Consider the following 70652-nt stretch of genomic DNA (forward strand, 5'->3'; position numbering starts at 1 on the left):
AAGAATGATCTAAGGCATCATCAGTTGCAAATAAAGTTTGTCTGACCCAGGCGCCACATATTTTAAAAAGAAAACGAGAAAAGCTCGCGCCCAAATCTTTTTAGGCTAGTCATAGTGGGGAGTAACTTAGAGTAGTAACATACACATGTTACTAGTCTATGTTACTACCTTCATAGTGAGTAATAATATAAGTGTGATAACATATACATCTTCATTTATTATTTTATAGACTCATTTTGCATTGGGAATCGCTATGTGATTGTAACATATTATGTTACTCTATTTGTCTCTCTTCTCAATAATTACTTGACGCATCATCTTTTTTATTTATGTGGCATCTATGTTACCATCTATATTACTCTCACTATGACCAGCCTTATTTCTGTCATCTAGGACACATCGTCCTGGACTCCTGGGCCGTGACCGGGGTTTGTTGCATGTGCACGCCTGCATGCTCCATTCTCTGGTCCACGCTCGACCCGTCTCCTCTGTGCGACGTTGGTACAAATGTTCACCATCTTTTCCCAAAGCTTGGACCTGAAAATGATGACGACGTGGGGGCACATTACACACGGACACGGTACTGTGCATCCGCATCATCCATCACCTCAGAGTCAGATTAACATACATTCAGTCAAGAAAGCCACGATTCTTTCTTCACTCTTACAGTATAAAAGATCGAGTTGGTGATAATGATCGACCATCTTACAAAGACCGTTCAATCTATATCTGATGAATAGAAAGCAAATTATGTCAATTTTGCAAAAGAATACCCGCATCTCTCTCGTTCATTCTTATCTCCCACAACTTCACTGTTGAGTAGTAATTAAAAAAAGAAGCCTCTAGAACAATCTGCCATGGTGGCCGCTATCCGCGTCGTCCTTCCCCATGCCCCTGCTAAGTCCGACCACCAATCACCACCACGCCCCACTCCTCCTCACCTTATCTCTAATCTTTCTCGAGATACCATTTTTTCGATGAAATTTTTGAAATATCATTTTTTTGATGAAATTCTCGAGATATCATTAGTTTTTACACATGGAATTACTCCTGCATGGATCAATCACAACAGGTGACTTGTAAAAAAATGCATATTGATGTTCCGTGCAATGCACGGGCATCTTGCTAGTAAACCAAACAGATTGAAAATATATCATGAGCGTGCACAGGATGAAAACGCAGTTTATTTGTTATTTGTGTCGTTTTTAGAAAAAGCAATTTACACAGATTTTAAACGAAACGAAACGAAACAGTATATATGCAACTGGTCACTTCACTCGCTCCACCGGGCAGTGGAGTGGAGTAGGTCAACCTCTTTGTTTGTGTGTTGAGGCGAGGTGAGAATTCAGTGCAGTGCAGCTGTCTTCCTGTCCTGCCTTTACGAGTCCGGATCCTGTATCAACTCCTTTCCTTTCCCTTCGTCTTGGAAGTTGCACCCTCCACACACACACACAAACGTATTCTGACGTACTGCCGATGTGCTTTGGTCCGTGGCACACGCAAGATCACATGCCAATTTTCTGCTTGACTTTGATGTTACCCGTGTCGCTTTGTTTTAGTTTTCTATACTCGTCCTTTGATGCTTCCCCGTGACACCAGTACGCTGCTACGGACGAGTGTACAAAGGTTTGACGTTATTCAAAGTCGTTTAAATATTTTTCTAGGTTTCTCGCAAAAAAGAAGGATTTTCTTGGTTGTTTGATCACATCACATGATGGCAGTTTATAGAAGTCTTTACTTAGCATTATTTGCTCGACATGTTTGAGTGATGTTGATAGGAAATTCCAATTAAATATTTCGGAAACAGAATGTTGTGTCTTTTCACGGCCCATTCAAACCAAAAAATCAATCCTACTAGAGAAAATAAGATTTTACATTCATTCTTATTTCTGTTTTCCAGAATCATACAAGACAATTTTTTTTCTGTGGAAGCTGGAAAAGCTACTCACAGGCCTTGCCATAGGGATGAAAACAGAGCGGAAACGGACGAAGCTGAGTGCTACCACATTTGTTTTCACATTCTTTTGCAGAAGCAGAAACGAATACAAAAACCCCGTAAATGAATAGGGAAACAGGTACTACTGGAAACAGACACGAAGCGAACATAGGGCAAACACAGAAACAGAAATGGGCGTTGGCCGAAACTTAAAAACCCCTTGTATTATAGAGAAATACACACAAAAACAAATAAGTTTAATGAATTGTTAACATGGCTACAAATTAATATGTTTATTTCAGCAACTTAGTGTAGTATTGTATTAGTATTGGACAATTATGTATAGGGAAGTTGAGTACATGTGTGGTAGTAGAGATTAGGCCTCAAATGATCGTGGTTGGGCTACAAAACAACCAGATACCCACAGTAAAAACGGGAATTCCATATTCACGGAAACAGAAAATTTGTTTCCACCTCTATTTCACCGGAAAACAACATTTTGTTTCTGTTTCCGCTTCCATATAAAAATAATTTCATTTCCACTTTTATTTTGCAAATTTCCATTTCCGTTTTCATATTTCCTCTTTGTTTTTATTTTTTCTCCGGAAAAACGAAAAGTTTTCACATCATTTTCATCCCTACCTGGCCATGGACAGCCCGGCCCGAACAACCCGGCTCGACACTGCTCCCGGACCGGGCCTGGGCCTAGGTTTTGAGCCCGAAAACTAGGTCGGGCCGGGCCTGGGCCCGTTGTTTCTGCCATTTACTGAAGAGGCCCGATGTGTTTTTTGCTGTGATGGGCCGGGCTTGGGCCTAAAAAGTAGGCCCGACAGACAGGGCCGGGCTCGGGCTTGAGTTTTCTACCTCGGGCTTGGCAGGCCCGGCCCGAAACCTGGCCCGGCCCGGAGGATGGCCAGGTCTAGCTACTCATGTCCATAACTAAACCTTATTATTAGGGCAATTCCAACCGGTCGACCCAATTAGACACGAAATGTATTAGTTTTGTATCCTTTTGGGTCGACCTGCCGGACACCAGCGTCCGGTCTTGTCCGTAGGGTTGTAGGTGCGCGCAACATATCAGACACATTTCAGATTACACAATATTCTCAAATTAAAAATATTTCACATTGCCACCAAAAGTCTCGGCTTACATTAATTACACTAAAAAAGGATAATAAAACCTAGATCTAGCCGTGTGTGTCGTCGCCGTCGCCGTCCTCGTTGGCGAGGTCGACGAAGGCCGGTTGATCCCATGAAAAAGGCCATGGGACTACTGCCGCCTGTGGTGCTGGCGTGTGCGCTCATGCAGCGGGTGGCTGCTCTAGTGACCACGTGTCCGCGCCCACTCACACGACAGGGCCCGACACCCACTCTAGCGTTTAGGGCACTGTGGTCGTCCACGACCACGATTGCCCCCACCAATGACGCTTACCCATCGTGGTCCTGTTACCGCTGCTCGGGCACAACGACATCGCCTTCGGCCGATGCGACTAGTTGCTCCGCCATGCCCTCCCCTTTGACGAGCTTGTCGAGTTTGGAGTCATTGAGGGCCTTCTTGTAGGCCTCGTCGGCCTGTTGCGGGGGTGGCAGGGGAGTAGGAGCATGCGCACGTGCGCACGAGGAGGAGTGAAAGCACACGCACGTGTGCACGGGGGGGGGGGGGGGGGGGAGGGAGCACGCGCATGAGAGGCAAAGTACGACCGGCGTCTCGCGTCGTGCTCGTCGCGGAACCAAGTGTCCCAGAACGGCGAGTTGATGGGGTACATCGGGTCGTGATGGATGTCCTCGGGGAGCTAATATCAAAATGGATGATGTGCATCGGGTCGTGATGGATGGCTACACCCAGTAATTTGAGAAATATCAAAATCATATATTTACCTTTCAAGAACACGCCGGAGAACTGCATGTAAATATATTAAGAGCATCTCCAATAGGCGTGCGATCATAGCAGCGCGCTGGAAAAATCGCCATTTTTGCACGCTTGCAGTCGAAACGGGCGCTCCAGCAGACGCACAAAAAACGCATGCGCGGTGCAGTTGTTTCGGCGCGCCGAGCAAAACGGCATCGCGCACCGCTTATTTCGTGTGCCCGCTCCCGCGCGCTGGACAGCGACGAGTCGCACACAACTTCCACCAACCGCCAGATCCAGGCGCTGGCGCCGCCGTCCGCACCTTCCCCATTTGCACCAGCGGCCCGTCGGCGCTTCCCCCGCCTGTCCCCGTGCGCCGCCGCTGCTTCCTGCACCTCCTCTCGTCGCCGTCGCCCCTCGAGCGCACCATTCCTCCGACGAACAGCGTCCGGCCGCCCACTGCCGCTCGGCGCCCATAAGATGTTTGACAAAACACTTGCAAGGTATGTATTGCTTCAACTTCATATTTTGTAGATGACTTTGGTGCATGTTGTTTGTAGTGTTATAGACTAGTTTAAGTTGACTATTGTAGATGAGTTTATCCTATGATCCTTCCCACGAAGAATTTGATATTCAATAGGAGGAGGATCTCGCAATGATCCTAGCTATGCACGTCAATAAAAAGACGAAGCACGGTGGTTCGGTTATCGGTCGTCAGAAAATTTGGAGGGATAAGATCGATGCCGACAACAAATTGATAAGGCACTATTTTGTGGAGAATCCCACATACCCCGAGTCGTACTTTTGGCGCCGTTTTAGGATGAGCATCGAGTTGTTGAAACGCATTGCAGAGAAACTGGCAAGCCATGATCGGTTCTTTCAGCAAAGGAGGAATGCCGCCGGAGAACTCGGGCATATCACCTTTCAAAAGGTGACAGCCACTTTGCGTATGTTGGCATACGGTATTCAGGCTAATCTAGTTGATGACCGCTTGGCCATGCATGAGAGTCAAGCCATCATGTATGTCAAGCGCTTCGCAATCAGAATTGTGCAAGTGTTTGATCCAGAGTATTTGAGAGCTCCCAATGTTGAAGACACCGCAAGGCTTTTGGGGATGAACAAAGCTTTCAGATTCCTGGGTATGCTTGGCTCACTAGATTGCATCCATTGGAGTTGGAAGAACTATCCTGAGGCATGACATGGACAATTCTACGGCAAAAAAAAGGTTTCACTATAATCCTTGAAGCAATGGACCATCAAGAGACTTGGATTTGGCATGCTTTTTTGGAATACATAGATCTTTGAATGACATCAGTGTTCTTAATCGGCCATCACTCATGAATAAGATTACAAATGGTGAAACTACACCGGTGGAGTTTGTAGCAAATGGCCATACATACAACTATGGCTACTATCTTGCGGACCACATCTACCCAAAGTGGCAAACATTTGTGAAGCGGTAGAAAAAACCGAAAGTAAGAAAATCTTGATTTCCACAATGCTCAGACGGCGGCTAGGAAAGATGTGGAGAGAGCTTTTGGGATTTTGAAGCCTAATTTGCTATTGTGAGAGGACCGACTAGATTTTGGAATCAAAAGATCCTTTGGTACATCATGAGCACTTGTGTGATCATGCATAACATGATCATCGAGAATGAAGCATGTGCAAGATTTAGACTATTCTCAGTATGAACTCTTGGGACGTCCCGTGTGAGTGCGGAGGAGGGCCGCGAGGGTGGCCTGATTTGTTGCCTCCTATCATGCCATTCAATGTGTCAAACCGCATGATGATCTTCAAAAAGATCTAATCGAGGAGTAGTGGGCATGGAATGGCCGATAAAACTAGTGACGTTGTATGTTTGATGTTGTATTGTTGAACTATTTGTTGCATTGAAAGATAAACTATTTGTTTGAGTTGTAATAAATTGAACTATTCATTGTTGATTTATTTCTTTATGTGTTTGATCTTCTTGGTTCTATTTTGAGTGTGAAATGTTATTTGTGCTGCTTGCGCGCGCTGTGTATTTAGCGCGCCTACTGAAGCTGCTCGCGCGCGTCATATTTTGCGGTGGCCGTTGGAGCGAGCACCCTGGTGCGTGCAAAAAGATGCTATTACGACATCGTAAAACAATTTTAGCGCGCCGCGCGGTTGCGTGCCTGTTGGAGATGCTCTAAGACCAAGAGAGCATGCTGTAAAATCTTATATTTGAATCATATTTTATTCCTCAATATCACAAGGGTTATCATCAACTACACTATTAGCCGTGAACTGATGTGGACTGCTTAGCTGGGGTTTAAATTAAAACACGTAGATGTTGCCCCTTTTCAAAGCCAGTTTGACATCGTGAAAGTTTTTGTGCATGTGCCCCTAAAGACCAACCCCTGAAGCTGTTGTTGTCGCCGGTGAATCTTTAGATAGATCCAAAGCACCTAACACCAAATCTCGCCATCCCACACCCGATAAATCATAATCTCACCACCCCAAAAGGTTGTTAGCAATCTATATCGGGGCTCCGTCGACTACGTCCAGACGGACGAACTTAAGGAGGATCGGAACTCGGAAGACAAACTCAAAGAAAAAGTGTCGTCATCCGCCCGGGCGCCGCACATGCGAGAACTAAAAATAGTAAACTAGATTACTAGCCGAAGGAGAGGCACCAATATTCCACTCCCCGTCATGGGCGTTGAAGCGATAGGCAGAGGGGAGGTGAATCCACGAGCTCATCATCGAAGCTTGGATGGAGGGAAGGAAACATGGCTAAGTGTTATTACTCAACCAAAATGTGTACATGTACTTGAGATATAATTATATGGGGCGCATACATTTTTTGACAACAAATAGACTTTATTCCTTACGATGATCATGTTGTGTACAAGTAAATGAGAAACAAAGTTAGGGATTACATCATCCCAAGAACTCGAAGATCTAGCTCTAAAAGAATGCTTAGCTAGCGCATCTACTACTTGATTAGCTTTCTGGAGATAGTGTTTAAATGATATTTCTGCAAAGTCCATTGACAACTGATTGCATTGAGAAATCAATGCAACTCTGGTCCTAGATAAGAGTCCATTTGCTGAATTATTTCCACTGCAAACGAATCATGTAGCATACTTAGTGATGTTGTCAGCGTCAAAATTAACAAAAGGCTTTCATCTTTTTGAGAATTCAAAAGGCTTTCAGATGGAAAATTGAGTGAGATCTCCTAATCGGTGCCTTTGGCGCTAACTAAGGTAAAGGGTCGCTCACATGCGCGAGTATTTCGGCCGGCCTATCTGTGTTTTTTAAAATTGTTTAACTGGTGGACCATCGACCGTTGACCAAGAAAAGTAGACCGTTGACAATTTTGTAAAAATGTCTGAAAAAAGTTCTACAAAGTTGGATTTTTTTCTCAAGTTTGAGAAAATTCATGAACTTGAAAATGGTTCAAGACTTGGAGTTCCTAAATTCAAAATTCAGAAAATATTTGGAAAAAAAGATCACAGTTTGAAAAAAGTTCACAAAATTTGAAAAAGAATTCAGGGATTTAATTTTTTTCACAAAAGTAGAAAAAGATCAAATTTTAAAACATTAATGAATTTATTTATTTTCACTATTTTAAAAAACTTCGTAATTTGGAAAAAGTTTGCAAAAATGAAAAACGTTTATAAAATTAAAAATATTCACGAAAATTAGAAAAATTTCACAGATTTGCCAAAGTATTTTTGAATTTGAAGAAACTTCACGCATTTGAAAAGAAAGGAAAAAACCAAAAAATAAAAAGAAACAAAAAAAGAAAAACCAAGTAAAACACGTTTTCAAGAAAAAACGCAAGGAGAAAAGGGCCAGAAAAACCGCAAGGAATAAAACAGTAGGAAAAAAACTCTACATGGGCCGGCCTATTCGTAACTTAGTGCTAGGAGAGTGTGCGTCAGTTAACGAAATTGCCAATAACTGGCGCTTAAGGCGCCAAATAAGATCTGGGAAACTGAGCGTGCATGCAGTTTCGTGAGGCCCAGCCCAGTTGCGCCTATGTCATATTGCACGTCGGAAATTAGGAGAGGCCCCCCTTGGACAGCAGAGCCGCCTCAGGGGCTTCCTTGCAAATATATCAAGACAGGAGCGGACGCCCCGTGAAACCCGCCACCGCACCACCCACCTTTCTCCTTTGCCTCATTCCCTCTCTCCGGTCGTCTCTCTCTCCCCTCCGACGACGACCTGATCTCTTCTCCCCCTCCGCGCCACCGCCACCTCGCTCTCCTGCCGGCTGGCACCATCTTCCTCTCCTCGGCCTCAGCGCAGCAGGACCTCCAGCACCGCACCCTCTTCGAATTTGGTCAGACCGCTCCTCCGACCGCCACCGCCGCGTCAGGTACCCTCCTCCTGCATTGGCCAATCCTCTCGCTTGAATACCTTTTCTCCCATCACCTGATCGTCGTCACGTGGTGGGCGTGGCGGAAATACACACACGGCCGTGAATTTTGTGGCAGCTGCGTGCTGGATCCCGACGATTGGTTTGTTGTGTAGCGGCGAGCCTGCAATTACCTAGTGATGTCGTTGAGGAAATTACCGTATTATTTTTGTGAATTTGCTGGATTCGCGAGAAATTTTGAGGAACATACCTAGTATGTTGTATGGTTTAGTGTTCACGAGAAATTTCTCGAGTACTAGCTCAAGGTGCAGGCCACATATGCATTTTTGCCCGATTCTCTGTTTTCATAATTTGGGTAATACTTTATCTGGGGAATCGACGGCCACATTTCTGCTGCTGATTCCTTGTTACCATCATTGTAGTTTAGGAACCCTGTCTCTATTTTAGTTTCTGAAGAGACTATTTGTCATGGATGGTGAAAGTATCTCTTTGAACTTATTGCCGCAACCCTTTACTATTTGGTGGTATTCAGCATTGCAAAAAGCTGGATCACATTTATCAGCTCATGGTTTTAATGAGCATTATATCAAGTGGAGGCGAACGAGGGGGCCGGGGACACTGTGGTAGGGGGAATAAGAGATTAAGAGGGCACATGGTGTTGTATAAGAGTTACATATCAGGGAGCAATGGTGTTTTGGTAATGAAATTGCTAGTGCAGGGAGTGTGATCAATGGGGTTGATCGAAGAAAAAAGGGATAAATGTACTGTGGTTTATTTTTAGGAAAGCTGTGGTTGTTTCTAATGAGATTGTTGACAAATTCAGAAACCTCATAAACATACTTAGGGTTTTTAATCCCTTGAATATGGTAAAACTAATCATCAGCACTGTATTTAGCTGCTAGATCATAGGTTATTTATCTTGTTGGTCATCAGAGAATCTACTGGACCCCTTTGTAAAACCGATCTCCCTTTGTAAAACCGATCCATTTTATTGTATATGACTTGATGTAACTGCAATTATTTTCTGTCACAGGCTGCATACAGTATTGTGGCAACGGGATTATGGGGACACCACATGCTGATTCAGAAAAGACTGGAGAAATAGATACAAGGGCTCCTTTTGAATCTGTTAAAGCTGCAGTAAGCTTGTTTGGAGAGGTTCGGTTTTCCTCTGAAAGATCCGCCACCAGAAAGGCACAGGCCCCACAAGCAGAGGTACTATTTTTTAGCAGAAAATTGTGGCTTTGATATGTAATTATATGATAGGCCTGCATGCAGAATTTTTTGTATACATTGTGTGCAACTGCAGCTATCTAAGAATAATAATCAAGTGTGGATATCATTGATGAAAAGCTATATTAGTGCTTGAACTGCCAACCTAAGCATAAATAGGGGTTTCTGTGATCAGATGTGTAGATCATAGTCGGTATCAACAGTGAAGTCATCAGATTGTAGCGTACTGTATACTTTTCTTTTGTCCCCTTCCCAATGTTCATTTGACATTTGCATAAACATTTATAGATTATTGCCTGTAGTTCAGTTTCAGAAAGCACTCACAAGGGAAAGTGATTTTACATGTATATCAGAATATTGTATTTGTAGAAACTGTCTTCTGTCTTTGATTACTAATATCTGTGGTACGTTTGGACATTTTTGGCAGCTGTTACAGTTTGTCTTAAGAGAAACTTCTGTACTAGACATGATGTGCCATGAAATCTTTAGTTGTACCTGAAAATTATTTGTCCTATTGACGCACCCTTTATCTTAGTAAAGCACAAAGTTTAGTATCTTGGTAGAGAATTTTGGTCTCGATGCATTTGATAGAAGAAAAAGTTTTTTGCAAGCCTAAGAGTGGACCAAGTACAACCACAATGCACACGTCCCTAGCGCTAATCACAGCCGGCAGTGACACGGTGACACCTGAAGGGCAACCGCTCATGCTTTAGCCCACAGACATGCTTCCACGCAGATGGTGTCAAGCAGCGAGGCAATGGCCTTTCCCCATTTTAGACGGCAGTGTTTCGCTGCTTCCAGATCCACTAAGCTGCACCCATGCTGTGAGCATAATCAACGACTACAGGCCCCCCCTCCCCTGCTTAGGATGGTTAGGGTGGAGTCCATGGCGCTTCCACCAGCAGAGAAGTCGTCTCCACTGTAGGAGGGTTCTCGTGTATCTTGCTTTGTATATTACACATGATGGTACATAACCCTTGTAGGATCAATCAGTTTTAGTTCACTTGGATTTAGCTTGTATTTTGGTATCATATTATTATGCTGATCCTTTGTACATTTAAATTTTGTCTGTGGTAGAGGGTGTTGGCTAAGGAGACAGAACTGCACTTGGCTCAGAAAGAGTTGGATAAATACAAGGAACAACTGAGTAATGCTGAGACTACCAGACTCCAAGCCCTCTCTGAGCTTGAGAGGGCTAAAAAAAGCGTTGTGGATCTAACAAATAAGCTTGATGCAGTCACCAAGTCAAAAGAACTGAATATCCGGGCAACAGAAAATGCAAATATTCGAACAAAGGAGCTCGAAGGTGGCAGCTCTAGTGAAGCCGTTGGAAAGGATGGTCCTTTGAAGCAGGAGCTAGACAATGCGAGGGAACAGTATGCTATTGCTTTGGCAGATCTTGATGCAGCAAAGCAGGAGCTTAGAAAAATGAGAAAGGATTTTGAAACCTCACTGGATGCTAAGTTACTTGCTGCCCAGCAGGAAGCAGAGTCTGTGCAGTCTTCTGAATCAAACAAGGAAAAGGCATCTCAACTCCGTACCGAGATTGCAATGGTTCAAGAGTCACTTACGCATGCGAAGGCAGCCACAGAGCAAGCACGTGAAGAGGAGGCAAACATCCTTGCTGAGAAGGATGCTGCCAGGAGAACTTGTAAAGAATCTCTGGAAGAAGCTCAGAGAAAATTGTCAAATTTGAGAAATGATTTTGATCCTGTAGCTTTCAAGGGCCTCCAGGAGAAACTCGATGAGACTTATTCTGAGATTGCATCTTTGCAGAAGAAGATCGAAGATGCGAGAGATAGAGATTTGGAGTCTGTTTCTGCTGTCAGCACAGAGTTGGATGATGCTAAAGAAACGTTGCAGAAAGTTGCACAAGAGCAAACTTCTCTTAGCAGTTTAGTTGAATCGCTGAGGCTGGAGTTACAGGCTGTAAAGGAGGAACACAGTCAGCTGAAACATAAGGATGCAGAAATTGAATCTATTGTAGGGGACCTCCATGTTAAGCTCCAGAAGTGTAAATCTGATCTTGAGACTGCAGTAGCCACAGAATCGGATGCAACACTAGCTTCTGATGACCTGATGTTGGCCCTCGAGCAGTTGTCTTCTGAGTCAAAAAATGCTCTTCAGGAAGCTGAGGTGATGCAAAAGCGTGCAGCCGAGTTAAGAGACGAAGCTGAAGCAGCACGTGCTTCATTAGTGGAAGCAGAGCAAAAGTTGCAGTCCTCTTTGAAGGAAGCAGAAGTAGCAAAAGCTGCTGAAACAAGGGCTCTTGATCAGATCAAACAACTATCAGAAAAGGCAAGTGCTGTCCGTGCCTCAATATCCGAGCCAGGTGCAAACATCACGATCTCAAAGGAGGAGTTTGAATCTCTAAGCCGAAAGGTAGAGCAGACGGAGAAGCTGGCAGAGATGAAGGTCGCGGCTGCTATGGCCCAGGTGGACGCTGTTAGAGCCAGCGAGAATGAGGCGATCAAGAAACTGGAAGCTGCCCGCAAGGAGATAGAGGACATGGAACTGGCAACGGAGGAGGCGCTAAAGAAGGCAGAGACAGCGGAAGCAGCAAACAAGGCGGTCGAAAGTGAGCTCAAGAGGTGGCGAGAGAAGGAAGAACAAAACAAAAACACCGAGACCTACGTGCCTCCGGTGGGAGCGACATCACTGGCAGACGCTCCATCCCACAAGGCTTCTTACACAAAAGCCAATGAGAAGAGCAACGGTCATCAGAAGAACAGCAAAACTCTATTGCGGAAGAGCTTCATGCTGCCTAGCATCACAGGAATGTTCCACCATAAGAAGAAGAACAGTGCCGATGGCAGTTCCCACTCATAATATGACCCAGGCTCTTACATGCAAATCCAAACTTTTAACACATTGTTCATTTGTACGAGTATATTTCTAGTAGTGTTGTACCTTTGTAATGTGCTGAACTCCTAACTTTTGTCATGTAACCATGTTCATGTTGTATATGTATGTCTGTACTTTTTGGTGGTAATCTACTGTTTCTAAAAGTCCAAATCAAACCACACCTTATTGATGCTTTTCAATGGTATGGTATGGAGTGACAACATGTTGGTTATTTTCTTTTTCGCGGGAGACAACATGTTGGTTCATATTCCAATAGATCCCTCGGTAGGGTGTTCGCTTTCTTCACTTAATTACTACTGCATATCCAAATTTTCCATGTAATTAATTCCATGTCACTTCTGTGAAAACTATGATGATTTGCTTGCAGATTCTTTAACATTGGAGAATCGGATTTGGTGTTCAGACCTGAAATTCAGAAGAAGAAAAAAAAGCATTTGCCAGGTTCAACAAATGAGGACCTTTACTGTTGAGGAAAAGATGAAGGTGAGATGATAATTGTATTTGCACAACCACATTATGTAGAGATGATATTTGGATTAAACAGCAAGTTTGCAGTCAAGTGCTCAGTGACAATTAGCTTGTGTACTGATTCTTTAGTGCCTGGTTAGATCTCATGTGTTGCTGAAGGAGAAGATTGTTGGTCCAGACTCCAGAAGGCCATTTCATTATTTACGAACTTGCAGACAATGCATTGGATAAATCCATGAGTTTGAAGCTCAAAGAAAAAAATTCGAAGGTATGCAAACAACAATATGTACTCCCTCCGTCCCAAAATAAGTGTCTCAACTTTGTACTAACTTTAGTGTAAAGTTGTACTAAGTTTAAGACACTTATTTTGGGACGGGGGAGTACTATATTTCAGATTCCTCCGTCCCAAAATAAGTGTCTCAACTTTGTACTAACTTTAGTGTAAAAGAAGAGTACTACCATCATCATTCCACCGGTGCTCTGACCACTTCCAAGAGATGGTAGAACCTACTAAATAAATGATGATGGTGATGATGATCCCATCGACGGTGAAGACAATAATCGTTAGCTTAGCTAGGACAAGTATACTTGGATCTCAGGCTCAGCAACTACATATCCAAATATTTGTGGAAATGAATACAGGCTGTGTTCATCAGGGCTGTAACTTGTTATGTACAAATTTTTCTGGAAGTGGGTTCAGAGTGCTACTAAATGAATTCCTCTGCATGCTTTTGACTTCTCTTACCTTGCGAGTTAGTGTACATGTACAGAACTTTTTTGCAATCTGATGCTCACGGACATACTCCCTCCGTTCGGAATTACATGTCTCGAAAATGGACGTATCTAGAACTAAAATACGTCTAGATACATCCATTTCTGCGACAAGTAATTCCGAACGGAGGGAGTAGGTTGGTTTGTTGGCACCATTTCACAGATAGGAGACGAAGTTGCTGCAGATATGTGGACCCAAAGCAAACATGTGCAACGCAAATTAACTGCAAATCAGCCTGATATGGACTTTATTTAGTACTGCTGTATGTCCTCTTTGTTACACTGTACAGTGAGTGCTTTATCAAGATATAAGCATAATTACTGACAACCTCCTGCATTTTCCATATCACGCCTCGTGTATTTACCGTGTTTCCACGTGTCGCTAGCGCCGTGTAGCTGCTTCACATCTCCGCGACAAGCTCGGACTGAGCAAGCGCAAGGTCGAACGAGGAGAAGGAGTGGGCAGCGAGCGTGACCTGCATCTGTTCCGCGGCGTTGCGCAGCTGGCTTGTCACAGGCACGACCTGCATTGTTCGTCAAAGCAAGATTCGGCTTCAGGTGAGCAGCTCCCAAGAGAGTGACGCCGAAACGAACAATAAGCTCTACACTCCAGAACCTAATCACAAACAGAAATGGTATACTACCTTGTTCGGGTTACTGAAAGAATTTTCATCCTTCACATTGCTGGACGTGAGAACAGTAGCGTTTGACCCCAGCGCGTTGATGCTAACCTGAAGCCCAGACACAGAGATCGTGAGGCTCACGGTGTCCGGCCCGAAGTTCACAATCTGCAAAGGAAGAGCTTTCAAGATTAACACAAATATTCACCGTCCCCCTCCGGGTATAACAATGGAACGTTACTTGCCTTTACTTTCAGGAAGCTGTTCCCGGAATCCTGCCAGGTGATAGCAGATGCTGCTAGAGAACCAGAGTAGCTGGAACTGATTGTAATTGGATGAATCATGGCACCACTAGATTCGCGGAAAAACTTCTGCATCCAGTAACTAGGAGTTCCGTATTGTTGCCAGGAGTTGAAGACGATAGCATCTGGATTCCACCTGATTATTTGATTCAAACATAATTACTGCGATATTACTCAACAAGAACTCACGAAATGGAAAAAAGATATGGATACAAACGTTTGATCGTTGTCGTTTACAAAGAGTGGCGCATAACTTGCCATCTGAACAATATCACTGCAAAGAACCAACAAGAAGTCAGCTAAACCCACAGTACAGATCTATAGGTAGTTGCTAGAAGAGTAGACAAACTCTCTGAGGGATCACCTGTTCTTCTCCAGACCAGTAAGGAAGGCAGCCTCTGCTAGTGAACCAAGAAGGCTTCCTCTACCTGCATCAGTTCTCCATACGGCATACTCACTGACAAAGGCCTATTAAATATTCATATTGTCAAAAACACATGAATGTATTTACTGTCCGTAAGAATGAAAGGATGTTGATATGCAGAAGAGCTATATTATTTAGTACTCCCGCTGTCCCGAAATACTTGTCGCAGAAATGGATGTATCTAGACGTATTTTTAGTTCTAGATACATCCATTTCTATCTATTTCTGTGACAAGTAATTTCGGATGGAGGGAGTAATATATTGTCAAAACACAGGAATGTATTTACTGCCCAAGATTTTCCAGGACATGCAAGTAGGGTCGAAGACCTCAGCAAGTGCTACTTAGATCCTGCAGGTTCCTCATTGTTCTTACAATGACCCCAACGGTTTTTGCTTTAATGGCCCCTAGTTACACTCAATGTTTGGCACAACTTCACACAGAAACTACGTGCAGGCCAGCACACCCCGCACCCCTGGCAGAAATTTCTAAAAATACAAAAAGATGCTCAGTTTGAGGTCTCAATTCCTATATTTCTCATCATCATTCAGAAACAGAGTTTTGAAGAACGATGAAGATACACCAGGTAACCCGCAAAATACATAAAATGCATGCTATGGCAAGAACATCCCTAAAGAAAGGCCAGGAGATGCTGGACTATGTAAAAGATTGATACCAAAGCATTTGAAAGGCCATCTGACCCATGTCATAAAAGTGAAAACGCAAAGTAAACCATGAAAATAGAGGTATACCTTGGGACCAGTACGAGAAGTTTTATCAAACGTACCCTTCATGTTAAACAAAGTCTTAGAATCGGTGTAGACCTATAAAAAACAACTTCTTCAGAATCAAATATAAGATACAAACAGAGAAAGGGTGATAACCCAATGAGAATCTTAATGGGGGAAATGAGTTGAGCCAATTTGTCACAAGTAACTTACATGGAAGTCATACAGATCAGCAGGATGGTCAAGTGGTTTAGATGAACCATCACAGTTTGAAATCATCTGAATGTCTGGATAGGATTCTCTTATAGCATTGTAGAACTTGAGGTAATTACCTGTTCAATGGAATTAAAGAACATCATGTACCTAGAAGATTATTGCAAATATTCATTATACAGTTTGACTGAAATAGCAAACTACCAGAAGTAATGATCAGGTGGAACTACTTAATGGGTGAATTTATTAAAGAAGATTTACCAGGTAATAGTTTACTCTTCTGTTTTAGTTAGTAGTGCTATACTTGTTATGCTTCACTAACTTCATTTTTTCTTTTGATGAGAACATATATCACTATCATTTAATTACGAAGTGTTATTTCAGCTCAGTCGTCCTATCATATTTCTCTGTAATGCTCCAAAATTTTGGAAAGAAAACTATGACTGATTAATTATCTCAAGAACTTTTCTTAATAGGGGTAGTATGGTTGAATCTTGTTATTTCCATGGTTTTACACGATTTAGTTATCAGGTACAAGGCATCTTCGGGACTTCGGCCTATATTGTGAAATGGGTGGAATAAGAAAAGTAGTTTCTCAAACAAATAAGAACAGTAGTTGACAAAAAATATCAAGAACACACAGAGGAGCTGAGCATATTTGCATTAAGAGGTAGGCAAGAAATTACCGAGGTAGTATTTTTTCCCACAATCTTCATTTCCAATCGCAACATATTTGACTGGGAACGGTTCAGGATGCCCCATTGCAGCTCTAACAGAGCCCCATGTTGAGTTTGCACTCCCCCTTGCGAATTCTAGACTGTCCAATACATCCTGCAGAAAGACAATAATTTCAGAATAATGTACATGGGATTATAACGAGTTAATTACAGTTTAACTCTTGGGAACACATCAGGCATTAATACTACAGTACCACAGAATTAAATGATAGAACTGGAAGAAACTGGTCCGTGGCAAGGTTGAACAAATAAGTAATTTGCTCTTGTTTTGATGCACCATGGCAATGCTAAGTTATTATTGCTTGCAAATTGCCATTCATTCAAGACTTAGAAGTATCCATCATACAATTACATGTCTACCCTGATAGAAAATGAAGTTAAAAATTTCAAAAATACCTTTACAAAAGGGGCAATGGCAGCGGTACTAACTTCATCATTGTGGCTGATTCCTGGTATTTAAGAAAGAGGACTCCAACATTTAAGAAGGCGAACACTGCTAATCATTGATATGACAAAATTTGAAGATATTTACCATTGTTGAATACCCAGATTGGAGCAGCCCCCAGGTCTTCAGAAAGCTTTGATATAGGTTTCGAAGGCAACATATGGTTAGGTGAGAATATAAAAGGAAAAAGGTGAAATAATGTTCACCACTTGGCTGGTACCTGAAGAAACTCATAATATCCAAGGCCATCATCAGTCCAGTAATGCCAAACATCTCCGAAGTGTCCAGGCCTCTCCTCCCATGGACCAATAGATTCCCTCCACCTGAATGCATTTCTTAACCATTCGCCTTCAACGAAGCAACCACCTATAATGCATTCCGAGCAAACCATGTAAAAGTAAGGAAAAGGAAAATACAAAATATCAGATGTCTTTACAAACTTAGTTTGGGATGAGTTGGGTTCATTTTAATGGAATGTTACATTAATCAAGGGAACATGTTATATGAAAGAAGATATTTAATTAATATGGTCAGAGGACATATTTGACTGGGAACATAAGAAACTTTAGTCAGTATAACATAACTTGCATATGGTACTGAGATATATTAGTTGAATAAAAAATAATGATATTTGATTATATCATATTTTAAGTGAACACCTCACTAGGCATTGCCGTAGTTGGCTCAGTGGATTTCTCTGACAATAGGGGAACTGAGGGTTCAGTTAGCTAGGTCTCACTAATTATGATCTGAAAGTAAAGATATTCAGGTTAAAGCAACACGAGCAAATATCTATCCAGTCTGGTAAATTATACTGTACAAGTCCAGACATTAGTGTGAAGCCACCAATAAACTGAGCGAAAGTTAGACAAGACTCATATGGGATATGTCCATACCAGGAAATCTCAAGAATCGTGGTTTTAGATCCAAAAGCATGGATATCAATTCGGTGCGAAAACCATGTCCCTGTATATGTAGAATAAAAAAAGGCCAGTTACATACTCAGATAAACTCAATCCCCTAATCATGATCAGGCACTACGGGTATGTATCACAGTGCAACGCACAGTATCCATTTAAAACACACGCATGCACACCCTCCCGCCCACACAAGGCACGCACGCACACCCACGCAATGCCAAATGTCTAAGGACTAGAAAACAAATTAGTTAGAGGCACTTGATTCTGCTTGGTTTGTGATCAAAATCAAAATTAGAGTAACACTGGGCTCCACACATGTCTTTTGTTGATGTAGAGGAACAGAAATGTCCCGCACATTGATAACCACAAACGGAATTGCCAGACAAGATGCCCCACACACGAACTTCAACATGATCAAGATAATCAGATCAACCAAACGTTAAGACTTAACGGGAAATAATAAATTTAAAATATTATGTCAATATTATTATAACTTATGTCTAGGCCTATGAAACCCATCATGTTTCTGGCAGAAGAGATTTTTTTGCGATGCCAGGTGAAATTTACTACAATAGTCAGTGCTTCGTCTTCAGAGTTTTGCTCTTCAATCGATGTGTAGCATGGGCGGATCCAGTGTGGGGGTCATGGGGGCAATGGCCCCCACAAGCAATTTGCATATTTACTTTTACTAGTGCATATGTATATACATTTACCCATTTTTGTGTAATTCAACCATCATTGCCATTACTAGTGCATATGTATTCTAAAGCTTTGGATCTCTGCCTTCTATCAGTTCTTGTCAATAATATACCTTGAACGTGTCTGAAGGCATGAGTGATACTTGATCAAACCATACAACTCCCTTCTTGTTAGATGTTATCTGAAGTCTTGAGGTTCTGTTTGTCCCTTTAGCAATCAGTTTTTGCTCCACTTTTGTCCAGTTGGAAGTGCCAGCAACTCTGAAACAAAAAAACTCCCATAAACTAATGGAAATATCGCCGTCCTCCTCCTTACCAGATATTGAGATAAATGATACTAACGGTACAGTAACTGAAGCGAGCTTCTGCAACCCATCAGAGCTTGCTAATGAAACTGTCAAATCTGCAGCTTCTGCTGATTTAACATACATAACTAGATTGTAGGACTTTCCATCTTCTATGTTCTGAAAGATGAAATGGTAAAGGTAATTACTAAATTGGATAAGAAGAGTTGGAAGGTTAGGAGAAGGAGGTAAAAAATACTGCTACTGCCTTGCAAGGGAGAAAAAAGACACGACTACATGAGGTTACATCTCTATCATGTGATACATTGATATCAAGTATATTAGTTCACTGAACCAGAATTTTCATGCTGATATAAGCGATCGAATTACGGTCAACTCAAAATTGCGTCATACCATGCCCCAGAACCCAGGGTTGTAAATGCCAACGCCACCGGCTGGGCATTCATCACAGAGAACCTCCATCCTAAGAGCGATGATGTTTCGACTGAAACATGATGTACGATCAGTCACCACAAATATGGAAGCGTCGTCTCCGATTATAGACCATGGGTCAATATTTGATGGCGTATGGAGTCCACCAGCTTCAAAACCTGAAGCATAAAAATACATTCGATGATTTCACTGAAATTCAGGTATGGACAATATTTCTGTAGGACTTTTATGTTCCGGTGTCCCACAACCAACAATAATGAATTACCTCTATTACTAACAAGTTCTGCCCATATGCCACCGGCTCCTGCATGGTTGATCTCCTACAACATTTTGCAAGGTACTTAATAGGAGAATATAATCAACGGCGGAGCTACATCCATGTCGCGGGGAGGGGGGTGGGGGGTGGGGGGCCTTTGCCCCCAGCCGCCGCCACTTTATATGCTCCCTCCATTCCCTTATACAAGGGACTTTACATTTTTATGTCTAACTGACCATTAATTATTTTACCAACAGAAAGTGAGTTATATGCCACAAAAAGCATTTCATTGCATGCACATTTCAAGAACTTTCCGATCATATATTTTTGATGACATAATCTATATTTTGTTACCAAAATTATAAGTCAAAGTTTGACACAAAAAACGAAGTGGCCTTGTATTAGGGAATGGAGGGAGTAATATGTACCATGAAAAACATAAACTGATATAGTCAAAGTTTGACACAAAAATTATAAGTCAAAGTTTGACACAAAAAACGAAGTGGCCTTGTATTAGGGAATGGAGGGAGTAATATGTACCATGAAAAACATAAACTGATATAGTCAAAGTTTGACACAAAAAACGAAATGGCCTTGTATTAGGTAATGGAGGGAGTAATATGTACCATGAAAAACATAAACTGATATAGTACAAACAAACTGGTATCTTACCTCAAAAAACATCCCAAACAGTGTGTCTGGGATCTTTCGGGCAAGCTGTGACGAGGCATCAACCTTGAGGGTGGCCGTCTGTGTCGCCTCTAATTCCAATGCTAGGCATTTGCATCCAAGGCAGAATAGGAGCAGCAAGCATGAGACGGTAGGAACGAGCACTTGTTTGGAACCCATACGCTTCATCTTGTAAAGAACACTAATGTAGTCCGTGTGTCTGTCGAACAAATAACGAAAGAGTCGACTGAATTAGCTGGGAAATGGAAAATCGAAAGAAGTATTGTCAAAAATGATCTTATATTTTGGGATGGAGGGAGTACAAAATAGATAACACGCGATGTGCGAAACAATGGCGATGAGCGACTTAATTCGACTGGAGCTATGTGTTTGCGAATCATGAGCTGACACAGGCGTCTCAAAACGGAAAGTAATTAAGAGCCGACAGAAACTGTTCTAACAAAAATAGGTACTGTGCCGACTGACTAACTGACCCCCTCCCTCGAGCGTTTCATCGAACAACCTGCCTGCATATCCCAAACAGGACGGACCGAAACAGGAAGGCGGAGAGTACGATACTGCGATATGCCCACAGAAAAAGATAAGATGGATGGAGTCTTTCGCTGGTAAATTGCTCACCATGAATGCCACAGCCAGCAGCAAGCGGCTGAGGAAGATGGAGGCGAGTGGGTGTACGAGCAGCGGAGGCGCGCGCTTAAGTAGGCGAAGCCGCCACGGCGAGGAAGCAGTGGCTTTGAAGGGAAGCGTGGGTCGGGATGGCGATCGGACGCTGGAGGCCACGGCCGGTTGCTTGCCGGAGTGGGCAGCTTCGGCCGTTGGCTGGTCTGTTGGCGCGCTCGCTGACTGGCCGTCGGGACCCGCTTTATCCGTATGACAAGAGTTTCCATCCTCTATCCCAGATCGAATTAATGGGAAAGGAATCATTTCGTCGCTGCGATAAGACAGGGTGGGGTTGTTGTCAGGCCACTGTCAGATGATTGAATTGAATATCTATTTAGATCGCCTCATTTGTTTATCAGATGGTGTGACATACGTAGTCTGCAGAGAGGAGAGGAGGATATCCATTTGGCTCTAGCCTCGTTTGGAGCACGAGAGTAGCGGATTACAAATTCATCGCGGAGTTTAGGTTGGGAGACTTGTGTGAGATTTTACGTTAAATGAGATCAATGAGATTGAATTCTTTTAAAAAAAGAAACATGTTCAAATATTCTTATATTTTTCGTGGACACACATCAATGTTTGATGTACAACCTCAAAAAAAAAATCAGCTCTTAATTCGACTTACATTAATAAAACAAAAAAAGACAAAATAGAATGTGAATAGTGTCGAAGTACTATTCGCTCAAAGCTGCCACTATTCACATTCAAATTTACCTTTTTTGAATCTCTAAATGTACATCAAGTTTTGAGCTGATTTTTTCGGAGTTCTAGACATACCTCACATGAATGTTGTCAGATTTTTCTTTATAGATAAATATGTTGAGACCTAAAACATCAACTACACATGATACGAAAATGTATTTCATAAAGAATCTAATGAGACTAATTTGGTGTTCTATATGTTAATATTTTTTTCATCGATAAATGACGCTTTTATTAGCTTAAAATATAGCATCAAGCGGATACAATCATATTGAGCAACACCGGGCTTCTGCATAACTAAGATGCACACAGCCAATAGAAACAAGTTTGACAAAAATAAATAGATAAAGGAAACGACATATTGGCGGGAGTAAAGTCCTATGAGACAAAAATTATGCCTATGTCGAAGGAGGAGGTGGACCGAGCCGAAGATTATGTTTGGTAAAAACCTTCCTGGCCACTCGCTTCAACCGTATACACATCGTCTTGAACAACAGTTGATACTCTGTTCGGTGCAACATAAACCACATGCGAAGCCAATGCATACAACAAAAAATAACCTGCAAAGGAGAAGGTGATGTCAAAAAACTTGCAAACGAGAAGGGGTTTTACCATAGAAACCAATGTCATTTCTACATAGCCAAAGCGAGCTAATTAGTCAGACGATCCCACCTTTATTAGCATGCAAAACCTATTTGGTTACTGTCAAGCCAGTGACCATATATATTGGCAACACTTGTCGGCGGATACATATTTGGACGCTATATGGATGACTGACCATGTAGAGCGCGTAAATTTGCATTGAAAGAAGAGGTGTTTAATTGTCTCGTCATAAGTACAAAAACTACACTTCTTATTTTCATGCCAGTTGTGACAGACGAGATTGTCTTTAGTTAATAAAAACTCTCCCTACAAAGACATCATATAAAAATCAAGGATTTACCACCTCCATATTTTACATTATTATAATAGAGTTAAAAAAAGTGCAGAAGAACTCTTGCCCCTCTCGCCCCCGCGTCACCCCCGGGCGACACGGGGGAACCCCAGCGCCACCGCCGCCAGGTCCCCCTCGCCCCCTCCCTCGCTTCGCCGCCGCTGGAGGGGCCGCCGGCGAAGTCTGCGCGCGCCCCAGGGAAGGTGGCTGCGGGGCGTTTCCCCTCTCCGCGGCATTGTGCGTGCATGCGCTGCCTGCGTCGCCTCGAGCGCGGGCGAGATGCAGGGCCGCGAAAGTGGCTACAACGCGGGGAGAAGCCGGATCATGGCCGGGCTTGGCCGGATCTAGCTTCTTCGCCCCCGTTGGCCGCCCTCGATGGGGCTCAGTGGCTTTGTTCCGGCGGCCAGCGAGGGCTGGATCCCGGGGCGGCGACCCCGGACGGCGGAGGATGTGTCAGCGGCTGTGGTCTTGCGACGGGCGACACGGCGGCCGCGGGTGGTGGACAATCCGTGCGCAAGACGCTTGATGGAGGCCATTGAAACAGATCTGTGTGAAGACCTGCTCGCGGCTGCTGCCGAGGCCGGCGATGGCGGCACTATTTGGTGTCGTTCCCTTCTTGAAGGCATCACTGTTGAGAAGTTCCAGGCCACTATCTGCTACCTCCGGGGGAAACCCTAGATCAGTAGATCGGATGGCGGCGACATTATTGTGTCGTTTCCCTCTTGTGGCGTCATTCTTGGAGGTGTACACGGGCTCGAGGGACTACTGGACGAAATAATTGGTGGAGCGGTGTTTCATCCTGCACATTAATGGTGGCGTTTCTCGGCAGCGTGGCGCAGTGGAGACCTGACGCCCGATGTGTGGCGAGGGACTCGCGCAGGAGGGTGATGTCATCAGGCGTCGTGGTGGCATTGATGGCAGAGAGGCGGGGCAAGGTGGTGCAGCAGTACAACACTGAAGATGGATTGGTGGCAGGTGGCTGCGGCGACCTCATACCCGGCAGGCGTCCTGGTTGAGGAGTGCGCCGGACTGGTAGGTGCCTCTACCCGGCAGGCATCCTGGTTGGGACCTTAGGTCTTAGATGTTTAGGTTTGGCTGTGATGTCTGTTTCGTATTAGGCCCAGACTATTAGTGCCCCTTCATCAATTGGATAGGAGTAGCGACAGTTGTTGCTTAGACGGTGGCTTAGTCTTACTGTTGTATAACTTTGTAAGGTCTTGTGAGAATAATTAATAAAGTGGCCGTATGCATCGCCCAGATGCAGAGGCTGGGGTCCACCTCACATTCTAAAAAAAACATTATTATAATAGTATATATTTTTATAAACTTGATCAAACTTAAACAATTTCGACTTAGCATAAATTGGAAACTTTAACTATTTTAGAATGGAGGTAATAATTAACAGCGTACCCTAGCATAGTTGTAAATAGTGGCATAGGGGTGTGCACTCTCATGAAAGGCTTGCACTCTCGGTCTCGTCTCATGCACAGAAATGCTCAACTTGGCATCTTGTTGTTTTTGCTTGCCGTCCAACACAAGAAAGCTCAGGCACCCCATGTGTCTTCTTGTCACCTGTCCAACAGGGCGTCTTCGTCTCACGGAGACAGAAAATGTTACATGGGCAACCACAACAAAAAGCTTCGAACGGCATACCCAGCCTCTGACGCCGTGCATCAAAACATCGCAACGTCCGAGCAGAGCGGTCAGATATTTTTTATCACCCAACGTTGTGCACAAGCATTCAGGGACCGGTTTAGACATCCAAAATCACACAAATCAGAAGCAAATCAGTAGGAGGTTTGTGGGCATCTAGACAGGGGCGAAGCCAGGATTTACGCATGAGAGGGCGAACAAAGCTATGGTCTTTTTCAAGAACACATATGATATTTGCGTGTCTATGTATTAAGGTAGAAATCATAGTAATTTTACAAAGAGACGTCTCACAACACAAGCACGAAACATCTACCATTCCTCTGTTTTGTGTTAGTGCATAACTCGCTTTAGACTACTATTTCACATCATAGATATACACCATAATGTATCAAGTCTATATGATACATAGTAGTCTTTGCTTGCCATTACAGATGTAGTTAGATACTTCTTCTGTATTAAAAATATGAGATATTTTTGGACACTAGCGTAGTCTCATAAAGCATATTTTTGGTAGGGAGAGGGTATTTACTACCTCCTGCTACGACTTCATGGGGGGTGTTAACGGTTGGAGGGGGGGGGGGGGCTGTCTCTGCCCCTGCATCTAGATGTTCACCATGTAGGTCACCGACACCCCGATCCATCCAAAACACCCTCTCATTTCGCTTTAACTAGTACTCCGCTCCGCGCCGCGTTCATGCCGGTCCAGAGGGGAAGTGACCGGTCATTGTCGTGACATTCACACTGGTGTGGTGGCTGTGAAAGTTGCTCCGGCTCGCTGCTCGTGCGGCGTGTGCTCGCTCTCCGCATTTTGAATGTTGCTAGAGGAGCAACGACACAACCTACAACTCCTCGAGCACCACAAGCTCACGGAGGGCAGATCGCCGACAAGCAGGCGAATCAGAAGGTTGTCGTGGTCATGCTTGGGTAGAATCCGAACTTCGTGGATGAGTAGCAGACATTGTATGAGTCCACGTGCAGTGCCCATCCCATGGGCCGTGAGCGATGGCAGCTCTGCGTCAACAAGACAAAGTGTGTCTTGTTCGAGGAGACCGCAGTGGAGACGGACATGGAGGCGACACAAGGGGTGGCGGACGGGAAAGCTGCCAACCTCGGCAGCTCCACGTTGTTCGCGCCAACGACTGCACGAGGCCGGACCATCTGGATCGATCGTCAGCCTCACCTCCACCGGCGACATTTTCAAGATATGTTTGGACATTTTTTTTCAATGGAGCTTTATTAATGCATTTGAGCTATCTCCAGTTGGTTTCTTTTCCTTTTTCTTGAGGGAAGTCTCCTCCAGTTGTTGAGTAGCCAAGATTCGGGATAGTGCCCTCCACGTTGCCATTTCATCGCAATAACAAAACATGGCTATTTCTTTGCGTACTCGAGGGTGGAAGCCTAGCTAGCTAGGAGTAGAAAGGAGGAGGAGAGAGACGTCGACCGCCGGCCCTGGCAAGCAAGAAGGACGAACTAGCAGCAAGCTTTGCCCTTTGCAGCCACACACCCGACGCACGCACCCGGCGAAAGGCGAGCATGCGTGTGCATTCTCCCGTACACGACGTCGCGCGCGGCAGATAAATTGCGCGTCGCCCTCTACCTCTGGCTTGCAAGCGTCGTCGCCGCCGTGGATACGATCGGCCTCGCCGAGTGGTGGATGTACGCGCGCGCACGCCTCCACCGCGCTCGCGCATGTACGCCATGAGAATGCGATCGTTCGAGTGCAATAACGTTACCTACCGGCGTCACCTTCCTCCATCGGCTCGCTCGCATTGACTTTCCTTGCAAGCGTCGTCCAAGCCAGTATCGGCGCACTTGTGCCGGCCATTGTGCCCACATCTCCGTGAAACCCGTCGCGCCGCGTCGATATCAACCTCAAATGCTCAAAGTAATTCAGGGCATCTCCGACACGCTACGTCAAAACGGATACAGGCATGGGCATTAGCAAGGGGAGCTGGTTATCCAACTGTATGCATCACAAAGAGGCAGCACTATATGTCGGCCAGTCGATAATCTGAAAAGATCCCCCGCCTCAACAGCCGTCGGATGACGTCTCGAGTAGCCCTCAAAAAAAAAAAAGAGGCGGCACTACGTGTCGGCCAGTCGATAATCTAAAAAAATCCGCTGCTCAACAGCCGTCGGATGGCGTCTCGAGTAGCTGTCCGATCTCTGCGACAAGCTCAATGTTGCACTCGTCGCTCTGCAACATCGGTCTTGTTGCAATCTTCTCCGGGTTTTTTTTGCTCTGATTTCTGCAACAGGAGCCTTGTTGCGTTCATGCTTCTACAACAAAAACCTTGTTACAAACTTTTTTCGCATCATTTTTCCTTTCGATATTTGCGACATGAGCCTTGTTGCACTCAGCCTTCTACAACAACGACCTCGTTGCGGAACTTTGTCGGACCGATTTTCCTTCTGATATCTACAACATGAGCCTTGTTGCGCTCAGGCTTCTGCAACAGCAACCTTGTTGCGGAACTTTTTTGGACTGTTTTTCTGTCTTTCGATATCTGCGACATGAGCTTTGTTGCAGAGAGCCTTCTGCAACAAGGGTCTAGTTGCAAAAACTTTCCCTGCAATGGAAAGGAGAGCGCGGCCATGGATGGGGAGGCGAGTGTGGTCATGGACGAGGGAGTCGAGCATGGCTGTCGGGTAACGATGCTACCAAGGTGCGCGGCCGTTTGAGGAGGTTCGTGATAGTGTCACCCCAACCTACATAGCCATCGACTGTCTTTCTTGTCAGTCGTTGTTGCTCCTATGCCCGCGCTAGCCACTAGTTGCTGCTCGTACGTCGGCTTCACACGCTTTGATCTTGTAGTTGTTGCTTGCATATGGGAGCGCCCCATCTTAGGGCATGGCATGCTAGAGGCAGTTGGAGAGTTAAAAAAAAAGCAGTGTGGATGGGAGTCAGGGACAAGGGAGATAAGGCAGCAAGGTAAAAGCGGTGGCGATCCCACCTAGAACATGTGTCACCCGTGGGAGGTGGCGGAAGCGTTACAAAGATCAGCCGGATGAAGGGGTTCATTTCCTATAAAAAACATTAAATCTGGATAGCTGGGTGGACGAGGAAGACCTAAAGGAGAAAACATATGGACCGTAAGGACATATGCTCCAAGTGATAGTGAGCCAAATGGACTGCCGGATCCCTTCTAAAGCTCCCACATGTTTGGTTCAGGTTTGTGGAAATCCAAACATCCAGACTGTTCCGCGATCGTTTGATGCATAACTTTGGATGGCAAAAAATGTCCGGACCACATGGACCGGACATTCAGAAGCATTTTGATGGACTGTGTTGGAGATGCCCTTATAGCTATCTGATCATCATACATACTTCCCCAATCCATTAGTAGCTAATTTTCACAATTTTTGAGGCTTTGTTCGGTTAGTAGGGATCCAATCATAAAGAAATTCGCATACACATGCACCTACCGAGCCCTACACGACCTCATGATTGCTTTGCGATCCGTAAAGTTGTTGGATTTCACAAGAGGCCACACCAAACTTTAAGTATTTGTTTTTAAAACTTGGTGGTTTTGTTTTTTGTTTGTATCAAGTTAAATATTTCTCTTTTGTAAGACGTTTTAGACAGGTCAGATTGTCTGAGTTGTCTAAAACATCTTAGGAAAGTGAACTGAGAGAGTAATATATTTTTTGATGATAGTAGTTAGTTTTGATACATAAAAATAAACTAGTTACAAATAAATAATGTCTCAGATTTATAAATTACTCCCTTCGTTTCATAATATAAGAGCGCTTTTTACACTAGGGCAGTGTCAAAAACGTATTATGGAAGGGAGGGAGTAAAAATCTACGTGTTGGATTTTTTGATGTGCGTTTGTGTCCGATGGGCGGGCGGACGCAGTAGCGTGCCCGTGGCTGGCCCATGTCGAAACCTTTAATTAAGGCGTCACGGCCCTATTTTGCTCTATCGTGTTCGATCCAAATAGGCCTTCAAGCCTCCTCATCAAAAGGAAAAGAAAAAGAAAAAAAAGCATCCTCCCTTCCTCCATCGTCTTCTTCCCCCTTGTCTTTCTTGCTCCAGGGGAAAGGAAAACAAAAGCCGAGCTCCCTCTGCCCGTCTGCCGCCAAGTGAAGAGAGGAGATTGCAGGAGGTGCGCGAGTCACGAGCCATGGACGCTTCAGCTCTCAACGACCCGAGGTTTCAGGCGCTCTTAGAGGTAACCCTTCTAACCCTAGACCCTAAACCTACACCCTCAGTCGGGGTAACAGGGGAACATCGCGGATCCTGGTAGTTCCCGCAGGCCCATCGGGCCCTTCGTTTGTAGCGCAGCGTTTTCGTTCTGTTTTCGGCGGTAATTTTTGTGCGATGTAATAATCGTCGACGGAAAAGGATGATCTGGAACTCCCTTCAACCCTTCGTGCTGTATTTTGCGCTCGGATTTATTACAGAATAGTTGGAGATGTGAAATTCGCGCCGATTATTCTCACCCTCATGCAAATCCGTCGGCGTGCTGTAATTTCTTTATATAGAAAGCAAAAATAAAAGTAAAATTAGGGGTGATAGTGCTCCTGAACTTTTAGGTTCAGATATGTGCTGCAGGTTAGTATTGGGACTGAATCCAGCATTACAAATTGTAGGTCCGTTTAGGAACATAATGATATTAAAGAGGCATGGATGAACCTGTCAACTCACCAAAGTGATTTTCTTGTTCTCATAGCTTCAAAGCTTGTCCAGCTGCCCAAAAGCTCCCAGATCCATTGTACATCTGGAGGTAGTCTGAGCTTCTGGCGGTAGAGTTTGCCCAATTCCTTGTGTAGAAGAACTACTCTAGCCCTTACTCTAAACTGAACCATCTCGAATCTATCTGGTTTCAAGCAGCACGTGACTGTCCACGTCCATTAGTCAGTTAATCAGTTTACTTTTATAAGGCTTGAACTCTTTTACTTGGAGGGTACAAGGAAGCTTGAAACCGTGGTCTTTGGTTTTCTGGCAACCTGTAGTTAGTGAATATACATGGCTCATTAGGTGGTCATTGAAATTAGAATAGCCCTGAATACCAAGTGCGTCTTTAATTATTATATATAATGGAGCTATCTTGTTGTTTTATGCAAATAGTGACGCATATCATCTCCTGGGAGATTATAAATTTATAATGCTTAAGTGATTTACAACCAGAATTTGCTGATGGTTATATGATGGAAACTTGCATTATTTTGCCATGTTCTTTCCTTGGTGAAACACTTGCATATAAGTTGCAAGATTTGAAATAGCATAGGACTTTGTATGACATAACCTAATGCAAAAAAAGGTGGCAGATCCACCATGTAGTGGTATTTCACAAGCTTTTTTCATAAAAAAACACTTGCCTATCTATAAGCAGTCATCCTTATTATTTGGAAAAGAGACGCCGCATGCAACTTGCCGTCATATCTTGGAAGCTTATGTTCCTGGTCATTTATGTGTAGGAAATATATTTGCTTAGAAATAGCATCAGAGTGCACGTTTAATAGTTGCGACCCAACTTAAGAGGAAAAATAGGGGTTCACATGGTCGAATTTGAAGAGAAGAATTATAGCTTGTCAAGTATTTTCATCTAGCATGCTGCAGGGACCCTCATCAGGAGTTTCTGATATTGTAAATAGTTGGTTTCATTTAGCTTCTACTCCCTCGGTTCCCAAATACTTGTCTTTCTAGGCATTTCAAATGGGCTCAACATACGGATGTATGTAGACATATTTTAAAGTGTAGATTCACTCATTTTGCGCCGTATGTAGTCACTTGTTGAAATCTCTAGAAAGACAAGTATTTAGGAACGGAGGGAGTATTTTACAAATCTCTAATTCAACCTGTAGTTCAACAGAAATCTAATCAGCACATACATTTTGTCTCTGTGCAGGAGGAGAAGAAAAAGGCCATGATGAATGAGATGATAGCGAAGCTGACTGACACTTGCTGGGACAAATGCATCACTGGAAGCATCGGGAGCAGCTTCAGCAACAGCGAAACCTCTTGCCTGTCCAACTGCGCAAAACGCTTTATTGATGTTAAGATGCTCACCATGCAACGAGCAAACAGCAGTAGCTAGGACCAGAATAGGTCTCCTGCTGCATCTGAATATGGAATCCACTAGAGTTGATGCAAACCACCTATCTTTCTCCGCAACATGAATAATTTTGTTACTTCTTTTGCTGTTGGACCGTAGTTAGTGCGACGGTTGCCAGAAATTTGCAGATGGTGATTAAAATGTTACTGCTACTATGTTTTCGCCTTGATATGGGCAGATGCTACGGCATGATTAGATTTGAGCAATTATGTTATAGTATGAAACACCCTGCTCTTATAGTACTTGGGCCTTTTTTGGTTCAACCTCCTCCTAGGGGTTTGGAGAGGATTGGAGGGGAATTTGATTTAATTTACTTCCATTTATTACTCCTGGAATTATCTATTTATCGGGACAGATAATACCCCATAAGGAAGGGCTGAGTTGAGCATTATTAATTTAGAAGATATGCTCACCTTCTTATTTCCCGTCCTTAGTTTAGGAAAGTGGAAAGTTTTTTCCTTTTATTTTAGGAATTTTGGGAACAAAACATTTCAACAAAGGAAGTCTTTCACCAGTCAAACAAGACGTAAGACTTAATCTAAAAGAAATTAATAGATTGGATCTATTTGCATTAAAAGAAGATAAAAAAAGGGTGAGCGAAGTAAGTGATCGAAAAACTTTGTTCTTTGTTCGTCCTATCTATAAGAGGAGAGAGCATATGAAAAATGTAACACATTCTTTTTTTTTAGCTCACTGGCCATCCGCTGGCAATTTCAGGCTTAATACTGATATTTTAGCAACAAATCTAATAAATCTAACTGTAGTGGTTGGTGTTTTGATTTTTTTTGAAAAGGGAGTGTGTGCGAGTTGTCTATTTCAAGAATAGATTGGATCTATTCGGCTGCACTTTGTAATATCTTTTAGTATTTTTCGAAAAATAAGAAAAGGGTGTACAATCTCGACAAATTAGTTCTAAATAAATTTAGAAATCATATGGAAGGCGCTTGTAGGGGATTTAATCCCCCACAATCCCTGTCAATCCCGATCCCCCTGAAAACCAGCATGGACACGCGGACTTCACACCAGCCTGTATCAGAAACCTTCTGCGTCGCCATCGCTGATAGGAAGTCGACTCGGCACCGGCGAACACACACCAGCCGACATGGCCACCAATGATGAGATGCAGAAGGGGGATACAAAGCATGAAGTCGCTTCCGATGCCGAGAAAAGGAGTGGAAAAGCATGCACCGCCTGCAAACCTGAAATGAATTGGCCTTGGTGCTGTTTCAGGTGTAGCAACAACAGAAACATGGAAAACATGATGAACTAGTAGACTGCCGGTGCGTTGCCACGAGCCAAAAATTAAATTTATAAACAATGCTCATATTTCTCTTCCCGAATGAAAACATTGCACGCAATGTTCAACCACAACACAAACACAAGTATCTTCTCTCTATGCCAACAAACACAATGCACCCCTCTAGCCTCTCGTTTCTGTTGAAGTTGTTCTCCCTAGCCCTCTTTGTTCATACATCAACCATCCTCTCAATCTATTGCACCTTAACTCTGCATGTGGCTTCTATGTCTACTACGTATGTCATGCAACATGGTACATGATAAAAAAGGATGAGATACAAGGCACCTCACCTTAGTACAAATCACAAGAAAATGTGGCATATGAACATGAAAACATTATTTCCACCACATGTTCATTCATAAACTAATAATGCTCTGTTTAACTGGGCTCTGCTTTCATCTCCACCAAAGATGCATCTCCGTCACTTCATCTCACTAATACTTATTTTCCTGTGGACCTCAAATATACATACAAGAATCACATGACAAGGTTGCATCATTGTCATTCCATCTATTCTTTCACTTCAGCTCTTTTGGTCATTGTAACACCAGTCTACTCCATTGTCACCCTACTCCAAATCCGCCCATGAACTGTGGTTTGGCAAGAAACCAAAGTTGTCGTTTCTGAAAGTTTGGGGCTGCGATGCTTATGTGAAAAAAGCTTCAACCTGATAAGCTCGAACCCAAATCGGAGAAATGTGTCTTCATAGGATATCCAAAGGAAACTATTGGATACACCTTCTATCACAGATCCGAAGGCAAGACTTTTGTTGCTAAATTCGGAAACTTTCTTGAGAAGGAGTTTCTCTCGAAAGAAGTGAGTGGGAGGAAAGTAGAACTTGACGAGGTAACTATACCTGCTCCCTTATTGGAAAGTAGTACATCACAGAAAACTGTTTCTGCGACACTTACACCAATAAGTGAGGAAGTTAATGATAATGATCATGAAACTTCAGAACAAGATACTACTGAACCTCGTAGATCAACCAGAGTAAGATCCGCACCAGAGTGGTACGGTAATCCTGTTCTGGAAGTCATGCTACTAGATCATGATGAACCTACGAACTATGAAGAAGTGATGGTGAGCCCAGATTCCGCAAAGTGGCTTGAAGCCATGAAATCTGAGATGGGATCCATGTATGAGAACAAAGTATGGACTTTGGTTGACTTGCCCGATGATCGGCAAGCAATTGAGAATAAATGGATCTTCAAGAAGAAGGCTGACGCTGATGGTAATGTTACTGTCTACAAAGCTCGACTTGTCGCGAAAGGTTTTCGACAAGTTCAAGGGGTTGACTACGATGAGACTTTCTCACCCGTAGCGATGCCTAAGTCTGTCCGAATCATGTTAGCGATTGCCGCATTTTATGATTATGAAATTTGGCAGATGGATGTCAAAACTGCATTCCTGAATGGATTTCTGGAAGAAGAGTTGTACATGATGCAACCGGAAGGTTTTGTCGATCCAAAGGGAGCTAACAAAGTGTGCAAGCTCCAGCGATCCATTTATGGACTGGTGCAAGCCTCTGGGAGTTGGAATAAACGTTTTGATAGTGTGATCAAAGCATTTGGTTTTATACAGACTTTCGGAGAAGCCTGTATTTACAAGAAAGTGAGTGGGAGCTCTGTAGCATTTCTGATATTATATGTGGATGACATATTACTGATTGGAAATGATATAGAATTTCTGGATAGCATAAAGGGATACTTGAATAAAAGTTTTTCAATGAAAGACCTCGGTGAAGCTGCTTACATATTAGGCATTAAGATCTATAGAGATAGATCAAGACGCTTAATTGGACTTTCACAAAGCACATACCTTGACAAAATTTTGAAGAAGTTCAAAATGGATCAAGCAAAGAAAGGATTCTTGCCTGTGTTACAAGGTGTGAAGTTGAGTAAGACTCAATGCCCGACCACTACAGAAGATAGAGAGAATATGAAAGATGTTCCCTATGCATCAGCCATAGGCTCTATCATGTATGCAATGCTGTGTACCAGACATGATGTGTGCCTTGCTATAAGTTTAGCAGGGAGGTACCAAAGTAATCCAGGAGTGGATCACTGGACAGCGGTCAAGAACATCCTGAAATACCTGAAAAGGACTAAGGATATGTTTCTCGTATATGGAGGTGACAAAGAGCTCACTGTAAAAGGTTACGTTGATGCAAGCTTTGACACTGATCCGGACAATTCTAAATCGCAAACCGGATATGTGTTTACATTAAACGGTGGAGCTGTCAGTTGGTGCAGTTCTAAACAAAGCGTCGTAGCGGGATCTACATGTGAAGCGGAGTACATAGCTGCTTCGGAAGCAGCAAATGAAGGAGTCTGGATGAAGGAGTTCATATCCGATCTAGGTGTCATACCTAGTGCATCGGGTCCAATGAAAATCTTTTGTGACAACACTGGTGCAATTGCCTTGGCAAAGGAATCCAGATTTCACAAAAGGACCAAACACATCAAGAGACGCTTCAATTCCATCCGGGATCTAGCCCAGGTGGGAGACATAGAGATTTGCAAGATACATACGGATCTGAATGTTGCAGACCCGTTGACTAAGCCTCTTCCACGAGTAAAACATGATCAGCACCAAAGCTCCATGGGTGTTAGAATCATTACAGTGTAATCTAGATTATTGACTCTAGTGCAAGTGAGAGACTGAAGGAAATATGCCCTAGAGGCAATAATAAAGTTATTATTTATTTCCTTATAATCATGATAAATATTTATTATTCATGCTAGAATTGTATTAATCGGAAACATAATACATGTGTGAATACATAGACAAAACAAAGTGTCACTAGTATGCCTCTACTTGACTAGCTCGTTAATCAAAGATGGTTATGTTTCCTAACCATGAACAATGAGTTGTTATTTGATTAAAGAGGTCACATCATTAGTTGAATGATCTGATTGACATGTCCCATTCCATTAGCTTAGCACACGATCGTTTAGTATGTTGCTATTGCTTTCTTCATGACTTATACATGTTCCTATGACTATGAGATTATGCAACTCCCGTTTGCCGGAGGAACACTTTGGGTGCTACCAAACGTCACAACGTAACTGGGTGATTATAAAGGAGCATTACAGGTGTCTCCAAAAGTAGATGTTGGGTTGGCGTATTTCGAGATTAGGATTTGTCACTCCGATTGTCGGAGAGGTATCTCTGGGCCCTCTCGGTAATACACATCACATAAGCCTTGCAAGCATTACAACTAATATGTTAGTTGTGAGATGATGTATTACGGAACGAGTAAAGAGACTTGCCAGTAACGAGATTGAACTAAGTATTGGATACCGACGATCGAATCTCGGGCAAGTAACATACCGATGACAAAGGGAACAACGTATGTTGTTATGCGGTCTGACCGATAAAGATCTTCGTAGAATATGTAGGAGCCAATATGGGCATCCAGGTCCCGCTATTGGTTATTGACCGGAGACGTGTCTCGGTCATGTCTACATTGTTCTCGAACCCGTAGGGTCCGCACGCTTAAGGTTTCGATGACAGTTATATTATGAGTTTATGAGTTTTGATGTACCTAAGGAGTTCGGAGTCCCGGATGAGATCGGGGACATGACGAGGAGTCTCGAAATGGTCGAGACGTAAAGATCGATATATTGGATGACTATATTCGGACATCGAAAAGGTTCCGAATGATTCGGGTATTTTTCGGAGTACCGGGTAGTTACGGGAGAAGTAATGGGCCTTGATGGGCTTTAGTGGGAAGAGGAAAAAGGCTGCTGCGCCCCCCTTCCCCTTTGGTCCGAATTGGACTAGGGAAAAGGGGGCCGGCCACCTCTCCTTCTCCTCCTATTCCTTCTCCCTTCCTCCCCTCTTGGTGGACTCCTACTAGGACTTGGAGTCCTAGTAGGACTCCCTATCCTGGCCGCACCTTTGCCTTGGCCGGCCTCCTCCTCCTCCATCCTTTATATACGGAGGCAGGGGGCACCTCTAGACACACAAGTTGATCCACGTGATCTGTTCCTTAGCCGTGTGCGGTGCCCCCTGCCACCATATTCCTCGATAATACTGTAGCGGAGTTTAGGCGAAGCCCTGCTGCTGTAGTTCATCAAGATCGTCACCACGCCGTCGTGCTGACGGAACTCTTCCCCGACACTTTGCTGGATCGGAGTCCGGGGATCGTCATCGAGCTGAACGTGTGCTCGAACTCGGAGGTGCCGTAGTTTCGGTGCTTGATCGGTTGGATCGTGAAGACGTGCGACTACTTCCTCTACGTCGTGTCATCGCTTCCGCAGTCGGTCTGCGTTGGGTACGTAGACAATACTCTCCCCCTCGTTGCTATGCATCACATGATCTTGCGTGTGCGTAGGAATTTTTTTTGAAATTACTACGTTCCCCAACAGCCGTTGCGAGGAAGCTGATGTCAACACGTATGGATCTCATCCATGGTAGCAAACACATCAAACAAACACACATTAGCAAGCAATCACACACACCTTCATCTTGGGATCCGGCCGTCTAACGTTGACTTGCCAGTCAGTACAATCTAGCCGCTGCCATGCTCACTGTAGCCGAATCCACTATCCCCGGTCAGGCAACCATAACCTCACCCATGACCATGTACCACACAAGCACAAAACCTCACACATACCATGCCCACGGGCCCGATATCCCATCCATACCCAAACCCACCGGGTACCCATAGGGCAACTCGACAATATGCGATATTATACCCTCAATAATGGCAAATAAACAGAAAACAATGATTTTAATTCACAGTTGACAAGCTCACAATCACAACCACATATAAATAGCATGACTATGTTTGCAAAAATGGTAGCCTGACCATAGTAAATAACACGTCTACATGTGTAACCAAGGGGCAAATAGCAACCAAAAATTATTTAAAACAAAGTACAGCTCCAAGTCTCCGAACATGATTTTAGTAAATAAAAAGTGCACTGTCCACACAACCACCAACCAGTAGCTCCAGGTCTTCATTTTCGAGTGATGACTGAAGTAGGTTCGTCCTACACGCGATACAGACCAAAAGAACATGATTTAATTAATTACGCAGAGAATCTTACAATTTAAGTGAAAAATATCTGAAGTGAAAACAACAAGGTTGTAATTTTTTTTACCATTTGTTCTTCGTCATCCTCTAGAACACTATGAAATTCTATAAAGAGAGTGGAATTCCTATCACCTAATGTCTAACCAACAATTATTATATAAATAACAAGGTATTTGCACAATAAAAATAAGAGGCAAGTGCAAATATTGAGTACCTAATAGATCCACATGAGACCAATCTTGCGTACACTTGAGAGCTTCTGAAATATTAGGAGTAAGACTTGAGATTCAGATGCTGGAGTGACTTGAGATTCAGACGCTCCATCTTGAGAAGCCAGTGAACCTTTCCGTATCACAGCTGAGCCTTGCGCTCCATCTTGAGAAGCCAGTGAGCTGTACATAATACACAACAGATAAGTTTAAGAATTGTACAGAAAATAGTATTCAATTTTAGTAAAAGTGAACCAAATAAGTAGAATGTAAAACTCGAATTATGGTGATCCCACAACAGTCTTCACAATCATAGGTACCAAACCAGTCACTAATTAATTTTCTTTCGAGCAAACATGCAACACCTGAATCTTAATTGAAGATGATAGTAATCGATTAAATAACCAAACATGCACACATGGATAGATCCACGTACTTGCATACAGTAGTATAGGAATACGAATGTGTACTACTACGTATTGATATTACAGGAATATAAGCAAGAATCATGCCTTGAATGAAGCCTGGTCCTTGAAGTGGCCATGCTGTCCGCCGTGGTACATGCTCCCAGCCTGCCTTGCTGGTGTGGCCTGCCTTGTCGTCGCTGAACCCTTGTACCTCGATCGCTTGCCGTCGCAGCCGTTAACTTCTTCGTGATCGTGAATGGTGATCTATGGGGGGTATTCTATGTGATTTGTGAATGCCACATGTCATTCATCAGGGCGGGTCTCACCTGATTTATATGAGACCTGGTCTCATATAATTTTTTTTCATGGACTGATGGAATAATTTACGGTGGGGTAATTTACTTTCCACCTTTTAAGAAAAAACATATGGTGGGATAAGGAAAGTTAAGATTTTTGCCATAATTGTTTTGTAATTTTGGGAAGCGTGGCCCACAACCACGCTTGATTGTTAGAAAGTGAGTAAGACGGAGATCTTCATTCCAAGAAGGAAAGAATCATTCGTAATGAGGAAATACAATTGCCAAGATGGAAAAAAGAAAGGAAGGGTTATGGAAATTGATTTGATTTTTAATGCGAAGGGTGGTGGGATGTGAGACGAAAATAAATCAGACGAAAAAAACCGGTCGAAAAAAACCAGACGAAAGTGAGGGACTATTCAACCAACTCGTTCATTAGAAATAGAGATTAGCAACTTTTAATCAATATGACATACGCTACACTACTAAGCTCTTGCAGTAGGAAATTCCAATTAAGTGCAAGAAATTTTGTTACTGGAATATATTAGCTCTTGTATATATTAGCTTTTTCACTTTGATAAGAAAGCGTATGTTTTGACCTAATTACATAATCATAAATAAAGGGCACCAGAAAAAAGTAAAAAGGATTGTCTGAGCCCAGGTTCGAACTAGGGACCTTTAGTGTGCGAGACTAACGTGATAACCAACTACGGCACCCAGACCTCTTGTTCAGACTTCTAACCTAAAACATTCTAATAGGGATACGAGTCTCGCTAAACGAAACAACGCCGAGCGATACTCCGATGCATCAGAGATGTTATGGATTGGCAAGTGAGACACTAAGCGGGAGGCCCGCGTTCGCCCCACCACTGCCGCATATGTTAAGTGAGAGGACCGCATCTACCCACATAATTTCAAGTGGTTTAGTGGACATTTCACATACCATCAAAATTCACAAAACGCAATGACCTGAACAGAGCCAACTCTGCTCTGTGTTACTACCAGTCCTTAGACTACAAAGCCAGGAACGGTAAATAAAAATGACATAGCCAGCAACCTCTATGCCCATCCACATTTACATCAATTGGACATAACAGTCTTGACTCCTATTTCTATCATGTTTTGGCATGACTCAAATTTTTGTAGAGAGAAGCAAGTAAACAGTCCCTTGTCAGCACTGTGAGCTGGAATCTTCAGGTTGACCCACAGATATATGAATTGCAATGGAAATAAATAATACTTTTGAGAATGTACCACAATAATATTAACTGTATATATTAGCTGTTAATTAAGGGAGACTTCATGGACACACAGTGATCAAATCTTTTACTGGCATCAATCGCTTCCTGCACCGTCATGGCACCTGAAGCTGCACTGACCGCCACGCCTGATCCTATCGCTTGATTCACAGACGATTCGGACGCATCCGCTTCCTGCACGCACTTTCAGGTTACAAAATATAAATACAGGAACCAAGCTCATGTTCAGAACATACAGCTGCTAATCCACCATCATCAGTTGAGTATGTTTTGAGCCGCGTAACCGCAGTCTGTGAATCTTGCTCCAACTACACCTTTGCGTAGATGACTGAAAGTGAGTCTTCCTGCAGTCCTGCCCCTCAACTCTCTGCTTATATACACAGCCTGGGCAAGCCTCCCGCCCCTGTTATTAAAATTTTGAATTTGTGTGTTTTCCTCTTCACATGCAAGCAGGCAAATGGCAACACCTGTCAACATGCTGGCTTTTAGTGCAAACAACATTAAACCTTTGGAGCATACACCAAGCAATTGTAAATTTGTAATCAGAAATTTCATCTCTCACTAAATTCAGAACAAGGCACAGCCTCACATCAACTGATTGACAGATCAACATATGTTGCATATTCATGAGCTGAGCACGTTATTGTAATGCTAACAACGACGGAGCTACGGCAAGGCCGAATGGGCCGTGGCCCGCCCAGCACTGAAGCAAAAATAATTGTATGAAGCCCAGCCCACAACAATGCATTGATTTTCAAGTAGATAGCACCGTTTCTACTCTGTGGCCCGCCCAGCTTTTCTTTGGGAGAGAATTCCTTATTTGGCCCTTTCTTAAATTTTGGTTCCCTTTTTGGCCCTAGTAAAAAAAATCTTCCTGTTCTAGCACTCAAATTTCAGTTTGTTCCCTATATGACATTTCCGTCAGTTTTGGCAACTAACACCGTTAAATCTAACATGAAAAGTCCTTTTTACCCTTGGTGTAGTTTGTGACCAAAATTGTGAACTGGAAGTCAAAAGCAATGGTGATGTGATCTGTTTGTCTTGAATACATTACCAAATGAAACCAAATCTGCTATTTAGCACATCTTTAATTTTAATTGGATAATTGGACAGAACCTCCCTTGTATTTTGATGATATATCCCCTGTACAGTTCATATATGCACAAATTATAATATACTTGGAGCAGATTCACATGTATGCAAACTAAAAGTTCATAGAAACTTGGTCCAGGTTCACATATACGCAAACAGTCCACATATTTAGTCCTCTACACACATTCAGGTTCACATAGAGTTCACATATAATAGTCCAGGTTCACATCATGTCAAATACAACACATGAAGGTCACATATAGCACGTACAAAAGCCCAAGTTCACATATAGATTACATAGACAGCTCAAAAGTTTCCAAAATGAATCATGATATAGAAAGGGATACAATGAGAATCACAAGCTAAGTCTCCTTTTGCTTCGTGTGCTCATTGCAGGGCTGGAAGGATTCATTTTTTTGCTTCGTGTGCCCATTGCAGGGTTGTCATGTGGCACCATGGGAAGGTGTGGCAACTTATCAGCAACCTCTTTGCTTTTTCTTTTGGCATGTAATTTCAAAACAACAGATGCTTTCTTGTTGGCCACACAAATGGGCTGAGTTGTTGATCTACACATACACATTCATGGCAACACATCATACATCACATATAGTAGCCCAGTTTAACAATAGAACAATGCATAAGATAACATAAAATTCAGAAACAACCATAAGTTACCTTTTTGCTACTCCGGATCCAGATTTACTCCCTTTCCCTTTTTCCTTAGTTGTTTTCTCCAACATTTGGCTATAGTGAGAAAAATGCAATTAGAATACAAAACCAAGCTTTCATCTAATCTACTACAAAATTCAGAACTAGTTCTTACCTTTTTGATGCTCCAGTAATTGAGTTATCATGTTTTCTCTTTTTCGTAGTTGTAGGTTCCAAGCTTTGGCTATGGTGAGAAGTTACTTAGAATTCAAACACAGATTTCATATAATTATGAGCATGAGTGTAAAGTGGCTAACCTTGGCGGAAAGCACATAGAGGCTGCTGGAGCATCATCCTCGTAAGGCACAATTGATGCTTTGGTGGTCTTTGCCCTCTTCTTTGGTGGTCCTCTACATGAGCAACAAAAAAGTAGTTAACATGTATGGCTGCTTACAAAAAAATGCAAGCGAAGCAAGTTACACAATTAAATTTATTACCTCACAGCTAAAATAGCAGCAATGTCATCTGGGTTACCCTTCTTGCATTTATGCCAATGATGCCCATAGTCCTTACAAATAGGGCATAAGTGTTGGCCGCCTTTTCTTTTCTTCTCACTGCAGCCTTTATACCTCTCAGTTTTATGCCTACCCGCCGTGGATTTTAGTAGCGGTGGAAACATGAAGAATCCATGGTCAGATTTAGGCCATTGGTTCTTGTCAACCATGGCAGGAATTAGTTGCTCATAGGCTGCTCTAAATTTGTCAATGGAGTAATACAAGTCCACATAATTCTGTATGTGTGCATTGATAAGAGATGTGATAAATGCTAGACCATGCTTGCAAGGAAGGCCAGAAACTTGCCATTGTCTACAAGAACATGTCCTGTCAAGCAAGTTGACCACAAACCTAAAGCCGCTGCCTCCCAATGCTGTCACTTCAGCGACTTCTTCTGAGCTTTCTACCACCTCCAAGTTTAATTCTCTAGTCTTTGCATTCAACTTCTTAATTATGTGGGGAAGAATCAACCCAACCAACTTCCTTGCTACTTTCCTCCTTTGGTTCCACATGATCATAATCATCTGCTTAACCTTATCAAAGAAGTCATCCAAGTTCAAGGACTTGTGATGCTTAATCCAATTATTGAAGCACTCAGCCAAGTTGTTTGTAACATAATCCACCTTGGAAATTGTTGAGAACTGACTCCTAGACCACAACCTAGTGTGCCACCTCCTAAGATATGCAGTTGCCGTTGGCTTTGCTAGGTCCATTGCAGCCCAATTTTTTTCAAATATATATGGGTTCCATGAGTAAGCAGCAGCCCAAAGGTGGTCATCAAACACCTTTCCTTCAAGGCTAGCAACTTACCCATATAGACTCTCTTAGAGTTGATGTCGATTCCATGATGCTCTTTCAGCTTCTTTCGCAATGCCTTTGGTCCTAGAGTTGCATCCTCAATTAGCCAGTCCTTCACGTGCTCATATATCCACCGCTTGTTTGCATTCTTCAACTTCTTTTTTCTTTTTGTACTAGAGCAATCATGACCACAAGGGTTCTTTCTCACCTACAAAAGATGAACATAGAAAATTAGTACTAGAGTAAAGACCATGACCACAAATTAAGCACACATGAGTTAAGTTAGAAAATTACCATTACTGTGCACTCATCTTCCATTGTAGAAGCATATATCCTCCATGGACACTTATCTTCATCCCTTCTTGAACAATAAGCTCTGAACCTATGTGGTGCACTCTTTTCGGTGTCGAACTCAAATTCATGTTTGATTGCATGTTGAGAAAGCGCCAATTTAAACTCTGCCATATTGGGATATTTTCTTCCTTCGTTCATTGGAGGATCTAATTTATTATATTCAATGTGTGGTGCATGATCTGCCTCGTGATATTCCTCATCTTCCTCTACTTCAACCTCTGACATGCTCTCATCCTCGCTCCCATCCTCGCTCTCAGCCTCGCTCTCAGCCTCGCTCTCATGATCAGGAACATAGTCTTTGTCCTTTTCTTTATTGAAACAAGGAACCATGATAAGAGGTACAGGTTCATCCTCTAAATAAATATTTTCCTCATCAACACCAACATGCTCATTCTAAGGTACTGGGTTGCGAAGATAATCATCATCATCTTGTTCTATGTTGTTAGGTTGGCTATGCGCATCACTATGCCACTCCGTTATAGGCTCATATGGTTCCGATGGATCACAATATGCAACAAACATGTGCACAACCTTTGTCTTAGAGTGTTTCTCAAACATCAACATCAATTCTTGGTCAGATGTTACTTCAGGGTAGATTTTAAGAAAATCATCATAGTACTGAACATGTGCAACTTCCAAATAACGAGGCGAGTACTGCTCTACGATTGATTCAACCAAGTCCTTATAATTTGTTAAGTCGGAATCAATAACCTTATCAAAACAGAAGCATTTGATATCCTTTCTAGCCTTTTTTGGGTTGCCAAGCAAACTGATTTTCAGCACATAAGTTGAATTTTGATCCATCCTGTAAAAACCAAATAAACTTAATCATCAGTTGCATTTGGGATCCATCTCTAAATTCAGATTTTGCAGCAAATATCCATCTCTAAATGAAACTCCTAAGTAATCTGTTGCATTTCGACAAATCTAGAAGAGAGGTGCAGCAAATATGTTGCATTTGGGATCCATCTCTAAGTAATCTTCAAGGCCATCTCTAAGTAATCTGTCAAATTTAAAGAAGAGATCACTCACCCATCTAGAGAAGCCGATGTAGCCGCATCCTTCGGTGATACTTGGCCTTGCTCCGGTGCTGCGCCTTTACCACGCAAGGCTGAGACCACCGCACAGCCGGCCTCCCCACCATGGCCGCCCTCCGCCTCCCCACCATGGCCGCTTTGCCCGTCGTCAACAGGTTGGCCGCCCCCCGCCTCCCCACCATGGCCGCCTCGCCCGTCCTCCTCGGGTTGGCCACCCCCCGCCTCCCCACCATGGCCGCCTCACCCGTCCTCCTCGGGTTGGCCGCCCCCCGCCTCCCCACCATGGCCGCCTCGCCCATGGCCCTCGTCCACCTCGCCCACCTCCATGCGCCGCCGCTGGGTGCCTCGCCCGCGCCGCCGCGGGGTGTCGCGCTAGGTTTAGGTCTCGGGAGGAGAAGGGGAATCGGGGGGAGATGGGGGAATCGGGGGCAGAAGGGAGGGTTCGTTTTTCTTCTTTTTTTTAGCGTGCTATAAACCAAGGGTAAATACGACCTTTCCTGTCATAGTTGACGGTGTTAACGGCAAAGAACGACGGAAGCGTCGTGGAAGGAAGAAAATAAAGTTATGGTGTCAAAGAAGGAAAAAATAAATTTTCTGGGCCAAAAAGGGAACCAAAATTTAAGAAAGGGCCAAATAAGGAATTCTCTCTTTCTTTGGTAGCGCGCCACTGAATGCTAACATGGCATACCGATACAATTTGATTGGTATTTGCTCCAAAAAAATACAGTTTGATTGGTCATAAAACCTAACTTTGCTGGGTTACAACTATTGCATAATCAAACTCCGTGTCCCATCCCAATGAATCTATCAATAACATTCCTTGGCTATTGACTAAATCATAAAACATAAATTCAGTTATACTGCATAAGGCCCCAGCATATTATCATTTGAATCTCATCCTTGACACTTGACATTGCAACATTATACTAGAAAATTAGGACTTTTACCTTGTTCTTCCGGGGCTACTCTTGGTTCTTGAGGGTTCTTTGCAGACTTCAACGCCGTCGCCGACCGCTGGTTCCGGCTGCTTCGTGTTCACGACACCGTCCATCGTCCAGTCTGGAGTAGGACACAGAAGTGGAACACGAATCTACAGCACATTCTTATGCACATGGCAAACAGCTAATGACCAGTCACCAGAAATCTCCACATGAGCAATGGCCATCTCTGAAGTGATGGAACCGGGTGCGGTCCCTCATGATGATCTCCCTTCCATACACCTGGGAGACGAACTTCGTGCTCTCGTGACAATCACTGCACACCCGGAGGTTCTTGATGATCCTGATGGGCGCACCTGGAGAGGAGGCGATCAGGGCGAAGGCAATGGCGAGCCTCTCGCTGTGGTAGGACAGAGCATCTACCTTGTCCTCCTCCTCGACGTTGAACAGCATAGCCGTGGTGCTCGGCCGGTACCCACATTCCTTTAATCTGACCTCGATCTCTTGAACCATGGCGTATATCTCCCTTGAGGCAGGGTGTGTCTTGTCACCCATCAAGAACTCATGGAGAACACCATCGATGTCAAGGACGCTTGACCCGGGGCTCTTGTCAATGCCCATGGCCTTCATCTCCTTCCTCACCTTCTTTGCATCCTCCCATAGTCTCATTCTCGCATAGAAGTTGGACAGCAGGACATAGTTTCCACTGTGCTCTGGCTCGAGCCTCATCAGCTCTTTGATCGTCCTTTCCCCAAGTTCTAGCTTGCCATGAATCCCACATGCCCGTATCAAAGACCTGTACATTGCGGTGTTCGGTGGAAAGTCCATCCCTCGGATAAGCTTCTCGGCAACATCAAGCTGACCAGCTCGGCCCAGTATGTCAACCATGCATCCATAATGCTCGATCCTGGGCGTGACCCCAAACTGCATCTCCATTCTGTCGAAGAGCCACCGCCCTTCATCTATCAACCCAGCGTGGGCGCACGCGCACATCACCGCCAGCACTGTGACGCTATCAACCGAGAAGCCCTCAGCACACATCCTGTCAAACAAGGCGAGGGCAGCTCGGCCATGCCCATGGAATGCCAAGCCCTGGAGCATGGCATTGTAGCAGCGTGTGTCCATGTCCGTAACGCCAGCGAACACCTGCTCAGCCAGGTCCATTTTCCCGCACCTGGTGTACATCTCTACAAGCGCGGTGGCCACGTAACAGTTCACGGTCAGCCTGCGCCTGAGAGCATACGCGTGCGCCCACAGGCCGTGCCCGAGAGCGCCGAGCTCCCCGCATGCGCCAATGACGGCGACGAGCGTGATCTCGTTTGGTGGGACCGTCGATGAGACCATGCGCGCAAACAGCTCAAGAACCTCCGCCGCCTCGCGGGCGCAGCACGAACCCCTAGCCCGGCGCGCGTAGGCCGTGAGCAGCGCATTCCAGGCCGGCAGGTCCGGCTGGACGATCCTGTCGAACACCCGGCGGCAGGACGCGATCCTACCGCAGCGGGCGAAGGCGTCGAGCAGCGCGGCGCCGAGGACGCGGTCGCGGGAGGCGGCCCCAGCGCCGAGGAATTTAAGCGAATGGGTGGCGAGCGCGAGCGCGGTGCGGGGCGGGGAGGCGCGGAGGAGGGCCGGATAGGTGAACTCGTTGGGGCGGAGGAGCGGGGGAGAGGCGAGGAAGAGGAGGGAGTAGAGGGGGAGCGCGGAAGGGAGGTGCGCGAGGAGGAGGGAATTGGCGAGGAAAGCGGTGGGCGGCAGCGGGGAGCAGAGGAGGAGCTGGAGGCGGTGGGAGAGGGAGGGGACGGAGGAAGAGGCGAGGCGGAGGAGGAGGGCGAAGTTGGGGGAGTGGAGCGCGAGGCCGGAGGTGAGGAGCAGCGCGTGGAGCTGCCCGAAGACGCGCGGCGCGGCGGTCCGGAGGCGGCGGAGCGCCGGCAGCGGGTCGGCGGCGAGAGGGTGGCGGGAGGGAACCGCGTCTGGGCTCATTTGCGTCATGGGCTAACTGGGAATCATTTGCCTTTATGGGCTTGAGTAACACTAAAGTCTTGGCCCAGGAACTGGACATAAACCTAATTTCCGCTCGTGCGTCGATCATGGCGATCGTCCACTGCGATGAAACCCCTAGGCCGGGTTATCGTTCGCCTGTCCTCCCCGTCGACCGCGCCCGCTTCTGTGCCGTGTGTCGATCATGGCGATCGTCCACTGCGATGAAACACCCCCCCCCCCCCCCCACTGCATCTTGTACCGCCTTCCTCTCTTGACCAGCAATACAAGAATCACCAATGGCGGTTGGCTCGCCCTTGACAATAGCAGATGAGGGCATGGCCAACGCTACAGCGTGGACCGCTGCCTCGCAGGTTCCATGTCGGATGTGAGCAGCCGTGGAAGAGAGAGGTGAAAAAGGCAGTAGACGAGGTGTGGCCTGCAGAAGAACCGGTCTCCCCGGGAAAAAGAGCATGGTCCTGTGAGAGAAAAGCAGAGAAAGAGAGAAAGATTGTATGCACCCGTGAGATTAGAAGAGAGAGAAGAAGGAAAAGTGGAGGAGAGGATGTGAGGTAAGCACTGTCTGACGAAACCATTATTTGCATTGGATGCATGTGTGTTGGACAGTGGTTTCAACCTACATGGCAGATGGGGCAGCTATATGGTGCTGCCTCCATTGTACGTGCCCTGATATTTCTGGAGGCAAGCACATGTACTATTTGCGTAATCTTTTCCCCAGCACAACCGTTCCGCTTTCCCGAGTTTGGCTCTGTAATCGGCCATGTAGTTGTTCTGCTCGGGCCGGATCGCCATCACTATAGAATTGTTCCAAATCCACAAGGTACTTATGCTGACGGTTTGAGCTGAAAAGTCGGGTGCTTAGAAGCCCAAGCCACGAGCAAAGTCGTATGCTCGCATCTTTGACACCGCGTTCCTTGGAGATAGCCACTATGGGGTCATCGAAGACGAGGGTCTCTTCATGTTAGATCCAAGTGAGGAAGATGACGACAATCCCGCGGTTGTGAATTTTAAGCATGTAATCACACACCCAAGTAGCGATGATGAGGATGAGGGTGATGACGTTGAGGTGTCAAGCAATGATGATGACGATGGTGGTGATGATGACCACGCCGATTCTAGCAGCGATGATGTTGTTGTTCATGATGCTGAGGAGGAGGACAGTGATGACTACGACGAAGAAGTGTCCAGTAATGGCGACGACATTAACGATAATCTAGCAATGTTGAGTAGCGAGGATGAGGAAGATTTGAAGCATGTGAAGGCAGAGGACAACACATTCAACGGTGATGGCATCACGCCAGACAACGTCAACATAGTGACGGACGAGGAGGTACCACATGAGCCTAAAGATTGCATCTCTACCGAACGACACCTCCTTGAGCCAAGCGATAAGTTGCTGATGGTAGCATCGACAGGATCCACCCTATTCCCGCTCCTACAATCTCAAGGTTGAAGTTCTCGAGGCAGACATGGATATAAGTGTGTGGGTTCCGGTCATCGCCGATGTGCTAGACTCTGACCGGGCATTGTTCAGCAGTAAGCACTTTTGCAAGTCAGTTTCCACTAGACCTGGCCATGGGCAACCCGACCCGGACGGCCCGGCCCGAAAAAGCCCGACCCGACCTTGCCCATGGGCCGGGCTTGGGCCTGATTTTTAGGCCCGATGGTCGGGCCGGGCTGGGCTCGGGCCTGCCGTATTTGCCATTTAACAAAGAGGCCTGGCCCATGGCCCGAGGCCCACTGGGCTTTTTGACTGATGGGCCGGGCTCGGGCCTGAAATCTAGGCCCGACGGCCAGGCCGGGTCGGGCTCGGGCCCAGGTTTTTGCAATGGGCTTTGTTTGGCCCGGCCCGACCCGACCCGACCTTGCCCATGGGCTGGGCTTGGGCCTAATTTTTAGGCCCGATGGCCAGGCCGGGCTCAGGCCCGCCGTATTTGCCATTTAACAAAGAGGCCTGGTCCATGGCCCGAGGCCCGGTAGGCTTTTTGACTGATGGGTCGGGCTCGGGCCTGAAATCTAGGCCCGACGGCCGGGCCGGGCCGGGCTTGGGCCCAGGTTTTTTGCAACGGGCTTTGTTTGGCCTGGCCCGAAGCCCGGCCCGGCCCTACGTTTGGCCAGGTATAGTTTCCACCCATGGAGAGGCCGATCGACATTTCACCTTCTACTTTATCGATGAACATGACAAGATCGATCGGAGACGTAAACTATGGTGTGAAATCCTCGCGGTAAAGTCTATGTGGTTTTCCCCTCGACAATTAGTGGTTTAACAACCATCTAAGATGTTTCGGTGTGTTCTTTTATAATCTTTATTTTCCTCAAACACAAGCACTTAAACATGTAGCTTTATTTGATGTTCTCATAATGTGAGAATTCAAAAAGGTGATATTCAGGACAAATACGTCCCGAATACGGAAACTCAAAACAGCCCGCGAGCTCATATAGTCTCTTTATCTGTGCCATCCAATCGAGTTGAGAAGGGTGAGATGGGATGTATATTGAAGACCGTATATGTTTTTTTTTTCTTTTCTACCTTTTCAGAATGCTACTCCCTCCTTTCACTATTATAATAAGACGTTTTAGATATTTCAGTACGGACTATATACGAATTAAAATGAGTGAATAAACACATTAAAATGCATCTATATACATGCTATTCAGAAAAAAGTTAGAACATCTTATAACAGTGGACCGAGAGAGTACAACACAAAGCCTCACCTAAAAAGCTGTCCTCTCCTTTGAGTGATGTTTTCACATCAATTTTTAATTGCTCGCACACGAACAGCTAAACCTTGCTCCTGTTGGTGCCTTTTCATTTAACACGAAATTAACACCGCGTAAGCATAGTTACCACTGATTCAACGATAAGCAATACTACTAGTACTCACAATCTACAGCCTCGTTCTAATCTCTACTATTAAAGGAGGATCGAACGTCGTGATGGTTCGACCTCGTTTGACCTCCCCCTCCTCAGCTTCTTCCATCCCCGCCCGAAAAAAAAGACCCACGAGGCCATGACCCCACGTCCCACGCCCACGCAGCCTCCTCATCTCCCGCACCCCATCGCTCCCGATCCCGTCTCTCTCCCCGCTCCGGCGCTCCCTAGAAAAGAATTCTCTGAATCTCCCCTTCTCGTCCGCCCGGCAGTCGCGGTCTAGGGCTCCAGGCCGTTGGCAGTAGGATCCAGTCCCATCAACAACTTATTTGTTCCTCCCTCTTATCTGCACCACTCTAGATCGCGTCCAACCATGGGCGAGCTTGGCGGCGGCACGGAAGGAGAGCGCCAGTACATCGCCGCCAGAGGGCGTACTGGGGTTGGGGCTGGTGTGCAGGTGTAGCCGTACAACTCGGCCATCGGCCATGGCGGATGCGCTGGCCGCCGGGAGTGCCAGTACGCCACCATCGGGGACGCCGTCAGGGCGGGGTTCCCTGTGCGACGGAAGGCCGGCGCCGAGTGATGCGGTGAGTGCCAGGCTTCTAGAGGGCGCCGCGGGTATGACAGTCGGATGCCGGATGATCACACATGCTTCTGCTCCACGGACAGGCTAGCAGGTCGTGTCCTACTACTTCGTCAGGTTCAGGTACCCTTGGCCTTGATTGATCTAAGAGGAAATTGGTTGGTCAACAATGTTTGATTGATCTAATCAACCTTGAGATGTCCTAATTTCTGACCAGTCTTTTTTTTTTGCGAATTAATTTCTGACCAGTCTATTTACTGGGAAGACTTCTCTTCTTTTAACCTGACACTTCATCTACAGGTATGTAGACTATGTTTGATTGATCTAAGAGGTAATTGGTTGGTCAACGATGTTTCAGTCTATTTACTGGTAAGGGAAGATTTCTCTTCTTTTAAACTGATCTAATCACTCTTTGACCATAGCAAATGGAACAAATTAAGTAGGATGAAGACATGAACACAAACAAGGTAGTAGACTATAAACTGGACAATTCCCTCAAATTCTCCACATTTAGCATGTTCTCTACTCCACATGTTGTTTAAATCAAGCCGTGTCTAACTAGAGATAGAACTTGTCTATTCCAAGCTACATTTCCTTTTATATACAGAATCATTTTTGACATTGGTTTTTGATCTTGCAGGACCAAAGAAACCAATGGTGAGCACATGAAACACAACTACCTTATTTATCAGTAGTTTTCTTATGGTGCACACGGACCAATTCAAGCATTTTTAAGTGTTTTATTTTTCTTCTCTTACAAATTCAAGCATCAATGTGCATGGTTTCTTTCTTCATCTATTTAATCGCCATTTGCCACTTCAAAAAGCTCTGTAGTTGCTCTGGTTCTGTTCGTGCTTCTCGTCGTTGTGCCATTCCAGTACATACGCAAGAGGAGGCAGTACAAGTGACTTCCTCGTCCAGGCTCCGCAAGTACAGTAACTCAGGCGGGACACCCCACTACAGTGGCAGCGACCTGGAGTTCGGCAGAGTCCACAGGCTGCAGCAGACACACCAATTCGCATATGAGGAGCTGGAGGAGCCCACGGCGGCATCAGCGACACGCGAGAGCTCGGCGGCGAGCGACGACTTCGGCACCATGCATGTACGAACGTACATAACAGGCACGCTCGCGCTATTTCCTTGGAGTTTGACATGGATCAATATCCCGACGACAACGGATTTTGTATGTGGTGTTCAGGATAACTACAGGACGGGCGGGCAGTGGTGGTGGAGCGGTTGTACGACCACAGCTGCTGGCACGTGCAGCAGTTCATGAACTAGGCGACGATCCTGTCACAGCTACACCACCTGAACCTCGTCATCTTCTAAGGATCCTGTCGCAGCTGCACCATCTGAACCTCGTCATCTTCCACGGCTGCACGTCCAGACGAAGCCATGTGCTGCTGCTGGTGTACGAGTAGATGCCCTACAACACCGTGGCCGACCACTTGCACGACCATCGTGCGGCGGTGCTGCCACTGTCGTGGTCACTCCGCCTCAATGTCGTCATCGAGGCAGTTGCAACGGTAGCCTATCTCCACCCCATCGAGCCTTTCATGGTGTACAGTGACGAGAAGACTACCAACATCCTCCTCGATGCCGAATCCCATGTCAAGGTGGCTGACTTTGGCCTCACCCGGCTCTTCCCGCTTGACGGCGCCACGGGGCATACCAAGGTTAGTGGACCGGGGTATAGTTGTGTGAACATGAGATTTGAGTAGACATAGGCAAAATGAAACACTATAATAGAACGTCGTGACAATGCCAGAAGTTAGAAATGGAATTTCCTATGTGGCCAAAGAATGTAACTCCATGGAAGATTGGATTTTGGAATAATCATCCTAGATAGATGTTGTAATGGGAGAAAATGTTGAACCTGTATTTTCCTAGCCCGGTTCAGTAGCTAGCTTAGCTTTCTTCAGTTAGCAGAATAAGCGGCCGTGTCAACGTGTGCATGTACACTAGATATGGCCTGGTAGTTCCAGTTAGTAGGTAGCTAGCTTGGCGCGGCCGTTGGAGTTGCATGGGATGGCATGCAGCGTAGCCCGCGGCACGCGCGCATCACCCGCAAGGCGAGCATCGTGGGATGGCACGACCGGTAAGCTCGCAGGCGTGGTTGATCTCTCCCTTTATAAGTTCAGTACAAATAAGAGGAATGGAAATGAGAAAAGCTGCAACGCACTACGCAGCACAAAACCACCTGAGTCATCTTCCTCCTCTCGACATTGAAGCCGTGAGCTTGAGTGTGTAGGCCTTCCTGGTTCCAACAGAAATATTGGCCCAGTAAACACCAATTTAGCATTAGCCATGCATATGCATGCCTTTGAATATAATTCTTGTTGCTCTCTTGTACTGTTTTGTGTTTTCAGCTGACATGTGAAAACAATGTATTATTTAATACATAGGTTCCATTATATTTCTGAATCTTAATGTTAAAAATGTCGTGTTTTAAATTTTGCTTCACTTCTTGCTCGGTTAGTGTGCTTTATATCTCTGATCTTCTATTACCTTTTTTTGTTTCACATTTTCACACTATCTTGTGTAGCTTGTATCTGATAGCCGTCAGGGAAGGTAATACGTCCTTTTGTCAGATATTGGACGAACTAATTCCATGTTGTTTTTCAGTATGTGCATCTGCAGTAATGTTGTATGCAGTCAGATATTTTACGGTGGCAGGAGGAAGATCCTGGATGAGTTGAACCCTTAGCATGCAGTAGATATTGGAAATTTGGAATGCATGCAAGTCATATCAGCTCATGTATTGGGAACATATACTAGGTTTTTCTGTGCGGAAGTATTCAGAATTTACATTGTATCCTTAAAGTTATTGGTCTAACTATCCTCTATTTATTTATATTTCATTTTGCAAAACCAAAAGTAGAGCCAAACATTTTACCAGCTTCGAAAAGTGGAACATCATAAATTCCAAAACCAAATTCATGTTCTGAAATAGAAGTTTAGGAATGCTAGAGCATGCAAGTTCTGTGTTATTAACAGAAGGTTGATTGGTCTGATAAATTTGCAAATAAAAAAATAGACATGGAGGTGTCCGCATATTTGTGGTAAACCTGCTCTGAAGAAATATTTCTTTATTAGTTTTCAACGTGGAGAGGGGAATCCCTTGCTAACCTGTTTTTTCGTACTCATTTTATGTTGCTAATTTTCCAGTTAATGTACATGATGGAACTTGTTGGATTTTGAGGAATGATGCATCCATCGTCAAGTTTATTCTATAGACTTGCTTAAATTAAAACAAATATTCCAAGGCGATGGAAGGGCGAGATGACAGATTTGTTAAGCGGCGGCAAGGCTACAGCAAGGGTAGATGAAATTGAATGAATGTGCATGCGAACAGGATGAAAGTTACCGCTTGAAGGAGGTATGGTTGTTAAAAAGACACGATGAGTGTGGTAGAGAATCAATGTAGTTGTTATATGGATGGAATCAACATGTTGTCTTGTTTGACACACTTCTTGGAAGAACAAAAATTTCTATTAATATTTTTTGCCATTCCGTGGCAACGCACGGGTACTCAGCTAGTGTCAAGGTAGAGTCGCCGCTGTCCATTTAAACATTTTGACCGTAAAGAAAATTACAGTTTCATCATGAACAGTTATTATACGTTCTAGGACAGAAGATGAGTGAAAATGGGGTGAGCTGCTGAGGCCCCTCTCTTGTCTGGCTTTCTTTTTTGTTTATCATTCCTGGTTGTCAATCTAGCCAGCATCCAGTCACAGAGATGCCCCACACCAAAAAAGTGGAGCACATGATGATGCTCCATGATCATCATAGTAGTACCCTACGCATGGGAAGAAGAGATTAATGACAAGGACAGAGTTCAGTGCGTTCTGCACACTCTGTATCTGCAAAATTCAGTCACTAGTAGAATCCACAAATCCAGATGGCACATTTGACCTATTTTTCTTTCTTGAAAAATAATGCAATAAGTCTTCCGAGCCAATGATCTGCATGGTGAGATAAAGGCGCAACCATAATCTGCACGAACTCAGGGCAGGTGAGAGAGAAGATGGGCGGTGCTGTTTGTGAGGAAATAATGAGGTGAGGTGAGCACGACGGCTAAAGAAAAAGTCGACCAAAGCAAAGAATCCTAAGAAAAAAAAGGGCAGGGAGGGAGGCAGGCAGAGCAGCGTCCTGTCTCCCGTCTCCATCCTTCGGGTTTCGTTCCTGGCTTTCCCCTTCCGCTCTTCCACCCTACCTTCACCTGCTTCAGGCAGCCGAGGGTTTCGGACTTTCGTGTTTCTTGTCGTCGCCGTCGCCGCTGCCGCCGCCGCAGGTCCGATCTTCTTCCTGAACTGTGCTGCTAATATGTTCTTGGGCCAAAGTGCCATTGCTTTTGCTTCCCCTAGTTTGATCTGCCCGTCCAATCTCCCTTCTCAGCCGTGTGTAAATTTCAGTGGCTTTTGGTTCTGCAATAGCGCTTATTTCTTGTTAAGCCCGCCCGCTCGTTTGGGCTAAATATTAGGCACTTCTAACTGACAAGTAATAATGGATTCAGAAATATCTAACCAAATTAGCACTTGCTGTCCTCGCAAAAAGTAGTAGTACTTGTTGAATTTTACACGATTATAGTTGAAGTGCTTGTTGCTAAACGTGGTATTTTTTCTTGATCTGCAACTAAAGTAATGCTGGCATGGTCACCTTATATGCACATTTTGATTTGCCTTTACACGCTTGAACTTGATGTTCTGAGTCATCACATCAGGAACTAAATGATATGCTTCTCTCATTCATGTTACCAGGCTAGTGCTATATTGAAGGAGATAGAGTTGTCAAGAAGAAAGTCCAAGGAGATAAATTTATGGCTTTTGATGCAAACAATCTTGTGATGCACATCAGGAGACTAGTGCGCTCCTCTATCAGACTTGGGTATCATTCTGCTTGCGGCCATCCTGAAGTGCTCGGTGCCGGCATAGCGTTGTTGTTTCTTCATGCTCTGTGTCCTTCTCTGTTCGCCTTTGTGCTGTCTTCCTCTCCGGTCATCGTTTTAACCGCGCTTCTTCTCGGAGCACTTTTGAGTTAAGGTGAAGCTGATGTACCCTTGGATGGAGAGGAGACACTTGAGGAGCATGAATCTTTGTCCCTTAAATCCAACATTCATGTTAGCGACTGTTCAGACAGAGAGGTTGAGAATATTGCTGTCGAGGTTCAGTTAGAAAAGCGAACTGAGACTGACAGCTGTGAAGTGAAAATAGTGTTGGGGAACGTTGCAGAAAATTAAAAAATTTCCTACGGTTTCACCAAGATCCATCTATGAGTTCATCTAAGCAACGAGTCAAGGGAGTGAGTTTGCATCTACATACCACTTGTAGATCGCGTACGGAAGCGTTAGATGGAGCGGTAATGATGGAGTCGTACTCGCCGTGATTCAGATCACCGGAGATCCTAGCGCCGAACAGACGGCACCTCCGCGTTCAACACACGTACGGTGCGTGTGACGTCTCCTCCTTCTTGATCCAGCAAGGGGGAAGGAGAGGTTGATGATGATGGCTCCAGCAGCAGCACAACGGCGTGGTGGTGGTGGAACAGCAGCACTCCGGCAGGGCTTTGCCAAGCACGCGACGGAGGAGGAAGAGGTGTAGCAGGGGGAGGGGGCGCCAGGACTTCAGGGTGCGGCTGCCCCTCTCCCCCCTCCCTTTATATAGGCCCCCAGGGGGGGCGGCGGCCCTGGGAGATTCAATCTCCCAAGGGGGCGGCGGCCAAGGGGGGAGGAGTGCCCCCCAAGGCATGTGGTGCGCCCCCCCCCCCCACCCTAGGGTTTCAACCCTAGGCGCAGGGGGTGGGCCTAGGGGGGCGCACCAGCCCACTATGGGCTGACTCCACTCCCACTTCAGCCCATGGGGCCCTCCGGGATGGGTGGCCCCACCCGGTGGACCCCCGGGACCCTTCCGGTGGTCCCGGTACAATACCGGGTGACCCCGAAACTTTTCCGATGGCCGAAATACCACTTCCTATATTATAATTCTTTACTTTCAGACCATTCCGAAACTTCTTGTGACGTCCGGGATCTCATTCGGGACTCCGAACAACATTCGGTATACTGCATACTCATATTCATACAACCCTAGCATCACCGAACCTTAAGTGTGTAGACCCTACGGGTTCGGGAGACACGTAGACATGACCGAGACGGCTCTCGGGCAATAACCAACAGCGGGATCTGGATACCCATGTTGGCTCCCACATGCTCCTCGATGATCTCATCGGATGAACCACGATGTCGAGGATTCGAACAACCCCGTATACAATTCCCTTTGTCATTCGGTACGTTACATGCCCGAGACTCGATCGTCGGTATCCCAATACCTCGTTCAGTCTCGTTACCGGCAAGTCACTTTACTCGTACTGTAATGCATGATCCCGTGACCAAACACTTGGTCATTTTGAGCTCATTATGATGATGCATTACCGAGTGGGCCCAGAGATACCTCTCCGTCATACGGAGTGACAAATCCCAGTCTCGATCCGTGTCAACCCAACAGACACTTTCGGAGATACCTGTAGTGCACCTTTATAGTCACCCAGTTACGTTGTGACGTTTGGTACATCCAAAGCACTCCTACGGTATCCGGGAGTTACACGATCTCATGGTCTAAGGAAGAGATACTTGACATTGAAAAAGCTCTAGCAAAACGAACTACACGATCTTGTGCTATGCTTAGGATTGGGTCTTGTCCATCACATCATTCTCCTAATGATGTGATCCCGTTGTCAATGACATCTAATGTCCATAGTCAGGAAACCATGACTATCTGTCGACCAACGAGCTAGTCAACTAGAGGCTCACTAGGGACATGTTATGGTCTATGTATTCACACGTGTATTACGATTTCCGGATAATACAATTATAGCATGAATAAAAGACAATTATCATGAACAAGGAAATATAATAATAATGCTTTTATTATTGCCTCTAGGGCATATTTCCAACAAGTAGTACATGTCAGGGAGAGAGCTTCCGACGATTGTATGCATGGCGCTCTGTGCGAAGACAAAAATGTCACATACATTGCCTCTGATGCTGCTGTTCTTAGTGAAGCATATGTTGAGGAGACAACTCCTAGTGATAGTTTGCATGATACTCACTGTGAAGAGAAAAGTGTCACATTTGTGGCAGATGATACCGTTCCAAGTGCAGAGCCTTGTAACCATCCTGAGATCAATAACACCTTGGAATGCGAAGAGCGTGCCAAGGAAATCAGCGAGAAGGCCAAGCTGCAAGAGCCTGAAAGCACCTGTACTGGAAGCTGTAACAATAGTGTATACTATCAGTATCAGTTTGGTGAATTCATGAGATCATGTTGGCAACCTGTTATGAGGCAGGATCTTCCTTAGTGTGACTCTGAATCTGATCTTACTGATGAGAGCTCTTCTCCTGACGCGTCAATGACCGACATTATCCCAATGCTTGAGGACCTGCACCCACTGATAAATTTAGGGACTGGTCAGCTTTCCTTGGCCTCCAGAGAGAACATGAATTCCTCATCAGATGAAAATGAATATGACCTTGAGGAGGAGGAGCAGGACGACAGCGTTAGCTCAGATAATGATGAAGGAGCGGAACGGCAGCAAGATAACGGAGTTTATTGGAAGGATGTTGTTCATCTAAATTGTTTGGATATGGAGCAAAATGATAAATTGGGGAATATGGTGGAGCTTCAAAGAGCAAAGAACATGCTCAAGTTTGAGCTTGACATGAGGACAATTGACCTACAAGCTGCTGATGCAACTCGGAAGCTGAAGGATGCATCAAGATTCCATGTTCAGGTCCCTTCGATTTGCACACCAAGGCATAACCCATTCAATCCTTCAAGAGATTCAGAGGAATCGATAGAGTTACCGCAGATTCCTGGCTCAGCACCATCAGTTCTCCTTCGACGGCGAAACCTATTTGATCTTCCATTCGACCAAGCCGTGCACCAGCGCAGTCGATTTCAGGAAAGTTGGACTCCTCGCGCGCGCTTTCGATCAGCTCAAGCACAAAGCATGAAGTACAGGAACTCTTGTAGACAAAATCACTCTACTTACAGTGGTGAAATGGATGATAGTCACTTGGACGACGATGCTGAGCAAGAAGGGAGCAATGAAAAGCTATTTGGTTCGCTGGAAGCACATTTGGGTGAAGAGATGAAAATCCTAAGTGCCGCAATTTCAGACGTGGGCGTGCTGGGCGAGGTAAATCGTGAAACAGACGAAGGAAACAGAGATGCTAATGCCAGAGATGATGCAGCCTCATTACCCGGAGTACATGATTCTGAACCGCACGGTGTGGAAGCAGACTCCATGAGTAAAATGAACTCACTGTTCAGGTGCCGTATGGAGGAGGTGCTGGTGCAGTCCGTTTCAGAGGGCAGTGTCTGTCAGCCCTTGGGAGTCAAGCCTGAAGCTATACCGAGTGCCCCGTTATCTTCAGACTCGTGGATGCATGCCAGCAAAGGGAGTTCGATCGAGGAATTGAAGTTTCAGCTCCTGACAGCCGATGAAGAAGCACCGACGACCTGTGCTGCCTCTGGGCTCAATGGTCACAGTGAGTCGATTCGAGACCAATCGAGCGAAGCATTACGGGTGGTATACGAGCAGAGTTCAGGGCTGTCAACCGCAGGAGAGCAGCAGACTGCAGGTATGTCTGAACCAAATGAGACATTGACTGCTTATTGTGACGAGCTTCCTGTCGTAGAAGTTGTCAATGTCTCAGTCGAGGAGATGAACTCGCTGTTCGAGCAGCTCGAAGAAGAGGCGCAGCCGAGCAATGGTCGTAGCAAAATGGACATTCCACAAGATGGATTGTGTCAAGTGGAGGTGGATCCAGTGGAGCTTTCTCTAGATCGCGGGTTGTCGGCGCCATAACTCTGGACGATGCATCTGACAGCTATAAAGTTGTGCTGAAGCAACTGCTGTTGTAGAGCAGCAAATGAAGGTGTGTGAGGTTTGCGTAACAGGATCCAGCTGTTCGTTCAGCTACTTGTAGAAAGACATATACTCCCTCCGTTCCAAAATAGATGACTCAACTTTGTATTAACTTTATACAAAGTTGAGTCATCTATTTTAAAACGGAGGGAGTATATGTGTTTTGTAGAGGTTTCAAAAGGCTTTGATTTGAGATGCTGCACTGAGACAAATCTCTCAAGGATCTCAGAAATATTTGGAGAATGATGGATGTACATGGCTATGTTCTTTCTGTTTATATGGTTCTTTTTTCTACTGTTTGTTTCTTGTATAACTCTAACTGTCAGTTTGTAGTAATGTCATGTACTCCCTCCTTTTTTTTTTGCGGGTGTAAACATTCTATTACTCAAGTCATTTGGCCATTACAATCAGCTTGAGCAAGCTCTAAAGAAACTGGGGGATCCGAACCAACCCAAGTCATGGTTCTGCCCTCCGTTGTCGCGAACTTAGCTAAACTATTGTTAACTTTATTCTGAGTACGGTTAACACGAGTAATACAAGTCACAAAGACACATAAGGTGCATGACCTCTGTAACAATAGAGGAGTGAACTGATCTATCCAGTTCCTGTGATTGAATCAACTTGACTGCAATGATGGAATCCATCTCAACAATATTCAGTTTAACCCACGGCATGAAAAATGAGGAGTGAATTGGGAAAAACCACCACGTTGAAGCGTAGGTTTGCAGGAAAGACTCTTCTACGAATTTGTGCCAGAAAACACTGATTTTAGTCCTAATCTTTTGCAAAAAACACTGATCAACCGTTTCATGCATTTTAACCTCGATTATGACATGTGGGGCCATGGTATTTTTGCATAGTCACCCTTCGGATAAAAGTACAAAACGCAATCAGCTCCTTGTCGCCGGCCTGCAGCAGAGGCATCGGCGCTCATGGTCCTCGTCGCCATGTCAGCACTCTGTTTCCTGAAGCAGTTTCAGAACATATCGTTTCGACCCTGTTATGAAGATCCAACGGTGGAGATCATCCCTGGAAGATGGACGGCTATCAAGGCTCGAAGCATCGACTACCACGCTATATATTTGAGCCCCTGCGTGGGCAACAACATGTGATTTGTAAACCTAATTCCAACCCTAGATATCTAGCTACTGTAGCAAATTCCCCACATTCATAGACGGGGTCTCCACATCGGGAGTTTATCTACTGCTCGTTTCTGTCGAATTGGTAGCTAGTTCTGTCAATCCCCTCCGGGATCTGACAATTGGTATCAGAAGCAGACGGTCCTTGGCGGCTCGGCGACGGAGAGGATCCGGGCGGCGTTGGCGGCGGTGGACAGTTCGAGTGCAGACTGGCAGTCGAGGTGCGGTTGCCGGTGAGACATCTCTCTCGATGGTAAAATCCCGTGACCCAGACCAGTTGGTGCACTAGCGGCGACGCGGTGCTCTGGCGGCGGAAGGGATTTGAGATCGGGCGAGGGTTACAAGGCTGGTCCTTGGAGTAAAATTCCGGAGCCACATCTCAGATCCAGATGGTGAAGTCGAAGGGGGAAGACAAGGCCGATGCGGCAGAGGTAGCATCCCTCAAGTTGGACGTCGACCAGCCGGACGAGAAAGTGGAAGCCATCCACTCGGAAGTGGAGGGGATTCACACCAAGGTCACCGGGATCAAGAAGCAGCTGACAAGACTTGAAGAACTGCTGCTCAAGCTTGATACGAAAGGAAAAGAGAAGGAGAAGGAACCGGAGCACAGGGAGCCAGAGCGCCAACAACAACCACTCCCTCCCCAACCTCCACCCCCACCTCCACCTCAACAGCCACAACAACCCAACGCGCCCCAAACAGAACATCTCCCCTCCTGGACAGAGGAGTTCCGATCTGGCGACGCATGGGGAACGAGTTCTCACAACCAACACCCCAGTACGCTGAACTAGACAGTCCAAATATGCAGTTCAGTCAGTGGCAAGAGAACTTCGATGCTGCACCAAGCCAAAACCCACTCCCATACTATGGCGAGCAGCACCCCATGTTTGCATATCAACCACCCCAGCCAACTCCACCTCCCCATTACTACCACCCACCAGAACAAGACCATGACCAACACCTACACCACCCACAATACTTACCCCAGCAACGGTACCCTCCCCAATTTCAGTACCCCATCCCACAATATACCCAGCAAGACCACCCACCACCACCACAAAGGGGAATTCCTCACATACAGGGCCCTCCTGCCTATCAAACTCCAAGACAAACCAGAGGTTTTGACCAATATAGAAGCCAAGACAGAGATTGTCAGTTCTACAGTAAAGCACCAAAATTTGAGTTTCCTCGGTTTGATGGAGACAATCCTATGGAATGGATAAGGACTACAGAAAAATTCTTCTCCATGGTGTATGTGCCCGAGGAGGCCAAGTGGGACTATGCCCAAATGTACCTAACAGGAAGAGCTGATGTATGGCTTAGAAACTCTGGCATTTTGGAACAAAACCTGACATGGGAACAATTCTGCCAGGTAGTGCTCAAAAGATTCTCGGGGGACAGTTCTTATGAGGTAGTTGAGAAATTCAACTCCATCAAACAAGGCACCAACTCTGTTTCTGAGTACACCGACAAATTTGAAGAGAAAATGTCCTCTTACAAAAGAGAAAACCCAGGTGTCTCCGAAAGCTACTACATCAAGTGTTACATAAATGGCCTGAAACCTGAGATCAAACATTACCTGAAACCATTCAAGCCACAGACCCTGTACGATGCAGTTGAAACAGCTCGAGACATGGAACTAGGAACTCAACCCCAGACCAATCAGAAGAAATTCCCCTCCTACACCAACTACCCAAAAAGCAATAGTCCTGCACCCACAACTAACAAGCCTCGATGGAATGACGGCAGTGCTACTAAAAGAGAAGGCGACCCCAAAACCACAGCCAAACCTGAAGTCAAGTACAGGGAACCAGGAGTTTGCAGATACTGTGGCAGCAAATGGTTTTTTGGCCACAAGTGTGCCCAATACAAAACCCTCAACTTAATGGCCACAGAAGAAACCCCAGAGGAAAATCCAGAGGATCTTCTACAGGAAACTGATCAACCTGACGATCACACAGCTCCTGTTACAAGTCCCACTGAGGAGGAGCAATGCATGCAAATTTCCTCCCAAGCGGTGGGCAAGAAAACTGCTGCCAAGTCCTTCTCATTACAAATTCAAATCAGTGGGAAGTGTGGAATAGCACTAGTTGACACTGGAAGCTCACACACATTCATTGACATGAAGTTCACCGTGAAAACCACCTGTCACACTGTCCCAACCCCTATGGAAACTGTCCTTGTTGCGGGAGGAGGAACACTACAGTCGGGATCCCAGGTAGTTGAAACACAATACACCATCCAAGGACACAAGTTCAAGAACTCCTTTAAAGTGTTACCACTGAAGGGATATGACATTATCTTGGGGTGCGATTGGCTGGAAAAACATAGCCCAATCACAATGGACTTTATCACCAGGAAAATGCAGGTCGTTTTAGACGGCAAAACCAAAATCACTCTCAGAGATAACAACAGGAAGGGCACGGTCCCTCTCATCTCAGTACACCGAATGGAGAAGCTTGCCTCCACTGACGTAGCCGGCTACTGCCTTTTCCCCTTGTCCAAAACCACCGAACAACAAGAACAACAATGCAATGAAGTGGAGGAATTACTGAAGGAATACAATGATGTTTTCCAAGAACCCAAAGGAATGCCACCTATCAGAGAATGTGACCACTCCATCCCCTTGAAGAATAACTCTGAGCCCCCTATGGTCAGACCTTATCGGGTTCCCCACAAGAAAAAGAATGAAATGGAGCAACAAGTGCAAGAATTGTTAGATGCATCCATCATTAGGCCTAGCACTAGCCCATATGCTGCTCCTTCCATTCTGGTTAGGAAAAAGGATGGTACCTGGTGGTTGTGCATCGATTACAGGAAGCTGAATGCCCAAACTGTCAAGAACAAGTTCCCCATCCCAGTTATCGAGGATCTCTTTGATGAGCTGCAAGGAGCACAATACTTCACAAAGATCGACCTCAGGGCAGGGTACCACCAAGTGAGAATGAATACTGCTGATATCCACAAGACTGCGCTCAGAACATACTTCGGCCACTTTGAGTACTTGGTTATGCCTTTTGGGCTCACCAATGCCCCAGCAACTTTCCAAGCCCTCATGAACAAAGTGTTTACCAAGTACCTCCGAAAATTTATTCTTGTGTTCTTCGATGATATCTTAGTGTACAACAAGACGTTGCAACAACACTTGAAACATCTGAAAATGGTCCTGGACATCTTGAGAGCTGAGCAACTTTTTTCCAAAAGGAGCAAATGCATCTTTGCTGCCCCCCAGGTGGAGTATTTGGGCCACATAATCTCGGGAAAAGGCGTAGAGACCGACCCACAAAAGGTTGAGGCAGTTTCCAATTGGCCTCTACCTCAAAACATCACTTAGCTGAGAAGCTTCCTGGGACTCACAGGATACTATAGGAGGTTTGTGCAGAATTATGGAGAAATATGTAGACCCCTATATGACATGCTCAAGAAAGAGGCCTTCCACTCGACATCGGAACAAACAGCAGCTTTCAACCAACTCAAGCACAAGCTAACATCAGCACCTGTCCTGGCACTACCCAACTTCTCACTCCCCTTCCAACTGGAAACTGATGCTAGTGGTACTGGACTTGGGGCTGTTCTGATGCAGCAAAACAGGCCTATTGCATACTTCAGCAAGTCTTTAGGACCCAAATCTGCTGCCCTCTCCACTTATGAAAAGGAAGCACTCGCAATCCTTGAGGCATTAAAGAAATGGAGGCACTATGTTGTGGGCAACGAGCTGCACATCAAAACTGACCAAAAGAGTCTGAAATTCATAACTGAGCAGAAGGTTTCAGAAGGCATACAACACAAATTACTCCTCAAACTCCTAGAATTCAACTACAAGATTGACTATAAGAAGGGCAGCACTAACAAGGCTGCGGATGCTCTTAGCAGAAAGGGCAGCACACTCATGGCCACAACCATCATAACACCCACCTGGATTGAATCCGTTGAAAAGAGCTACGAGCACGACCCAAAGTGTCAGGAACTCCTGCAGAAACTCCTAATTGCAGCAGAGGCAGAAAAACACTATACACTGACAGCTGGCGTATTAAGATACAAGGGCAGGATTCTCATAGGCAATGATGAAGATCTCAAGCACCAGCTCATTGACTCCCTTCACTCCTCCGCTGTAGGAGGGCACTCTGGGATTGTTGCCAACTACCAAAGAATCAAAAGATTGTTCTATTGGCCCGGCATGAAAAAGGATGTGGAGAAGTTCATCACCGAATGCCCAGTTTGCCAAAGAGCTAAAGCAGAGCACTGTCATTACCCAGGCCTACTAGACCCCCTCCCTCTCCCCGACATGGCGTGGGCACACTTGACCATGGACTTCATCGAGGGTCTACCAAAATCCAATGGGAAGGAAGTCATACTCGTAGTGGTGGACCGATATACTAAGTACACCCATTTCATCTCCCTCCCTCACCCCTACAATGTTAACATGGTGTCCCAAGCTTTCATAGACAATGTTTTCAAGTTACATGGCCCACCAATCAACATTGTAACGGACCGGGACAGAATCTTCACAAGTAACATGTGGCAGGGGATATTCAAGGCAATGAAAATCAAGCTCAGACTCAGCACTGCTTACCACCCTCAGAGTGACGGCCAGACCGAGCGGGTCAACCAATGTCTGGAATCGTATCTCAGATGCATGGTTTTCCAAGAGCCCAAGAAATGGCACTCCTGGCTACCCCTAGCAGAGTGGTGGTACAATACCACATATCACACGGGCTCGTCACCGTTGGCCGGTGGTGCCGCATCTGGTGGTGGTGGGACGAGCACCAGAGGACGAGGCGGTGGCTGGTTCATGCACGCGGCAGCACTGCTGGCTTGGAGTCGCATGCGCTTGGTACCGTCGGCCACCGCGCGCTCACCGTCGAGGTCGATGCTTGCTGTAGCTTGCGCACTGCCGTCTCTGCTTGTGCCGAGCTGCGCGGCGCCGCTGGTGAATTTGGGCTGCCCAGAGAGCAGAGCAGCAGCACACCGGCCATGGTTGATGGGTCTCGTCACCGGGAATGGGTGCAGAGAGCACGGCCGCGACACAAGCGCATCCTCAAGGCGCAGGCGAGCCTGCTCTTGCTGGCGCAGACGTCGAGCAAGGGCGCCAGAGGTTGAGCCCGAGGCGCAGAGCGCAACCCTCTCGGCGGCGGTGGACGCGAAGCCCCTGCTGAACTTGGCGGCAAGGAGGGCGCTTGCATCTGCTCCGGCAGGTCGCCGCATCGGGCGGTCGCGTAGACGAGCCCTGTCGCCGCGGAGTAGCGTGCGGTTCGGGTGGCCTACCTGGAGCAGCTGCCCCGACCACCACTCCGCCTCTAGCGCGCCGACCAGACTACCTCCTATTGCTGCCACCCTCGTCCTGTGCCACCACAAGCCAGATCCGGCCGGGTCCGATGTTCCCTGCCTCCACAACCCACGTCCAAGGACGGCCTGCGCCAGGATCCGGCGGGCCCAGTCTCCACCATGCCTCGTCCCTCCTCCTCCCCGTCAAGGCGGGTCGAGCTTGGCATGGCGGGCCGAGCTGCGCGTCGGGGTCGTAGCCGGGAAGGGAGGTGGGGGCGCGCCGGGAGGAAGGTGGCGGCGTTGGGAGGCGGGGGCGCATCGGGAGGGAGGTGGCGGCGCTGGGAGGCGGGGGGGGGGGGGGGGGCGCCGGAGGGAGGTGGAGGAGCAGGGAGAGGGTAGTTTTTTAGGGGAGAATTTTTTAGGGAGGGGAGGACGTTTTGGCAAAAAGACCGTTAGGCACATCAGCAAATGGTGGGCTCCATCTGTCATAATCATCATCAATCAACTAGCGTTTTCTGCAAAAGATTAGGCTAAGAATCAATGTTTTCGGGCACAAATTCATAGAAGAGTCTTTTTTGCAAACCTACGCTTCAGTGTGGTGGTTTTTTACAATTCACTCAAAAATGAGAGACCTTCCATGCACGCACAGAGTTTCACTTCCAAAGGCTCATGGCATGAAGAGTGCACCAAGTGAGAGCCACCTCCCCAACTGATAACTCATGTGAGGGTTTAACCGGACTGTCATAAGAGATGACCGCTTAGCCTTTGCTAGGATCAGAAGATAGATCAAGTTTCAGACCAATCAGAGAATCAAGATAGCTAAAAAGGAACCTTCTTGAGGCCTCCTTGTGATACACCATCTGGTTGCGAACATGCCATCGATGCCAAAGTGTCATGTATTCCCTTTGTTCCATAATTTTATTTTGGTTGTAACAAAATTTATATAATGGGAGGGAGGGAGTAGCATTTATGCTTACAAAGAAATTTACTAACATTCAGATCAAGGTAAACTGAAGAAGGCAAATATTTGCATGTTTTTATTCCAGAGGGAAAAAAGCTAGCTGATATAGGCTTTGGCTTATACTTTTATTTTGAGACGCGTCTAGTGGGCGGCCGGCTGCCCACTAGTCCCATCGAGCGGCCGGCCATAAAAGGTAAGGCCATGTCCCCCCGTCGTACATAAAGGAAGGACAGGCGGCCACCAAACCGAATCAACTCCCGAATCAGGCGGCCACCAATCCCGAACAGAAAAGCCCCTCCCACGTGGCCAGCTATACCTACACAGCCTTCCAGCCCCTTCCACGCCCGCTCGCCCCCACGGCAGTTAGCCCCCAGCTCGCCCTTCTTCTTCTCCATGAAAGAAGGGGATCCCGGGCCCTTCTTCCTCCTCCTGTATAGCCGCCATGGCAGCCCCAAAGTAGAAGAAACTACTTAAAAAAATAGCAGGGTAATCAGATCCATACGAGGCAGCAACGTCAGGCAAGTAATTCCCCTATGCCCCTCTTCTAGTTCCACCCCCCTCTGCCCTTCTTGTACTGCATATGTAAACCCCCTTCTCCATGGATCTAGCACAAATCCACGGAGAAGCTACTTCAAGAAAGCAGTGGATCTGACACATCACCCCATTGTCAACATCACACCCCCCCCACACACCCCCATGGATCTAGCACAGAACATATCAACTAGCCTTTTCTAGTTGCATACTAAACATGGTTTGAGACCAACTTTAACAAAACTGAACATGTTTTGTAACATGCATGCCAGCCAAGTTTCCCCCCTGGATGTGTTCAGCAAGCCGACTAAGACATATTATCTGGCCAACTAAAACATGATTTTAGCCAACTCATCATGCATTGTAGCCAAAACTAAACATGCATTCTACCAAGTTGCAGTTATTATTTGCAAATGAACACATTGACTGTCCAAAGAATATGTGCAGCTACAAGTGCATATATGTGCAACTGAACATACATCCCAGCCAACTGAATCTGTATGGCTTCAGACCAACTTTAACAAATCTGAACATGTTTTCTAACATGCATGCCAGCCAAGTCCCCCTGGATGTGTTCAGCAGGCCAACTAAAACATGATTCTAGCCAACTCAACATGCATTGTAGCCAAAACTAAACATGCACTCTACCAAGTTGTAGCGATCCGACCTCAGATGGTCAAATCTCTGTGCTTACGTGTCATCCCTGGATCGGTAATGCTGACACACACAATATTTGAGGGATTCATAACAGAGTGCAGTCACACACTTATTACATCAAATGTGTCAAAAGAGAACTTATGAGAATAATATGGCTTAAGGCCATCTAAATAAGATAACAACAGAAGGCTTGGAAGATAAAGTGACTCCATCAACTTCAATGGCATAGATGAGTGAATGACAACGACCTAGCGCACCTTACTCTTCGTCTGAAAAGTCTGCAACATGATATGTTGCAGCCCGAAACGGGTCAGCACATGGAATATGCTGGCAACGTAACACAATAGAGCAATGAACAGAATAAATGCTAACACTACATGCATATATGGCTGGTGGAGGCTCTAAGTTGGTTTTTGCATAAAGCCAATTTTATCCTACAACAAAGGAATAAATTTTATTTAACTATCATGGTGGTTGTTAAACATCGAGAGGGTTCCTCCAACTCAATCCCAATTAAACAGTATCAATTACCCAACAAATTAATTTAGAGTGATGAGATCAACATGATAATCCAAGAACTAAATACTCAAGATGTCCATAATCGGGGACACGGTTAACCATGATTAGTTTGTACACTCTGCAGAGGTTTGCGCACTTTTCCCCACAAGACTCGATCTTCTCCATTGGATTTCTCGCACTACATGGTGTTTGAGAGACGGATGACCGAGACACAATCTTTCAGAAACATTAACTCTTTACTCTGGGTGGACAGTTACACCTACTTTCCCCTACATCTGCTAGCCCACCACTGAAAGAAGTCATGCAACCTACTCAGCTATGCTAGAGCCCATAATAGCTTGTGGGTGCACACGGAAGTTTCTAGCATGAATAATCTTATGATCCCTTTGAGCCTGGGTGGAGAATCGTAGGATGATCACACGGGTACTCCGGGATATCCTAGGACAACACTGAATTCTCCAGGTGCCCACAACCAATCCACCCTGATGTGTATTTAAGTAGCCACCTTAAGTTAACCATTAATTATAACTCTCACATCTGTCATGGATACACTCAACCAATCCACGTCTACGAGCATAGCATAGCAATCTGATCGTAACGTAGAAGTAACTCCCAAGGGTTTGATAATTAAAAGGGTAATAGGTTCTACCTCATCATCTACTTCCCAAACCCACATGTTAATCGGATCCTAATCATGCAATGTTTGAGGATTGGAACTAATGCATAAAAACTGGGTAATAAAGGATATGATCAAAGTGTTACTTGCCTTGCCGACGATCTGCAAACCCTAGAGACTCGTAGCAGCATGCTTCACAATCCAGTAATTCTATCACAAACAAACAATAGCATACATAAGCACTCAATCATAGATGCACGGGTAAAACTCAAACTATGATCAAAAGAAGTTCGAATTTAAATCTGCTTGAAACCAAATTTTATTTTTTCAAAATCTTGTTCAAGTTGATTAACCGGAAAGAGGGGCTCGAGCCGAAGATTTTGGTGTTGGTCTCGCTGGATTTGGATGAACGGTTAAAAAGTTGCGAGGGTTTGAAGATCAGGGGCTAATTTGCGATAAAAATAACCGCAGATAGGTCCCTGAAAAAGATAAAACGGAAAAAGAAAAATCTATCGGACGAACGTCTGCTAACAGGGGCTAACGAATGAATTTGTTCGTTATAAGAGCTAAATGAACGAATGTTCGCGGAATAGATCTAAACCGGAAAAAAACGAAAACCGATCTAAACCGGCAAAACCGAGAAAACCTGAACCGATCTTGTCGAAAAAACCCGGATCTAGGGTTTACCAGAAACCGGGAAATAAACCGGCGATGGCGGCGGGCTCCGGCGAACTCCGGCGACGGCGGCGCGACGGAGCGGCGACGGCGCGGCGGCTAGGGTTCAGGCGGGGCGGCGGCTTGGGCTGGCGGAGGCCTCGGGCCTCGCCCTTTAAAGGGGCCGAGCGGGAGGAGTCCGTCTCGGGCACGACCTAGAGTCGGTTAGCGCGTTTTTTTAAACGAACGGAGTATATAAATAAAAAGAAATAACAAACGGAGTCCAAAAAATCCGAAATAAATTTTCACGGTCCTCTAATAAAATTTAGGACAAGGTGAAATTTATCTCGGCTAAAAATGCAGTTTTCTCAAATTTTTCTAATTCAAATAAAATAGCAAATAAAATCCAAATAAAATGTTTATTTGATTTTAACATTTTCCTCTAATATTTCTTTTATTTTGGAGAAGTCATTTTATCTCCTCTGTTTTATTTTAATAGTGGAAATATTCGGGGAGAAAAACATTAAAACCAACATGATCCTCTGTTCAAATTTGAGAAAACTCAAATATGAAAATAAATGAAATCCCCAACTCTCTCCGTGGGTCCTTGAGTTGCTTAGAATTTCTAGGATCAAAACCAAAATGCAAATAAAATATGATATGCATATGATGACCTATGTATAACATTCCAAATTGAAAATTTGGGATGTTACAAACCTATCCCCTTTAAGATGAATCTCGCCCTTGAGATTCGGATTGGCTAGAAATAGGTGTGGGTGGTCCTTCCATAGGTCTTCCTCTCGTTCCCAGGTGGCTTCATCCTCGGTATGATGGCTCCACTGAACTTTGCAAAACATGATAACCTTGATCCGTGTGACTCGGCTGGCAAACTCGAGAATCTTGACAGGTTTCTCCTCGTAAGTCAAATCACTATCCAGCTGAATCGCTTCCAGTGGCACTGTATATCTTAGAGGAATATAAGCCATCTCTGCGTGGCACTTCTTCAACTGGGAAACGTGAAACACATCATGAACTCCTGCCAATCCTTCTGGCAATTCCAGCTTGTAAGCAACTTCTCCCATACGTTCCAAAACTCGGTATGGTCCCACAAAACGTGGTGCTAACTTTCTCTTAACTCCAAAATGCTTAACTCCTCGAAGCGGGGACACAAGAAGGTATACTCTGTCTCCGACTTTGTATACTGTCTCCTTGCGTTTAGAATCTGCATAACTCTTCTGCCTGGATTGGGCTACCTTGAGTCTGTCGCGAATCAACTTAACCTTCTCTTCAGAGTCTTTGATTAAGTCTGGTCCGAACAACTGTCGATCTCCAACTTCATCCCACAATAACGGTGTCCTGCACCTCCTTCTGTACAAAGCTTCAAAAGGGGCCATCTTCAAACTGGCTTGATATCTGTTGTTATAAGAGAACTCTGCATACGGCAAGTTGTCCTCCCAACTAGATCCATAATCTAGCGCACAGGCTCTCAACATGTCCTCCAGAATCTAATTGGCTCTCTCGGTCTATCCATTTGTTTGTGGATGGAAGGCTGTACTGAACTCTAGCCTAGTACCCAAAGTCTCATGCAACTGATTCCAGAACTTTGAGGTAAACTGGGTTCCTCTATCTGATACAATGGTCCTCGGAACTCCATGCAGACATACGATCCTGGTCATGTATATCTTCGCCAACTTAGCACTCGTATAGGTGACTTCACTGGGATGAAATGAGCTACTTTCGTCAACCAATCGAC

General features: G+C 45.3%; 4 protein-coding genes, 2 long non-coding RNA genes, 1 other non-coding gene and 1 pseudogene across 11 annotated transcripts; 5 read left to right on the plus strand and 3 right to left on the minus strand.

Moving 5' to 3' along the window:
- Positions 1-7885: 7885 nt before the first annotated feature.
- On the plus strand, positions 7886-12386 carry LOC123091622 (WEB family protein At5g55860). Its single transcript, XM_044513186.1, has 3 exons — positions 7886-8133; positions 9167-9348; positions 10444-12386. Exons 2-3 carry the CDS (start codon positions 9196-9198, stop codon positions 12193-12195), a joined length of 1905 nt encoding a protein of 634 aa, XP_044369121.1. The 5' UTR covers positions 7886-8133; positions 9167-9195; the 3' UTR covers positions 12196-12386.
- Positions 12387-13690: 1304 nt separating this feature from the next.
- Positions 13691-21108, minus strand: LOC123091621 (alpha-L-arabinofuranosidase 1). 2 transcript variants are annotated; one of them, XM_044513185.1, is made up of 18 exons: positions 20857-21108; positions 20221-20437; positions 19558-19612; positions 19254-19450; positions 18898-19019; positions 18669-18816; positions 17834-17903; positions 17158-17303; positions 17025-17070; positions 16889-16941; positions 16442-16586; positions 15756-15874; positions 15567-15638; positions 14757-14860; positions 14610-14666; positions 14336-14528; positions 14115-14258; positions 13691-13994 (listed from the first exon to the last, which is right to left on the minus strand). In XM_044513185.1, the coding sequence occupies exons 2-18, from the start codon at positions 20404-20406 to the stop codon at positions 13872-13874; spliced, it is 1980 nt and encodes a 659-aa protein (XP_044369120.1). In that variant the 5' UTR covers positions 20407-20437; positions 20857-21108; the 3' UTR covers positions 13691-13871. The 2 variants fall into 2 exon arrangements, with proteins under 2 accessions (XP_044369120.1, XP_044369119.1); XM_044513184.1 differs by having other exon boundaries at positions 18669-19019.
- A 6997-nt stretch (positions 21109-28105) lies between these two features.
- Positions 28106-30451, plus strand: LOC123091623 (mitochondrial import inner membrane translocase subunit TIM8). The gene is made up of 2 exons (XM_044513188.1): positions 28106-28362; positions 30043-30451. The coding sequence occupies exons 1-2, from the start codon at positions 28315-28317 to the stop codon at positions 30229-30231; spliced, it is 237 nt and encodes a 78-aa protein (XP_044369123.1). The 5' UTR covers positions 28106-28314; the 3' UTR covers positions 30232-30451.
- Positions 30452-38150: 7699 nt separating this feature from the next.
- Positions 38151-38224, minus strand: TRNAA-CGC (transfer RNA alanine (anticodon CGC)). The gene has a single exon. It is a non-coding gene; the product is annotated as a tRNA-Ala (tRNA).
- Positions 38225-40676: 2452 nt separating this feature from the next.
- LOC123091624 (pentatricopeptide repeat-containing protein At5g43790) lies at positions 40677-46231 on the minus strand. 2 transcript variants are annotated; one of them, XM_044513189.1, is made up of 6 exons: positions 44192-46231; positions 43240-43741; positions 42148-43012; positions 40999-42061; positions 40819-40911; positions 40677-40745 (listed from the first exon to the last, which is right to left on the minus strand). In XM_044513189.1, exon 1 carries the CDS (start codon positions 46166-46168, stop codon positions 44378-44380), a length of 1791 nt encoding a protein of 596 aa, XP_044369124.1. In that variant the 5' UTR covers positions 46169-46231; the 3' UTR covers positions 40677-40745; positions 40819-40911; positions 40999-42061; positions 42148-43012; positions 43240-43741; positions 44192-44377. The 2 variants fall into 2 exon arrangements, with proteins under 2 accessions (XP_044369124.1, XP_044369125.1); XM_044513190.1 differs by lacking the exon at positions 43240-43741.
- Positions 46232-49102: 2871 nt separating this feature from the next.
- Positions 49103-53120, plus strand: LOC123091625 (uncharacterized). Of its 3 annotated transcripts, none has more exons than XR_006443374.1 (3): positions 49128-49755; positions 49933-50734; positions 50831-53120. It is a non-coding gene; the product is annotated as an uncharacterized lncRNA (long non-coding RNA). The 3 variants fall into 3 exon arrangements; XR_006443375.1 differs by having other exon boundaries at positions 49135-50001; positions 50273-50734; XR_006443373.1 differs by having other exon boundaries at positions 49103-50734.
- A 507-nt stretch (positions 53121-53627) lies between these two features.
- Positions 53628-54739, plus strand: LOC123094676 (uncharacterized). Its single transcript, XR_006445916.1, has 2 exons — positions 53628-53926; positions 54393-54739. It is a non-coding gene; the product is annotated as an uncharacterized lncRNA (long non-coding RNA).
- Positions 54740-54749: 10 nt separating this feature from the next.
- On the plus strand, positions 54750-58497 carry LOC123090045 (uncharacterized; annotated as a pseudogene).
- Positions 58498-70652: the final 12155 nt, after the last annotated feature.

This window comes from Triticum aestivum, chromosome 4B (genome assembly GCF_018294505.1).
Source record: "Triticum aestivum cultivar Chinese Spring chromosome 4B, IWGSC CS RefSeq v2.1, whole genome shotgun sequence".
NCBI lineage: Eukaryota > Viridiplantae > Streptophyta > Magnoliopsida > Poales > Poaceae > Triticum > Triticum aestivum.

What these genes read in the sequence shown, in the direction of transcription:
- LOC123091623 (XM_044513188.1), top strand. Translation starts at nt 28,315, where the DNA reads ATGGACGCTTCAGCTCTCAACGACCCGAGGTTTCAGGCGCTCTTAGAG. An exon ending in GGTTTCAGGCGCTCTTAGAG is followed by an intron (nt 28,363 to 30,042) that starts GTAACCCTTCTA and finishes GTCTCTGTGCAG; the next exon opens with GAGGAGAAGAAAAAGGCCAT.
- LOC123091624 (XM_044513190.1), bottom strand. Translation starts at nt 46,168, where the DNA reads ATGACGCAAATGAGCCCAGACGCGGTTCCCTCCCGCCACCCTCTCGCC.
- LOC123091621 (XM_044513184.1), bottom strand. Translation starts at nt 20,406, where the DNA reads ATGAAGCGTATGGGTTCCAAACAAGTGCTCGTTCCTACCGTCTCATGC. An exon ending in ACTGGTCTGGAGAAGAACAG is followed by an intron (nt 14,667 to 14,756) that starts GTGATCCCTCAG and finishes GGTTCTTTGCAG; the next exon opens with TGATATTGTTCAGATGGCAA. An exon ending in GTAAACGACAACGATCAAAC is followed by an intron (nt 14,529 to 14,609) that starts GTTTGTATCCAT and finishes TCAAATAATCAG; the next exon opens with GTGGAATCCAGATGCTATCG.
- LOC123091622 (XM_044513186.1), top strand. Translation starts at nt 9,196, where the DNA reads ATGGGGACACCACATGCTGATTCAGAAAAGACTGGAGAAATAGATACA. An exon ending in CACAGGCCCCACAAGCAGAG is followed by an intron (nt 9,349 to 10,443) that starts GTACTATTTTTT and finishes TGTCTGTGGTAG; the next exon opens with AGGGTGTTGGCTAAGGAGAC.